This window comes from Cornus florida, unplaced genomic scaffold, assembly GCF_030987335.1.
Source record: "Cornus florida cultivar Cherokee Brave unplaced genomic scaffold, ASM3098733v1 CherokeeBrave_3.0.0_Hap2_Chr11, whole genome shotgun sequence".
NCBI lineage: Eukaryota > Viridiplantae > Streptophyta > Magnoliopsida > Cornales > Cornaceae > Cornus > Cornus florida.
Genome location: NW_026775581.1, coordinates 100,236,381 through 100,307,954, shown reverse-complemented (window position 1 = coordinate 100,307,954; position 71,574 = coordinate 100,236,381). Strand labels below are relative to the sequence as shown.

Genomic DNA, 71,574 nt, shown 5'->3' with positions numbered 1-71,574 from the left:
CATGGTCTTAAAACTTTCTTCAAACCACATGCTCACTCCTACTACCCACGCGTGGTCCGTCTTTTCTATGCCAACATGTTCTATTCATGTGCGGAACCGGACAAAATCAAAACCACCATTGATGATTATGAGTATAAGTTCACCATTGATAACCTTGGTATGGCTATGGATTGCCCATTGGACTCTCCCATGGATGGGGCGGGCTTGCTACTCTATGTTGCTGCTCCCGACGCCACTTTTTCCGACATTGTGGAGGAGATTTGCCACGGCCAATTCATCGGCAATCTAACCACAAGCACCAACAAGTCCTTTTTGCCATGCCGGTTGTAGTTTCTTGATTTGGTCCTTGCTAAGAATGTCCTTCCCGTGCCAGGCCATTTCGAACGTAAGGGGGATTTTCTGAAAACCCTCTACAATGCTGAAAAGGGTATTGGTTTTGCGTCCCACAGCTTGTCTGAGACCAAATGCTAAAAATTTACAATGAATTACTCTTGGTTAGGTCACGCACTACCACTACATGGGCATTCCCTTTTCCTTACCTTATCACAAGGATGCTTAAAGATGCCGGATTCAAAGCACCCCGGGGTGAAGCTAAAGAAAAGACGGTTCTTGATTTCTCTCTTGGGGTCTGGAAATCGAGCATGGCTCAGCTTCAGACGTCCCGTCAGGCCCGTATTGGGGGTGAGTTGGATTGGGGTGCTCCAACACCCCCTCTGGCTCCTACTTCGCCTGTTCATGATGCTTTTGTGCCTCTGCCATTTGATGTCATGACACGAGATGACTATCTCGCCCTGAATGCTCGTCTAGTTGCATTTAGCCTACGTTTTGACGCCATAGAGGGCGCCATCCAGAAGACTCAGGAGAATCAAGAAATTTTACAGGCTATGCTCCAGTCATTGCTTGATCGTGCGCCTGGTGCACCTGGTGCATCCTCCTCCACTTCGATAGTGGAGTGATTTTATGCTTTCAATTTTATTTCCCTTTTTCCCGCAGTACTCTTTTAGACTTCTTTTGGGCCGCATTTGGCATTTATTTTCCAGTTTTTTTCGAACTTATAACTGCATTCCATTTTGTTTCTTTGCATGGATTTTCACTTTGAAATAAATTGCAATTATCGTTAGTGATTTTTGGATTCATATGATTCTTGCTCTGTATAGATGCTTTTGACAGGTTTTTGAATTCAAGTTTGGGGTTATGCTCATGGAATTCACGACGTGGTCTATTTTTGCACCGCCACTCCATTCCTCCTCAACATGGTACTATTGTTCTTGGCACTCTCCATTTTTATTTTTATTTTTCTTATCCTTTGTCTTCTCACATTGAGGACAATGTGACATTCAAGTTTGGGGGTGCATGTGCTTGCATTCTTATGATTTTTGTTCATTTTTTATGCATGGTAATTAATAAAATCATGTTGTTGGGAGCAATGATAGTGTAATTTGAAACTTTTGGAATTGAAACACATGTTTAGTACTTTGAATATAGAAGCCAAGAAATTTTTGAAAATAAAGAAAAATTTTGACATAAACATGTTGATTCGTATCGGTCGGTATAAGTATTTCAATTAGATTTTCGCGGGACTTCATACTCTTTTACACTTTACATTGCACATATGCACACAGGAAACCTAATTGTGAGGTATGTAACCCAATTGACCTTGACCAGGACTTAGTTGATCTAAATTGATGACCCTAATAAATGGATACCCTTGGCACAGTTAAAAAAAAAATGATGACCAGTTTGAGTTCGTAGTCTTTCTAACTCGAGTTATTAAGCCCTAGGAGTGTCTCTACACTTAACACCCTAAAGCCATCTGGTTTGGGAGTTGTTGGCCTAACACTTGCTACATGGGTTGGTTAGAAAGCTTAAAAGACTTAGACATTGCACGATCATTCAAAAAAATAAATAAATATGGTTCGTCGAAGTTCGTAGCCTTTTCAATTCGAGTTATTAAGCCCTAGGAGTGTCTCTACACTTAACACCCTAAAGCCATCTGATTTGGGAGTTGTTGGCTTAACACTTGCTACATGGGTTGGTTAGAAAGCTTAAATGATTTTGACATTGCACGACCATAGTAAGTGATCTCTTGAGTTTATCAATAAAATCGTCATTAAGCAACAAAAGTTGTTTTGTGAATAAAGTTAAGCCTTGGGGACCTCATTTAGAAGGAGATTTAAGGATTTGAAAGCTTGTGTTTTTGGGATTGGAAAAAGAGGGTAAAAGCCGCATATTGAGAATCCGGTTCACTTTCAATGAAGTTAGAGTTAAGTTCCATTTTTGAAATGACAATTGAAGTGTTTATATAGGTCTTAATAAGCAATGCGTAAAAGTTGTAACTTATTTTGCCATTTTGAGTATCAAGGCTTTATATATGTAAGGTAGTTTGCTTAATGAGTCTATTTCCAAATTTTTGATTGTTCCAAGTTACAGTTGAGCTTCGTAGGTAATTTCTTGTTCCATGATTGATGCATGTTGACGACATTTCATATGTTGTCATTTTGGTTAGGTTCTATATTTTGTTTGCTATGGGACTAGCAAAATGTAAATTTGGGGGTGTGATAAGCGCCGAATATTGCATATTCAAGCGTCCTTATTTGCATTAGTTAAGTCCATTAGTTAATGATAATGTACAGTTTAGCTTTATTTGTTTATTTCCGTCTTCTTTCTGGTCGGTTTCCCTATTTATGGTTAAAGAATCGGTTTTGTCAATCTTTTGAAGAATCGAAGCGCGCCATTGCTAGGGACCGTCTTTTGGGCCAAGTTATTGTAGTCCTCATGCATGTGAGTCTTGCAGCATTATATTCAGAATGACGATTGTGTCGTCGGGATAATCCAAAGTGGCAAAAGAGAAGATTGCATGTTTTGAACACAGGCCTCTGCGAGCGCCCACCAAATCCCCCAGTAGCCAGCTTTCCTCCGCGGGGCCTCGCAAGCCTTCGCGGGCCCCCATCGAGCCTCTGCGGGCACCCGCTATTTTGTCTAGAGAGCTCCTCGCGGATGCCAAGCACCCACGGGCGCCCACCAATATGCAGACAGCAGGTCACCTGCTTTTGAATTTAAGCTGATTCTTGTCTCCTATGCATTTTTCGTGGTTTTAATGGCTCTAAGGTGGTTGGAGCTCGCGATAGAGGGGATGAAAAGTTAATTTTGGGTAGATAAAGGAGGGGAGGCTTATTTTGAAAGATATATCTCATTCTTGTGGAGTTCTAGAGAGAAAAAAAAGTGGGTTGAGAGGTTTTGGGTGTTCTTGGAGCTAAAAGGGCAACAATGGAGAGTTCTTCTTCTTTATCCTCTTCATTCCTTACAGTAATAGGTAACTAAACCTCCATCTAGGGAGGTGATGAAGCCTCCCCTTGTAATCATGTACTAGATTAGGCTCTATTTTGGGGATAATAATGTATAATTTTTGGTCTTTTCATAATCTAAAGCATATTACTTCTTGTAATGAATTCTAATGTTTATAAATGGTTGATGTAAGTTAATTATCTTGTCTTAGATGGTTCTTATATTAATCATAATGCTTGCATTTTCATGGTGACAATGGAAGTAAGATTATGAATGGTTTTCATGGCATGTTGATAGAGAAATTTGATAGTCCATTGCTTAGGTATTTCCTTTGATGGTTTATACTTGATTCATACTTTCATGTGCTTCATCATTTGATTGAAGGCTTGATGATCTTTCGCTTAAGAGAGTATGCTTGATGCTACACCCTAGTTTAGGTAGTTCAAATGTATAAACTTTTAATGGATCATTCTTGTTTTTGATTTAATAAACTTCTTGATGATTATACGGCAATCATGTGTTGCTATATAATTCTTGACCATCATATATTGTATATCCCCAATTTAGTCTTTGTCTAGCATGTGTACAGGGTTGAAGGTAGATTCACTTCCCTAGTCCTTTCTTATTTATCTCTACCTCTTTACTTTAGTGTTTTATACATTTTAATTCTTAATTTTAGTGACAAACCAATAAATCTCTATACCCCCCTTCATCATTCTAAAAATGATTCTAGACACCTAGATTGTCATAAACTAGTAGTCCCAGTGGTTCGACTTACCCGATCAATAGCCATATTTTACAATGATTTGTGCTATTACAAAAGGGTTGATTTATAATTGTAATCGATCCGTCGATCATGCACAGATCAAACTTGATAAATAAATGACTCTAGCACAAAACCAAAATAAGATTTATAATTATACAAATATTCCGTTAATTTGCTAAAACTAAATTGGCAATTAAACTCCTTCCATCCGTTAATCATCTGTACCGTTGTATACTTTCCTACGGTTAAATCCATGAGCCCAAAGCCATTAATTTATTTAATGTGGCTCTAATATAGCATAATATCATGTTTAGAGTCCATGCCACAATCCGTTATATTTTTAAAACAAGATTTAGCAATTTAGTCCTTCCTATCAGTTAGCAGCGTAGAATGTTTAATAATTCTATACTGTTTGTCCCATCTCCTTAGAAGTAAACTTTAATCAATTAAAGGTTTTATTAATACCCAAGATTAACCTTTTAATCATTCTATGAAGTCCCAGAATTTTTCAGAACAATTCAATTCCTTCCATCCGTTAACAGTATGTTAAATTGTATAGTTTTATACTGTTCCATCCTTTAGTGTAGAGACATAAACCATGCAATAAGAGGCTTTAACCACACTTGAAATTGGTATTAAGAACCTTAGTATACTCACCACACAGTCCAGACCAAAATTAGAATCATCCAAACGTCGCCTAAAAATTTCAGAAACAAATCCCTGTGAGAGAGCCTGCTTTAAAACTTGTAGAGCAGGCTCCAGAAAAATAAAAGAGCAGGCTTCAAGTTCTGGGAGCCTTCTCTAAGTGGGTAGAGCCTTCTCCAAGTGGATAGAGCCTTTTCCAAGTGGACAGAGCCTTCTCCAAGTGGATAGAGCCTTTTCCAAGTGGACAGAGCCTTCTCCAAGTGGATAGAGCCTTCTCTAAGTGGGTAATCAAGCTTCTGTAATGCACAAGACCACAGAACCTGCTCAAAAAAATTCTGGAGCAAGCTCTAACTAGCCTAGAGTCAGCTCTCCCACAAGGGAAGCTGGCTCTTCTTGCCTTAGAGCCGGCTCTCTCCTTGGGAGAGCCGGCTCTCCCCCCTTTAGAGAGCCTTTTGCAACCTACGACTTCCATAGCCTTCTGCTTCGTCTCCGGCTGATTCCACCTCTTCTGTTCCTTGATTATACTGACCCTAAGAGTCTAATATACATCCAGTGATACCCCAGTTATTCATTCCAACCAGTTTACATTACAAAGAAACACAAAAACCCTTGCCGATTCAATTACGTTTTAATAATAGGCTATAAACTTCAACTTGCAGAAACAATACTAATGAATCTAAAAACATACAGATAAGCAATATAGCACCTATTAAGCATGTATTATTTAGTTAATCTCTGATTAAGATCCTAGAGATCATCTAGGGATGCACAGAACACAGGACAAAGGGATAGAGATAGAATAGAACTTGCCTATGATTTCAGTTATGAAATCCCAGCGTCGTCTCTAATTTTTCGACAATTACTGAATACTGTCAAGCCTTCCACTACTCTGGCTCTTCCGTTCTCCTAGGTCCGACCTTCAATCCACAGCCGTAACCCTCACTGATATCTCTCAGTTGTCCTCACAAGCCTCTGCCATGCTCTGCCTTCACTGTATCGTGAATAGGGTTCTAAAACCCTAGGTAGACATATAACATATATATTTATAGGTAATATTGAAACTTAGGTTCAATTGAAACCCTAATCTATATACTAAATAAATTATGTCGGCTAGCCCATGAAAATATACAAAAACCCTAATTTTATTAATTAATGAAAACCGTTAATTAAACTTCCACTTAAGCACATATAAAGACAATAAAATTTAAACCACTTAATAATTAAAACAATAATACAATTTAAAATAAAACAAACAATACAATTAACTCAGATAAATAATAACAATTAACCAAACCACAATTCAATTAAAGAAAATAATTAACCAAATAAGGAAATTCAAATACACAAGTAACAATTTAAATCAAATAAAGAATAAATAATTTAACACATAAGCAAATAGTCTCATCAAAATGAAATAAAAATAATTTAAATTCTAATTTTATCCTTTTGAAATCTAGGGGTATTACATTCTTTCCCCCTAACAAAAGGAATTCTATCCTCGGAATTCACGAATTTCTGAATTATTTTCATTAAAATTCATTTCTGTTCTCGTGTAGACTCAGCTCTATCAGTACGAATAGATTGAGTCATAACTTGGCAACTAACCCATGCATTCCTAAGTATAGTTATTTATACTTTGGCAAATAAACCATGCCCCTTTATTTATTTATATATATATATATATATATATATATATATATATATATATATATATATTATGATAAACCTTTGCAAATCAACCATGCTGACAACAAACTCAACAAAGAATCGTAAGATTTGAATATCCTATCAGTTGTTGAGAACGTCCATTTCCCTATTCCCTTCCACTAGACAGAACTTATGGCAAAGTGTGAATCACGACTTTGATGCATCCAAGTCATCTCGTAATCCCCTCTACTCACATGAACTGCTATCCCAATAGCTTCCGTCTGCACCCATTATTCAAATTGGAGTATCTAAAAAAAAAACTAACCCTGCAATTATAGCCATGCATCACCAGTTAGTGCTAAACTTACCGATAATAAAAACAACCGGTAATTCCATTCATCAAAAGTCCACTTACCCCATACATCGCTTCCTTATATAGGTTGTCGGTCTTTCCTTCCTGTCCTTGACACACCCTACTTCTTTAATATAGGTAAATGTCAATTCGACTCCTTGTCTCGCTTCAAATGAATATGAAACTTTTCCATCCTCCATATAGTCATCAACGTCGGAGCAATAGCTAATTGTTGCGAAAGATAACCCTAAAAAAAAATTTACACATTTTATACAGTGTAGAAACTTTGGTTCCTCCTCCAAGTGCAACACCAGCAACTCCTCCAAATGACACCCCCGTAAAATAATGTCTAGATCACGAATAAACTGATAAAGCTTTCATCAGTCCACTATCCTCCCTCGGCGTCATTCTAATAAGTACCTACCAGAATGAAATCCTCCATCCGAACCATAATGGCATTGCAGTGATCTTTACCTACCACAACCTTACGAATCCCTAAAACATTAACAACCACCATTTTTTTATAGCGTTGTACTAACGAATCCCCACCTAGCATAGAGCTTATGAATCTAATCATTGTAGATTATTTGCCTCTTATTGATAGTTTAACTATCCCATCCCAAGTAGCATACCATATTGATGCATATCCAGGTCCAATAGATTGGCTAGGAGTTTGTATTTATACCCAATCATATGACCATATATTCCTAAATCCTAGCGTTCGCAGCGCTATTACCCATGTCAGCAAAATAATAGTTGGCTGATCACATACTTGTGTCCCCAACCAATCCATACTCCCAATCCGGACTAATTAACAAAAATGAAACATGTAATAACAAAATGAAACACATAAATACACACATTATAATTCAGAATATAATTCTACTTAAGATATCCTCCATTCCAGAGAAGAAAACCTCCTTTGAACTCAAGTTCACAAAAGTTCGTTCCATAGTTTTGTTGGTAGTCGTCCAACCTTGAAACCTATCCGCTAAACATAGCTTAACTACACAATCGTTTGCTTAAGCAAATATCCAAAGGCTTAACCCTCATCCTCCTTATACGCGGAATGCAAACTGTCTATCGTGGCTTTACAAAGCAACTTAGAACGTCACAACCTAATCCCCATATGCTCCAGAATGTGATATAAAATCACGTCTTCATTATGATAAGAACTCCATCAATTTCGACCCTCCAGAAGAGTACTTCTCAAATAACTCCCGGAGAGACGATACGAAACTTTAACTATATATAGATTGGTTCACCCCAACCCTATTAGTGTCATTCACTATACTACTGGTGAATGAGAACACACTCATGCGATCCTTCATCCTCAAACTTCAATATCCCTTTCTTGGATACGCTGAAATCTCCTCCTTTAGGATCCTCTTCAGACTCCTACTCTTCGCTTGTCTCCTTTTTTAGAACAACTGAAGTTGTGTTGGCCCGATATGCGGTGACCTAACACCTAGACCTTACTCCTTCCTTGGCGTATACTTTCTAAGTAATGCCAACCATGGAATTACTTTCGATCCCAAGTTCTGCTTCTGGCAACAAACTCGACAACATACACTATTACTCCTTTGGGTCTGTATCGCTTTCGCCGTGAAACCCATCCTCCTCCTAGTGTCAACCATTCCATAACTATGGAATATAATTGACATCAGCTCCCTCTAACGAACCGTAAAGAGAGTACAACGAATCCTAATATGGCTCTAAGTTTTTAAGAGACGCAACGCAGAAGTCTTATAACGAAAACACTACTAAGAACACTAGAACCTGGAGTGCTCTGATACCAACTGTGATACCCCCAGATTTCCGGATGCGGGTTGGCCAGGCCCATGCCTGATTACTCGAGGATATCAAACCAACTAGCAACAAACGAACACAGAATACAATTAAGATAAACAGGAATAAATAAAATTGCTGAAAAGAAACAAAGAAGATAATCCGAAACTGAAACCTCAGAATAAAATTTTATAAATAAGAAAATTATTCTGATACATCCAACTTCTCTATTTTTAATACAACTCAGGAATCCATCTGGTGGATCCCTAATAAACTCCAATACTGAAAAATAACAACTGAAGAACTCCAATGCTAAATCATGAAGAAACTCCTATATCACCGGAAGAATGAGTAGCCGTCATCGCTCAGCACGAACAAGCTCTAAGACCTGGAACCGTCCGTTACCTGAAAAATAATAGTGGGTCAGACCCACGAACAAGTTCTATCCTAACTACAATCCAAACAGAGACCCGATACGCAGATACATTCTAGATGTCTCATCCATATCTATATAGTCCGTAAATATATATATATATATATATATATATCCACACTACAAGACTCTCACTGAACTATTATGAGGGTCTCAACCTGAATAGAAGGCAACATACAAAACGCACCTGAGTGGGCATGACTACCTAAGCCTAACAGGGTATACCTCAACGACCATAGCCAGCTACGCATCCTACTGCATATATGCTCCCTAACCGACGATCTAGAGACTCAAGCTCATATCACAGTACCATACATATATATATAAAGTCCGATCCTATCCAACCATTAGAAAACCAGTTAGTTGTTCAGCTTGTTCAACCGCACTGGCTAACATAAATTATACGTATATAAATTCCATCCAAATACAATGTTAAGCCGGTCAACTATTCGTCACTAAAACACAACATATAATTAGGATTTAAATGCTTAAATTAAATCCATATCCTTCGTATTACAGAAATATCAACAACCATCCAATATGTCATTCAACTATTTTAGTTGACAGGACATGAAACCATGTAGGATTTAACTATTTTAGTTAATCCATTCCGTATGTATAAATGGGTAGGAGTTAGCGTTGTGACCTAATCCGTCCCTTCGTATGCCACCGTCCCATACCGGTGCATACCATGCAAATGATCCGTAAATGATGCAACATTTTAAGCAGTACGTCAAATTAAGTCCATATGATCCATATAGTAAATAAATACAGAATTGAAACAATTCATCAACTCACAGTCCATAATAAAATCCATGGAATTGACGAAACAATGCTTGATCGTTCGTCAATTTAAAATCTAGACCAACCTCCATGTAATTGACAGAAAATATATAATTAATTCTACAATTAAATCCAGGCCAACATCCATATGGTTGATAGAACCTAAATGTTAGTTCAACAATTTAAGTCCAAACCATAAATCAAATAATTGCAGAATAATGCTTAATATTACAGCAATTAAAATCCAAGCTTAAATCCATGTATTGCAGAAAAGAATTTTGTATTTCAACAATTAACATCCAAGGTATGCACAGATCAAACTTGATAAATAAATGACTCTAGCACACAACCAAAATAAGATTTATAATTATACAAATATTCCGTTAATTTGCTAAAACTAAATTGGCAATTAAACTTCTTCCATCCATTAACCGCCTGCACCGTTGTATACTTTCCTACGGCTAAATCCATGAGCCTAAAGACATTAATTTATTTAATGTGGCTCTAATATAGCATAATATCATGTTTAGAGTCTATGCCACAATCCGTTATATTTTTAAAACAAGATTTAGCAATTTAGTCCTTCCTATCCGTTAGCAGCGTAGAATGTTTAATAATTCTATACTGTTTGTCCCGTTTACTTAGAAGTAAACTTTAATCAATTAAAGGTCTTATTAATACCCAAGATTAACCTTTTAATCATTCTATGAAGTCCCAGAAATTTTCAGAATAATTCAATTCCTTCCATCCGTTAACAGTATGTTAAATTATATAGTTTTATACTGTTCCATCCTTTAGTATAGAGACATAAACCATGCAATAAGATGCTTTAACCACACTTGAAATTGGTATTAAGAACCCCAGTATACTCAACACACAGTCCAGACCAAAATTAGAATCATCCAAACGTCGCCTAAAAATTTCAGAAACAAATCCCCGTGAGAGAGCCTGCTCTAAAACTTGTAGAGCAGGCTCCAGAAAAATAAAAGAGCAGGCTCCAAGTTTTGGGAGCCTTCTCTAAGTTGGTAGAGCCTTCTCTAAGTGGATAGAGCCTTCTCCAAGTGGATAGAGCCTTCTCCAAGTGGACAAAGCCTTCTCCAAGTGGATAGAGCCTTCTCTAAGTGGGTAATCAAGTTTCTGTAATGCACAAGACCACAGAACCTGCTCAAAAAAATTCTGGAGCAGGCTTTAACTAGCCTAGAGTTAGTTCTCCCATAAGGGAAGCCGGCTCTCTCCTTGGGAGAACCGGCTCTCCCTCCTTTTGAGAGCCTTCTGCAACCTACGACTTCCACAGCCTTCTGCTTAGTCTCCAGCTGCTTCCACCTCCTCTGTTCCTTGATTATACTGACCCTAAGAGTCTAATATACATTCAGTGATACCCCAGTTATTCATTCAAACCAGTTTTCATTACAAAGAAACACAAAAACCCTTGCCGATTCAATTACATTTTAATAATAAGCTATAAACTTCAACTTGCAGAAACAATACTGATGAATCTAAAAACATACAGACAAGCAATATAACACCTATGAAGCATGTATTATTCAGTTAATCTCTGATTAAGATCCTAAAGATCATCTAAGGATGCACAGAACACTGGACAAAGGGATAGGGATAGAATAGAACTTGCCTGTGATTTCAGTTATGAAATCCTGGCGTCGTCTCTAATTTTCCGGCAATTACTGAATATTGTCAAGCCTTCCACTACTCTAGCTCTTCCCTTCTCCTAGGTCCAACCTTCAATCCATAGCCGTAACCCTCACTGATATCTCTTTGTTGTCCTCACAAGCCTCTGCCATGCTCTGCCTTCACTTTATCGTGAATAGGGTTCTAAAACCCTAGGCAAACATATAACATATATATTTATAGGTAATATTGAAACTTAGGTCCAATTGAAACCCTAATCTATATACTAAATAAATTATGTCGGCTAGCCCAAGAAATTATACAAAAACCCTAATTTTATTAATTAATAAAAACCGTTAATTAAACTTCCACTTAAGCACATATAAAAGACAATTAAATTTAAACCACTTAATAATTAAAACAATAATACAATTTAAAATAAAACAAACAATACAATTAACTCAGATAAATAATAACAATTAACCAAACCACAATTCAATTAAAGAAAATAATTAACCAAATAAGGAAATTCAAATACACAAGTAGCAATTTAAATCAAATAAAGAATAAACAATTTAACACATAAGCAAATAGTCTCATCAAAATGAAATAAAAATAATTTAAATTTCAATTTTATCCTTTTGAAAACTATGGGTATTACAATCAAAGTCCATTTAAGATACAGAAGAAGTCAATCGATCAGTCTATCTTTTTCCCTATGGAGTCTGGCAATGGATTTCCGAAGCTCCTCGATCAGATCTCCCAACGAAAAGTAAAAAGTTAAAGTTCAATCCTTTTAAGTCAGCTACAGTCAACGAATACGAAAATGACAAAATGAGACGACTCTTTCCAACCAATGAACTTTTCCCACTCTCAAAAGAAAAGAAAAGAAAAAGAGTAAAGCGACAAAACTAACAAATTTGAATAATGGTATTTGAGTTTAAACCAAAATTATTTATTGAAGTTAAATTTCAAAACCCAAAGGAAATTATTTATTGAAGTTAAACTTAAATGATTCACACTACATCTGTAATGTTTTCGATTTTCGTAATTTTCTATTTACTAGAATTTTTTAATTTTTTTAGAGTACTTTCGTCTTTTCTCATTTTGCGTGCCAAACACCGCAAGGTGTGCCAAGTGTGTCTGAGAGTTGGTTGAGGCTTTTCCTTGAGTTCAGAACTCTTGAAAATGCATCGATTGCCATTTCGGCATTTTTTCGTTTTTCGAGCAGCGAAGTCTCAGGTGGGACACATTATTGGAGTCATTGAGCATGGGGATTTTTATTTGGGGTTCATTGCATATCATGCATAATTATTTTGTGCACAATTACATGAGTATATAATTTAATGTGTGGTGGTTTATATATATATATATATATATATATATATATATATATATATATATATATATATATAATGTTAATGCTACGTTATTAAGCTGTGGGATCCGCCATCATGTATAAGCCATTATAATGGCTTTAAGGCCATTTCAAGCATCAGTTTCTTTTTCTCTCTCCCACGCAGACTCTCTGTTTCTCTCACAAATTTTTTTTTTTTCTTTTCTTTTTCAACATTATCAAGCTTAGATCAAAGCTACACTTGTGAGAATTAGACTTTACCATAAAAATCAAAGTTAATGAGTGCATCGAGATCTACGTTTTGATAGGGGTAAAGTCCAATTTGGCCACCATTTGGGATTTCAAAATTGGGGTTGTTTAAGGGCTTCTTTAGATTTTACTTTCCATTTGAGGTAGGGGTGCTCTAATACACAATTTCTTGGATTTCTTGTGAAGTTTTCTTTTAATTAGACTCTAAGCATGCTTAAATTTAATTTTTCTTGATTATGTTTGTTGTGATTGTTGGTATTTAAGTGATAAAGGCATGTTAGGTGTTAAGTGAGCTTAGAAACAAGATTAAACCTTTTATGGTAAATAAGCATGCTTAGTGTTGATCTATTATATGCCTATGTTTTCATATTGCCATGAAAAGTGATGTAGTAATTATGAAAATGAATAATTATATTTTATGTTTTATCTATTTAAGTTGTTGAATTTGCTAATTGAAAGTATGTAAATTGTCATGATTTAGAAAGTATGAGAATGTAATATTATGTGAGAATTCATATTTTAAGCATGCTTGAATGATGTGAATGAAATGTAGGAAATATCTATATTGTAATGGCATTGAAGGATTTGCATAGTTCATACTTTATCATTGGGAAAGTAAAAAGGGAAAAGTTTGTTTTAAAAACAAATGAAATAATTTTTGGAAAAAGTTTTTGAAAAGTGTTGTGAAAACCCAGACGCCTAAGAGGTGCCTAATGGTCCGTGGTGTTAGTGTGATCTAGAGGGGGGGCTAGAGACAGACTCTAGTGTGGTTGAGTTACCTAGGCCCAGACGACGCCATGAAAGTGCCATGTGGTCGGGGAAAGCTAGCTAACCCCTCCCTCGTGACGCCTTGGAGGTGCTTTGGGTCGGATTGCACTAACGGTTTGGAGGATTGAAACGGTATCGTTTTGGAAATGTGAAGCGACATTACATGGCATGGCATTGCATTGGCATACATTGTACATTTGGTGGTTAGACGACTTAAGTATGCATTATTGGTATTATCGTTATTTTGCTTGTTTTCCCCGAGGCATGACCCCTACTTACTTATACTCTATTCCTTATGTGGATTCACTGTGACGAGCCTGGATTTTTCAACCCAGTGTGTTCTGTGATGACCCGAACCGGATCTAAGATGCGGAAGCAAAACAAAGACAAGTCCTTAGAGATGTACATCATCCCTAGGGCACAAGAATAGACTTTTAAAGTGTTTCGAGACTCAACGGAAACAAAATGAAGAGAAGGGCATCAAAACCCTACAAGAGAAGAGCCAGGGGTAAAATGGTCATTTTACCCTAAGAGGAAGGAATTTAACTTTTAACAAGTCAAATTTGATTTAAAACATCCCTTGGTAACTTCACATGAAGTCCCAAGGCTAAAGGAAGAGAAATCCCAGATGAACCCTATCCCGGTTCAAAACAAATCCGACATCCTCTCACTCAAACAAGGATATCTTGAGGTAGGAGAAAAATATGATACTGAAACTAATACCATTGGAAAGAAAACAAAAAATTAATGAAGTTAGACTCAAGAATCACCTGATTCGGAGTCCGGACGGAAAAGATATCAAGTCCTGAAGTCGAAGGAAGGGAAACCCTATCCCGGTTCGAACCAAATCCTGACACTACTTCACTAAAACATGAATAAAATAAGCTAAAAATGGAATCTGAAGCTCTAATTGATACCATTGGAAAGCTTATTTCGACGCGGTCAGTGTAGACTCAAGAACGGACCAATTCGGAGTTAAAACGAGTGAGATATAGCCCATTGAAAAAAAGTGTCTTGAGCAGGAACAGTACTCACGGGCGCCAACCCAAAACCTGCGGGGGCCAGCCAATTGCGGTAGAAACCTATGGGCACCCACCCAAAAGCTGCGAGGGCCCGCCAAATGCGGCAGTGGCTTGGGCTGGAACCTCCAAAAATGCAAAAACAGTGTTTTTAGCAGCAAATGGAACTTGGAGTGCGGTTTATGAGGTCAAGGTAACATTTTTCGAAAAAACACAAAGAAGAAACTCCCCTTAAAATCACATTTTCTATGTGATGGAGTCAATAATGGAATTTATTTCCCAAAGAAAATCCCCAAAATGCCCTTAAGGTTAGATTTTTCAACAAAAGGGTGAAATGAGTCCATAGGAGGCTCAAAACACAAATGAAAGGATTTTTCATGAAAACGATCATTCACACAAACGTAAATAGTGATTTTGAGAGCGCGGGAATAGTCCGCGGCTCCTGAGGATGGTCGAGTCAAAATCCGACCCCCCAACGGCCAAAAAGGCGAAAATGAACTTGAAATGGAAATTTTGGAAACCAAAATTATAAAATGGTTTCAAATGACCATTTGGCCCTTGGCCACACTTCATACATGACTAATAAGATCCTACGGCAGAATCAAAATAGGATTCCCACACCCGATACAAACATAGGGAGACAATAACTTAACATTTTCAATAATTTCATAATATTTCATGAAGTCATAAATTACATAGGATGCAAAATACATGTCATTGGCCTCCGGCCTCATCTCATACATGTAAAATACATTGTAAAAAGAGTACTCATGTACACACTACATAAATGGAATCAAATATACACATTTTGACAACTGAGGCTACAAGTGGCATTTTAAGCCAACCTTTACAAAAATTAAAGCGTTCAAGTCAACTATCATCCAAGCAATGATGAACATTATGCACCAAGTCTTCATACCTGAAACAGCCCCCAAGTAACTTCGGAGAGAGTAAACAAGTTTACTCGTAGAGAATGAGCATGTATCGACTCGATTTCTTTCAGATTTTTAGACTAACATGATACAGTTCAAAAGGGTCATGCCACCTAACGTCTATATCAAGGTGAGACTCAGGGAGCATCCAAAGCTACTCATGCAATTGAAATAAGCTACGGCACATAAGTATACATGCTCAAGTATACTAAGCAATGTTAAAACATGTTATACAACGTACAAGCATACATTTCCAAGTACACTAAACTATATTAAGACAAGTCATGCAATGTCTAGGCATATTTACACAAGTATGCATTTTATATGAAAATCTCGTAAATCAAGTATACTGACACAAGTATACTAAGCTAATAGGATTGCACATATGACAAGTATACATAGCACAAGTATACTAAATGCAATTTGAACTCGTGGAGCAAGTATACAAGTTCAGGTATACTGAATAGGATTCAAATATCCAAGTAAGCATTAATTCTCAAGCTACAAGTAATCCATGATTAATAACTTGAAATTAAATGCGAAATCAAATAGTGGAAAGACTAGGACATGTGGTTGCTAGACCAAACAAGTATTTTCGGGTAATTACGACCCACAAGGTACTACCTAGTGCGCACTTATGACTTAGAAGACTCTTGTCTCCGTACTAGAGCCAAACCCTAGCCATCACATAATTTATGTCCTCACAAGCTTTTCAAAATCAATAAGTTCAAAACTTATACAAAATCAAATGCAAGTTACCACATTCCATGCACAAGTAAGGTTGAATCCACACAATTCATGTCCTAGAATTCAAGTCTAAGTAGCATATGACAAGTCATGTCCTCAATATGCAATTTATACACTAAGTAAGAATATTTTTACAACAATTGAGTCACATTACCATCCTAAGTCACAAGTACTAAATAAGCTTCAATTTAGTAACTAGCTTCCAAGGTAAACAATTGTAATATTCTAACAAGTTATATACCTACACAAGATATATGCAAACAAGCCATTCAAGTCAATGATATTCCATACCATGCTAAGTCCAATTACCATGTTAAGGAGCCATAAGTACTAATTCTACATCAAGTTAGTAGCATGCTTACAAGGTAATTAAAATACCACATTTTAAGAGATTTTCAACCTAATCATGGAAAGCCTCTAGATTTCAAATCTATTCCAAATAATCTCAAATTAATATATGTTAAAGAACATAATATGCTTATTGTATATATCAAATCAAAAGAGCAAAATGAACAAGACATCATCATGTTCATTTTAATTAATTTTAATTAATTAAATCTCTAATTTTTCAAAAATTGTTCAAATGATCCCAATTAAATATATAATAAGGACTAAGTCATGGCCATTCTATATATCAAGTCAAAAATGGAAAACAAGCAAGGTACAATTCAATAGAATTTAAATCAAATTAAATTCATTTAAATCTCTAGATTTGAAAACTCATTCAAATGGCTCCAATTAATTATATAACAAGGATCAAGTGAAGGCTATGCCATATGCCAAGTCAAAAATGAGTTATATGTAAGTTACAACAATCATTAATTTCTCAAATTAACATTTAAACATGCATACAACTTGTATTTCGCACAAAAGCAAGTAAGATCACTTGGAAAAATAAATTATAACACCCCCTACCTCACTAGAGAAGAGTCTCTCTAGAATCCAAGGCAAATCAACACAAAATGGCAAACCCTTCAAGGGTTATGTAGAGGAGGATGAGGGGAACAAAAAGTGTTCCAAGCTTCATGGTCTAAGGTGAGTGGAAGGCTATCAAAAATCAAGGTCAAGGCCAAAGGTTCAAGCTCCATCCATGGAGGCTAGGGTTTTTTTTACAAGAGAGGGAAGAGATAGAAATTAAGTGTGAAAGAATGTGAGTGGAGGAAATGGAAATCCTCCACTCACTATGTGGTCTTACACCAAGGTCAACACACACAAGTCTTGGTCAATTGCACAAAAACCCTCCTTAACAACATAATTCCAAAGTGACCCAAAAAATAATTGCAAGACTAAATTGTGAGCCTACACTTATCAAAAATCAATGGCTCCTTCCTAGGCTTAATCTTAAGCCTACACTTGTCAACCATCCAAGCCAACAAGTGCACCAATCCTTAGCCAACAAGTGGGTGAATCTCTACCCTCCACATGTCACCATCCAAGGCATCAAAGTGTCTCCACACAAATGTCAACAAGTGGACCAATGAGAGTGTGACACTTGTCACACTTTTCGAAAATTGCAAAAAGGTCCTTTTTGAAAATATCTTCCAAATTAAATTGCAAAATGGTCCCTAAGACGAAAAATAATTACTTTACAGTAATTACACATATACCCCAAAAGTTTAGAATATTACAAAAAGGTTAAGCATCTATACCCTTTACAAGAAAAGTAAACACTTAGCATGCTTTTCTACAAAAGTGAAAATACACATAGCATGAAATTTAAATATCATGGATGCATGCAAAACCGGAATCAAATCCGAACACGAAAAGTGAGGTTATGCCAACAAAGTGACAACCAAGAAAAAGACGAGAAGTGAAAAGTGTCACAAAAGTGAAAATGACTCGGTCCTCAAAGGAAGTTATCAATCCATGAAAAAGAGTCTCGGAAACTATCCCTGAGCACTTAAGATGACACTAAGTGACGAGAAACCAAACTCAAAAAGAAAAAGATCAAAGGAAAAAAAAAAATTCCGTGAAAATCTGAGAGAAGGAAAGGAAAGAAAATGATCGGCATTACATTCACGGGGTCATAAGAAGTGTGTCTTAAACACTTCCTACTAAGCTTATGCTCACCCCTTTATTATTAACATTTTTCAAGATACGGAAGGGAAGTGGTGGATGACGCTCCTCCACAGGGTTCAATAGGTTAGTGGACTGTTTTAACATATTTTGTAACTATGATCTCTTTTTATTATTATTGCTATTAATATTTTTTTATTTAGTTTTAAACACTAGGATGACACGTATATTATGTATTGACATAGGAAAGGACGGTAACGTTTTTAGTTGACCTCAGGTTTGGGTAAGGACCCGGTTAGCAATTCGGACCCTCGGGTTCAGGTCATTACAAAGTTGGTATCAAAGTAATGGTTCGAAAACCATTAGGACGACGGGTAGAGGCCTACCTAGGGTTGCGTGGGAAGTCATTTGTATTATTTATGTGATTAAAGTGTTTTGTTGTTTGAAAAGCATACTTAACTGTCTACTTGTTTACATGTTTATGTGCTTACAGTTTTGAAAGACATGCTTCATTTCTATGTATTTTCACGTTTATATGTTTATATGCTAAAGTTTATGTTACATGGTCATGTACGAAGAATAGTTAGATGATCTAACCATGTAAATGAAATGTGAAAAAAAAAAAAAAAAAATATGTTGATTATATATGATGATTATGGTGACGAAAGTGGTAGGCATGGTGTGTGCAGTTCTTATTTAAATACTAATGTGACAAGTAATGAGCATGGTATATGCAAATATGTTTCGTGTAGTGTTGTGGGTTTCATTTATTTTGTATACATAATGTCTATATTCTTATGTGGTTATATGGTTAAGCATTGGGACGGTTGCTAGTACGGTAGGGTACTTGTCACGGCATAGATGGTTGTGTAAGTACCTGAGGAGGCGAGGAGCTCGGTTACTCCAAGGTTGCTTGGGTGCCAGTTCTTATTGAACTAATGGCATGGGCTTCTAGCTTGTGGATTGAGCTATTTGGTGTGTAGTCATCCTGATCCTATCAGATGCATTTTGTGCGATGCTTAGAGTACGACTTTAGAGTGGGTTTATATCTCATGGCATAATGTCTATGTTGTGTGTGAGTTCATGCATCGGTGGATGGGTTCCTGTGACTGTGGAAGTCAGATGTGCGAGTGAGGGTTTTGAAAGAGAAATGTATGACTTTAGGAAGTTAGTGTTTGTGACTTGGGTTACGGTTTGGTGCGAAGGTTCTTTTCGAACCGGTCGTAGTAGGTGTGATAGAGATTGTTTGAGTCATGAGTATGGTCTATCAGTTGTAGATGTGTGTTGCGGGTAATTGACTCTCGATAAGTTGATTGCGTGGCACAGCTAGCGAACAAGATTGAGTTGGCACGATTATTGAGAGAGTCTTGAGATGAGGTATATTGGTTAGTTTTAGTTGTGTAGTGGAGGATTGTACAATAAGGCAGGTAGTATGGGGTCATTGGAGTGCTTGGTTGTTTACGGATGAAATAATAGCTGGTGAGTATTGTGTTATCAAATGAATTGTGTTTTAGAATTTGAAAGTTATGGATTAGAGTTGTATTTCAGATTTGCGTCTAGAGTATCAGAAGATAGTGCTTGTTGTTTGAGGATTCGAAAAGATAGACTAATGATTGGAGTGATTGGAACGAGGTTGATCCTGTATGTTAGTTGGTAGCCCCATTTGATTTTTTTTTTTATTAGGGCCAATGATGTTTTAAGGAACGAGAATGAGGAAAAGTAACGATGTTGAACTTAGGGTATGAAGTTTTCCTGTTTAGATGTGTAGATTGCTTAGAAAAAGTGGTTTGATGTTAACAGCTAAACGTTAATGATTAATGGCATCATTGATGGTATTGGGTGACAATTGGGTGTTGAACATTTTGATATTTGCGCTCATTTTGTTTTGAGGGTTTGTCGATATAGAATTCTCGTATAGAGGTTCTTTTCTGGTGGAAAATAGTGGTCGTTGTGGAAAGTAACGAGAGTAATGCTTATTTTTCTTGTTATGATGGTGTTGTCTTGAGGATGTTTAAGGAAGAATCGCTTGGTGGTAACTTGATGGTCCAGAGGGATGATAGGTTTGAACTGTTGTTGGAATGAGTGGCAGTGGAGGTGTTATGGTGTAATGTTTTGTACTGATGAACATAACAGTTTTAAGATATTATCCGAGGGTGGATTAGAGATTTCAAGTTGTTTGTTGTGTGTTGTCAGATAGGTGATAGGATTGTGTACTGGTCGAGGCGATTGTGAATGGTTTAGCCTTTAGAGCCAGTGAGAGCGGTGTTGCCCTATAGGTATCTTTTTCTTTTGAAGAGTCAATGGGTTGTTGTGACTTAGGTTACGGGTCTTGTGTGCACAGTGATCGAGGGAGTGTCGCCTTGAAGGGTAGAAGTGGAATGGGTAATCTCGTTTAGCATTGAGGTTGTCATTTGGGAGTGACGAGTTCCAGATAGAACATGAAGCAGTGTCTGGTAGGTAATGATGGTTTTTAGTGTTAGTATGTTGAGGGCATTGGTACTCTTATCTGATTAGTTTGGTTAGCTTGGGTATCGCAGTGTAACGTATGCGAGGTTTCGGTGTTGATAGTGTATGGCAATCCGTTGGTGGCGAGATAACCTAGAGTTGAGTTCGTAGTTCCATATGTGTTTCCAATTGGTTTTTCTCCTTGTGTGTAAGGAGTTCATTTCATCTCAGGTGGGATTGGGTGTCCATGGTCGGACGATTGGTGTGTAGTGTGTGACAAGGTGTCGGGTTCATTCAGGTGCGAGTTGTCAGTCTCTTGTGAGGGCTGGGTTCGTTACCCTTTCTGTTTGTTCTAGTCCTGGCAAGGACGTCGTTTGTCGTAAGTCTTGTTCTCCATTTAAGAGTTGTGCGAGTTCATGGGTGGATGGACTTGTATGTAGTTTGTCATATTGTTAGAGTTTATCGGTAAAGATTTGGTTAATTTGGTGGACTCACTCTCGCGGAGGGAGATGAAGTCATTGGTTTTTAGTAGTGCTTGTTTGATTAGTGGTTTTGACCAGTGGAATGTGAGGCACGGGTTGCCGAATAAGGATTGTATGTTTCCGATGTTTAGTACTAGCAGTGATGGCTTGGGAATGTGTCGTGAACGGCAGTTTGAAGATGATTAGGTAATGGGATGTGTGTCATATACTCGGATGTTTTTATAGACGTTTGATTCGAGCAGTGTCTTGAGGATAAGTATTGATGTTGCCTTGGAATTTTGTGAGTAAAGAAAGTGTATGTGTGATTCTATTGAGGAATAATAGGAATGATTGACTTTGGTTTTGAAGTTCCAGGTATGAGACAGTCGTATAATGTGTTTTGAAGAAGTAAGAATTGAACCGAATGATGACATGGAGTTGTTTACTTGGTATGGTTGTTATGAGGAGATTAGAGATCTTTTCGCTGGGTGATGATTGTGACGTTTGGTACCGTGTTGTTTCCAGCTTGTTAGGGGTGGTATGATTAAGGTATGATTGGAATTTTTAGAATAGGTATGTGACTATATAACCGTTGTGGTTGCGGAGAGCGATGAATTGATAGTAAGTGAATCTCAAGGTTATTTTGTGGACTGTGTGAGACTGTATTTGAGGTTTGGACCTAAGGACAAGAACGACATTTGTGCTGAGATCAGATCGAGGATGAGAATGGCCTGGCCAACCATTTCTCCTGAATCAATCCCTTTTTAGTACGATGTCGGGTCAAAGGTCGTTGATTGTTCGATTTATTAGGAACAGTGAGAGTACAGTATTGCGAGTTGTGTTGGTGTGACAGTGTGGACTCAGATGATTTGTCTCGGGTGACGAGGTGTGTTAGGTAGGATCAAGTGTCCGATAAAAGGTTGTGGTACCACCATTGATTATTGAAGATCTTCTTTTGAGGATTTGTGACCTGGATACAGGATAGTACGTTTTATTGTTCTGGTGACTCATGATTATGTAGTCGTTGGGAAATCTGTTGTTTTGTCTTCTTGAAGTTGTCTAGTGTAATGATTGCCGAATGGTGCGGTTGGTGGTTGCTTGTACTGATATGTAGTGGTGTAGCTGTGTGTTAAGTAACAAGTGTTGGTCTGATAGAGATGTGTAGATCTGAGTTGAGCTTGATTGTGAGATAGACGGGGTTCCTCGTTTAGGGTCTTGTGTGTTCATTAAAGGATGAGTTGAGATAGGACATTGTCATATTCAAGGGTCCTGTGACCATTCTTCTTTTGGGCTCTGAAGTCTTGTGTAGCGATGTAGAGACGACCAGTGTTGGTTTTAAGTCGAGTGTAAAATCCAGCGAATTTTGTGTAGGATGTTGTGAGTGACGAGTACCCTTATAAGGTAGTGAGTATTGGATTTTTCTGGCAATAATATGTGATTGCCTATTGACATCTGGTGTCAAAGGCAATAAGGTTGTTGAGTTCTTAGTCTTGCGGTTTTGTGAGGTGCTTGTGCGTGTGGGCCTCCTTCCTTAAGGAGGGTAGATTTCGAGGACGAAATCTTTTAAGGAGGGTAGAATGTAATGTTTCCGATTTTCGTAATTTTCTATTTACAAGAATTTTCAGATTTTTCGAGAGTACTTTCGTCTTTTCTCGTTTTACGTGTCGGACACAATAGGGTGTGCCGGGTGTGTCTGAGAGTTTGTTGGGGGGTTTTCCTTGAGTTCAGGACTCTTGAAAATGCATCAGTTGCCATTTCAGTATTTTTTTGTTTTTCGAGCCGCGAAGTCCTATGTGGGACCCATTATCGAAGTCGTTGAACACGGGGATTTTTATTTTGGGTTCATTGCATATCATGCATAATTATTTTGTGCACAATTACATGAGTATATAATTTAATATGTGGTGGTTAATATATATATATATATATATATATATATATATATATATAATGTTAATGTTATGTTATTAAGCTGTGGGACCCGCTATAATGTATAAGCCATTATAATGGTTTTAAGGCCATTTCAAGCATTAGTTTCTTTTTCTCTCTCCCATGCAGACTTTCTGTTTCTCTCACAGTTTTTTCTTTTCTTTTCTTTTTCAACATTATCAAGCTTAGATCAAAGCCACACTTGTGAGAATTAGACTTTGTCGTAAAAAGCAAAGTTGATGAGCGCGTTGAGATCTACGTTTTGATCAGAACAAAGTCCAATTTGGCCACCATTTGGGATTTCAAAATTGGGGTTGTTTTGGGGTTTCTTTGGATTTTACTCTCCATTTGTGGTAGGGGTGCTCTAATACACAATTTCTTGGATTTCTTGTGAAGTTTTCTTTTAATTAGACTCTAAGCATGTTTAAATTTAATTTTTCTTGATTATGTTTATTGTGGTTGTTGGTATTTAAGTGATAAAAGCATGCTAGGTGTTAAGTGAACTTAGAAATATGATGAAACCTTTTGTGGTGAATAAGCATGCTTAGTATTGATGTATTATATGTCTATGTTTTCATATTGCCATGAAAAGTGATGTAGTAATTATGAAAATAAATAATTATATTTTATGTTTTATCTATTTAAGTTGTTGGATTTGCTAATTGAAAGTATGTAAAATGTCATGATTTAGAAAGTATGAGAATGTGATATTGTGTGGGAATTCATATTTTAAGCATGCTTGAATGATGTGAATGAAATGTAGGAAATATCTATATTGTCATGGCATTGAAGGATTTGCATAGTTCATGCTTTATCATTGGGAAAGTAAAAGGGGAAAAGTTTGTTTTAAAAACAAATAAAATTATTTTTGGAAAAAGTTTTTGAAAAATGTTGTGAAAACCCGGACTCTTAGGAGGCGCCTAGTGGTTCGTGGTGTTAGTGTGATCTAGAGGGGAGCTAGAGAGAGACTCTAGTGTGGTTGAGTTACCTAGGCCCATACGACGCCATGAAAGTGCCATGTGGTCAAGGAAAGCTAGCCAACCCTCCCTCGTGACGCCTTGGAGGTGCTTTGGGTCGGATTGCACTAACGGTTTGGAGGATTAAAACGGTATCGTTTTGGAAATGTGGAGCAACATTACATGGCATAGCATTGCATTGGCATACATTGTACATTTGGTGGTTAGACGAATTCAGTATGCATTTGTGGTATTATTGTTATTTTGCTTGTTTTCCCTGAGGCATAACCCCACTTACTTATACCCTATTCCTTATGTGGATTCACAGGGTCATAAGAAATGTGTCTTAAACACTTCCTACTGAGCTTATGATCACCCCTTTATTATTAACATTTTCCAAGATACGGAAGGGAAGTGGCGAATAACGCTCCTCCACAGGGTTCGATGGGTTTGTGGACTGTTTTAATGTATTTTGTAACTATGATCTCTTTTTATTATTATTGCTATTACTTCTTTTTTTTTTTTTTTTTTTTTTAAACACTAAAATGATACGTATATTATGTATTGACATAGAAAAGGACGGTAATGTCTTTAGTTAACCTTGAGTTTGGGTAAAGACCCGGGTAACGATTCTGACCCTCGAATTCGTGTCGTTACAACATCTATTGATCAATTTCTTTCGAAGATGAAGAACAATGACTACTTGCAAAAATGTGTCAAACTGTATTTGAACATTGATCAACAGTGGGAAGATGAAAAACAAAGACAACTATAGTGCAGGAGGAATTTCATGTTAAAAATTATAAATAAAAAAATTATTTTTTATTATTTTATATGTTATATTTTAAAATTTGAATTGCAATGTCATTTTCAATATTTGATGGGTTAGAGTTGTATTTGTCAATTTGTAATCTAATTAGCAATATAATTTTATACAGTTCGTGTTTTCCAACTTACCTGGATGAATTTCGGAAAGTTAAAACCATGTAAATTATAAAAATAATGGGTTACTAGAATTTGATGGAAAAAAAAAAAAAAAAAAATTGAACATGGTTGAATGATCAAACATGGCAGTTCAACGCCATCCTACTGCATTATATATGACTGGAAAAAAAAAAAAAAAAAAAATCAAATGTGATCTCAAGTGCTATTAGTAGGTTACGGAACAAAGAAAAAAAAATATCCTGTAATTCTCTTCCAAATAAAATAAGCAAGCGACTTACTAGTGAGATAAACGAAAAACACAAAAATTCCTTATTTTCCAAAAACCAAAAAAAAAAAAACAAAAACAAACTCAGAAACGAAAAAGAAGAGTGAATGGGCACGATTACTTGATATATTAAGAAACATTTCGAAAAATCCTCCGTTCTCAAGAAACAAGCTCATTTAGTTAGTTTCAAGGTATTGGTAATTAATTTTGGTGAAATTATAGACCCCAATTGGATAACAAGTAATTGAATAACCTATTAGACTTGTGACAACGATGCAACAGCTTTAAGGTTTACCAACATGACTAAGCCAGAGAAGCAAATTTGCTCCAATTTTGAAGTGTTTTAAAAGAGGGAGTAAACATCTAGCAAAAATATTACTCTCTGTAAAATTTGAATCAATGAATACATGATACACCAAACCCCACTCTCTCCCCATCTTCAATTCAAATTGCAGCTTGTACAGAATTTATTTTGAATTTCAGGAATTACTCTAGATGCAAAAATAAATAAAAAATAAAAAAGAAGAAAAAGAAAAAGAAAGAAACATCTCTTATGCACCATATAAGCTACCGGAACATTGTTTATCGTGCAGCTTCATTTCTATATCCAGTTCTTAACACCGGTTGCTGCATGTAGTTCAATTTTTTCAATCTCAACTCTGTCCAATACCTATAAAAAATAAAGCCAAAATGTAAATAAATAGGCTGCATATCGCACCTCAAACTCAATTACTTTAATTAAACCAAAAAAGGAAAGAAAATAATAATAACTCATTGTCAAACGTAACCAACCTTTAACCTTTGAACAGTCTTAATTTCATAGGTCTCACATAAACATCATTTTAGGTTTCAAACAATCTAAATTACATAGTTTCTGATAAAGCAGCCTTCTAGGCAACAAGAGAACTAACATGTTGCTACGACTCATGCTCATTTGAGAGATCATAATATGACTTGCTCTTGAGTACTGATTATAATTGACCACCTTCAACATTTCATGAAAGGTATGTAGCAAGAATATTATTAGCAAGCAAGAAAAATACCTTTGGCAATAATCAAACTCAACAAAAGAGAGGATCCCCACCCCATCCAAGGCAATATTAGAAATTAATCCATACCTTTGCACTGAATCAGCAGCATTCATCTCATCTGCAATATTTTGTCGTACACGTGTGTATGGCATTTCCGGTATTGTCATTTCTGATGCGCACCTTAACACGTCCAATACTTCCAAATATTTCAAAGACTCAAGGCCCTCAATCTTATGCAAGTTCTCGCAATCACGCAAATCCAAATATTTCAGCGATTCCAATCTGTCAAACCCTTGGATCTTATCAAGTTCTGAACAATTACAAATAGATAATGTTTCCAACTTCTTTAGGTTTGACAAATTCGGCATGTTTTCAGAGGTAGCTAGCATGTTGCATGCATATATGTACAAACTTGTCAATGATTCTAATTTTCCAATCCCTTGAACCCTTGCTAGCTCATCGCAATTCATAAGCAACACACTTGACAAATTTATCAAATTTGATAGATCTGGCAATCTTTCCAATGAATCACAACTTGCAATATATAACTCAACTAGACTTGAGGGTAACCCCAATATACATTGGAGATTGTCACAGAATCGTAAATCAAGCACCTTCAGCTGAGAAAGGACACCCACATCTTCGGGTAGGGACCTTATGTTGGTATGATCCAAGGTCAGTTTCTCCAATTTGGATAATCTCCCAATATCTCTGGGCATATCCACAACACTATCGCACTCAAAGAATTGCACTTCCTGTAAATTAACCACACTTGTAAGGTTAGGGATATAACCGACATTCAGAATACTTAAACTTGAGGGAAGCTCTGGCTGCAATTGAAGCTCTGTGCAGCCTCCAATGTTAAGGGTTTGGAGGTGAGTAAGCCCCGAAATGCTTGCTGGAAGGCTTCGAATTTTGGAACCATAAAAGCTCAAGAATCTCAAAGATGATAGTCCGTTGATATTACTAGGAATGTCCACGTCCAACTTACTACACTCTGTGAAGTCCATCACTTCCAAATTCTTCAACTCCCAAATTTCATCAGGTAACTCCCTTATATCAGCATATGAAATGTCTAGTACTTTCAAATTCTTTAGATTGCCAATGGACGGGTCAATATTTTCTAAACTTGTACAGCGTGCAAGAATCAATATCTCCAAAGCTGCATCTGATGAAAAGTTGGGAGTTCTTGTTAAAGCACAATCAGCCATTCCTAGAACTTTTAACTTTTTTGCCGTCTGTTAAAAAAAAAAAAAAAACAGTTAATTAATTTCAAACTAGTATGTGATGGACACCAGAAACAAAAGTTACAAGAGGTATTATACAAGACCTGGATTTGATTCCAAACTCCCAATTTTTCTGTGATGCCACTATCTGATAGATCAAGAATGACTAGATTCCTCATATGAAATTTCAATTCTTTTAAATCCCGAGGGCAACCACGCCAACTAAGCCATCTTAAGGACAACAATACACGACTAAAATTCCCTCTAAGGTCTGCCCCATCCACTCGCAGATACCTTAGATTTTTCAGTTTAGTGAATTTGTCACTTTTAAAGCAATGCTTCTTTTCAGAATCCAATGCAAAGCGAAGACTTAGGGCCTCAACCTTTGCTGTTCCCTGCCAATGAAAAGAATTAAGTTTAAATTTTTTGCAGATTTAACAAACAATTATACTTTAATCAAATGAGAGAAATAAAGTTCAGTGCACTCAGATTTTACCTTCCCATCCTCTAATAATTCAAAGGCTTCCACGTGATTCCACAATCTACTACGGTTTTCAGGAAAAATGACTTCATTGACGATTTTCTTCCCAAGAGCTCTAAGCTGATTGTGCATCCACAACTCATTAGCATTTCTCACTTTCACAAGGGACATGTCATGAAGATCATCAAATTCTGTCTTCGGAAAATAGCCACCATTATTCCACATGTAAAATACAGTTGTTTTATCCATCCCAGCGAAAAGACATGCAATATCGAGAAAGATTTGTTGTTGCCTCTTATTTAATGCTTTATAATCTACTCTCAACTTTTTCCAGACATCATCATTCAGTGTTTCTGCCAACTTCTTTGGTGCATCTTCCCATATCTCTGAAACGTTTGTCTTGCGTAGAGACAAACCAGCATACTCGAGAGTTAGAGGAAGGCCTCCAGCAACGGATGCAATCTCTCTAGAGATACTAACATAATTTTTTGGAGGGAACTCCGTGCCGAAGGCATGCTTACTAAAAAGTCGAAGAGATTGCACAGCATTCATAGTTGGGATTTCATAAGTCCAGTTAACATCAAGATCATCTAAAATGCTTTTGTTTTTGGTTGTAACTATGATCTTACTTCCCTTACGGAAGCAATCACGCCAATCACACCCTCCCACAAGACAATGAAATTGTGAAATGGAATTCACATCATCAAGAACAAGGAGAACTTTCTTGTTACAAAACTTCTTTTTAATAATGGCTATTCCTCTGTCAACATTAGCAATGTCACGCCTCCAATTTAGTGTGTCAGCGAGAAGCTGTTTTTGCAAACTAACAAGACCCTGGATTTCTTGTGCCATTTTTTGAACGTCAAGAAGGAAACTACAACATTCAAAATTTTCCAGTACTTTGTTGTAGATGAATTTGGCAACAGTTGTTTTGCCAATACCAGTCATGCCATGGATACCAACAATTCGTACATCATCAAAGGCAATATCTAATAGCCTCATCATTTCTTTTTCGTGATGATCAATTCCAATCAAGTTTTTAGTTACAACCATGACTTTCGTACACAACACAGACAACACTTCTGGAATAATTTTATCTCTTATTAGTTTTCCTTGATACCTGATTAATGCCAAGGGGGCCGAATGAGACAAAATAATTAGCAAATAGAACGAAATTGAAGAGAAAAATAAGAGAAAAAAAAATGATGATTTATTTTATTTTGTTTTTTCTGTGTAGGTTATTCATAAGCTCAACTCTAACAAAGACCCACTAGTTACAAATGCCTCTAAGTTGGACTTGAATCCTCAACCTTCCATTTGGAAGGAGGAGGAGATAGCAAATGAGTTGAAGAGTTGTGTTAAAAAGGACAATGCTTGCATCCTGCGGGCGGAGGATGGACTTCATCCTCCGCGCTGACGTGGCCTCTTATCTTGTTGACACTTGTCTAAAATAAAATAAAAAAAATAATAAAATAGGCAATGCCCATTTATCCGGGTTAAACCCGTTCCTCTAAATCAGTATCTTCTCCCTCAATAACTCATCTCTCTCAACCACCACCGTCAAATCCTCCTCCCTAGCCCCCGCCGCCCTCAAAATCAAATGGGCTCAAATGGACACCACCAACGACGACTCCAGTACCACCACCAATATTGGTGGCTGTGCTCCAGTACCATCATCCGAAGGCAAGCTCACCACTGCCAGCACGCCGCAAACCACCCCATTGCGGCTGAGTCCTCTCCACAGCCCGTCACCCACCGCTGCGAAAGCTCGCCATCGCCGTCTCGCTCCTATCTAAGCACTGCCGAAGTTCATCTACAACCCATCTTGCCCGTTGTTCTGTCAATCGCCCGCGTGCATAAGCTGCCGTCACCAACGCCGGATCCGTCGCCGCGAACCACCCCATCGCCGCTGAGTCCTCTCCACAGCCCGTCACCCACCGCTGCGAAAGCTCGCCGTCGCCGTCTCCGTCTCGCCCCCATCCGAGCACTGCCGAAGGTCGTTGTCATACTGGGTTCAGCAAATCACGGCTGTCCATCGACCTCGCCACCCGATTCTTCCCCTCCGAGGTCATCAACTCTGATAAAATCCAAGTCTACATTGGACTCGACATCACCACAAACAAGATCCCAATGCGCCAACGACTCAGAGTCCCACACCACCTGCTCGACGAGTTCGACCCAGATGAACCCGAGTTGACCCCCTCCGAGTTCCACTCACTCGCCGCCTCCACCACCTTTGACATAGCCTCGCGCCGAAACCTACCCCTCATCATAGGTGGGTCCAATTTCTTCATCTACGCACTCATCTCGAACCGATGCAACCCTGATTCGGACGTTTTCGACGATTCATGAAGAACAGATTCAATCTGTACGGACCTCCGTTACGGTTGTTGCTTTCTATAGGTGGATGTCTCTTTGTCAGTGTTGAATTTGGATGGGTATGTTTTAAAACATACCATCTCCGTTGCGATTGTTGCTTTCTATGGGTGGATGTCTCAAAACTTTCGTGATTTTGAGGGCGGCGGGGGAGGAGGATTTGACGGTGGTGGTGTGGTGGTTGAGAGAGATGAGTTATTGAGAGAGAGAGAAGATACTGATTTAAAGGAACAAGTTTAACCCGGATAAATGGGCATTGCCCATATTTTATTATTTTTTATTTTAGACAGGTGTCAACAAGATAGGAGGCCACGACAGCGCGGAGGATGAAGTTCATCCTCCGCCTGCAGGATGCAAGCATTGTCCTTTTAAAAATGATGCGACCTTCCTTCTGGAGGAGGTCTTGTACCAGCCGGGCTATTGCCCATTTAGTAGGTTATGAAATCGTAGTGTTATAAAATAAGGGATTTTTGTTTTAGCAAAGAGTGAATTACCCATTAGCAGCTTTTTCCAGTTCCCAACCCTTGAGTTGTCCAACGTCCTTCAATGCCTTCTTCCATTGCTCAATAGTCTCGTCACTGAAATTCCCAGATTCCTTGTGCTTCTTGATGGCCTGCTCGTAAGTACTCCCAGCTGGTTGATGCTTCACTTCCTCGGGTGTGACATCGTAGAAGACCGGTAAAATCTTTTGTCGCATACTTCTCTTGCACTCCACCATCTGGGTGAGCTCCATAAGGCACCATTTACTGCAAGCATACTTTTTGGAGAATATTGGGATGGAAATACTGGACTCCGTGATTGCTTTGAGGAGATCAGGGCCGATCTTTTCTCCTTGACGAAGCTCGTCAACATCTCTAAAGGTACGAACTCCTTTGTCAATGAGAGAAGTGTATAAGAAATCAGCAAAGCTGTAGCGAGTGTCTGAGCCACTGAAACTCAAGAAGACTTGGTATTCGCCTCCTGGAAGTGACGTGGATGAAGAGTCCAAAGCAGTATCTGCATCTGCTTCGCCTCCTGGAAGTGATGTGGATGAAGAGTGTGTGGCAGTATCTGCATCTGCCCCTCTGTTTTTTACAGGTACAGTTCTCCTCTTTCTTGTACCTGACTCGGACTCCATTTGAGATTCAATCGGCCTCTTTCTTTTCTGCTCCATTGATGTGCAACAATGCGGAGAAGCTAAATGTTCTATGAGTATTGTATTACCAATCCCCAATCAAATACTAGAAGAAACTCAATAGATCTCCCCATTTCTCATTAGTGTTTGAGCAGTGGATCTGCAAATTAAGGCATCCAAACAGAACAATTATCTACCTGAGCTATATCCCACATAAACAGAACAATTAGTAATGCTAATTTTTATATTTAATCACTGAACCACATAAACAGAGCAATTAGTAATGCTAATTTTTATATTTAATCAATGAACCACATAAACAGAACAATTAGTAATGCTAATTTTTATATTTAATCACTGAATTGAAAGGTATATTAAATAATTCATTTGAGTTTTCACAAATTTCAAAAATTTGTATCCAATACCGTAGAAGGCTAGAAGCGCTATGAATCTTGTACTGTTATCTAAAAGGGAAAAATAAAAATAAAAAATCTTAACTTTCAGCTACCTGTACAATGCTGTGACTCTTGCGCTACTTCAGCAACAATATGATCAAAGCTAAATCAATGAAGGTGCAGCAACTAGCGAGTGTCTGGCCTCTGAAACTCACAACAAAAAATCGCATTTGCGCCTGAATCCATTGTGTGCGAGGAGAGTACTTCAACGTCTAACCATCTAAATTATCTTGGCTAGTCAACGGCAACAAGTCAACTTCTTTGGCCAAAGTGGGTGCTGTCTAGGAACTCATCCACAAAGTTATGCCAGAAAGTCATCACCAATTCGGGTTTAACCAAAAAAAAAAAAAAAAAAAATTCAATTAGTAGCAGATCGTGTAAAAATAAATCGACTGGCTTAACCATGTGCAATGAGTCCCACCAGGAGTCAATATTTGTCACACCCCACCGCCAAGGTTCCTGTTATTATGCCTCTAAGCAACACCACCAGCGAGCAGTTCAATTATTGACATACAAAGAGCGTCTAAAAAAAAATTTCTTCCTTTCGGGTAAGTGCCAAATAATTTTAAAATAGAAACGTAAATTAGAGTTTTTAAACCAATAAATTTATTGAATTAGCACGCAACATCTCAGGGTCGCCTAAGGGAAAAATTTGATAACACTTGCATGTATGAACATCCCCCAATTGTGTGTGTGTGAAAATTGTGTATGTCTGAAAATGTAGACGTATTTTAACGTCCCCCAACCATATGCTCATGCTAATTTAGGAGACCCCTCCAGAGGGCTTACAGTTTGGGTGTTTACTCGTGTGAATGACCGTTTCACCGTTCTTTTTAAGGTTTCTTTTAAAAGAGTAATAATTTTGATACTGCTTCCTTTAGACTCGTGGTAACTGATGTTTTTTCCTTTTGTAGATAGGGGAACTCTTCCAACCATAACCTGAATGCAGACATATAAAGAAGTGAATATATATATTTTCCGAAGTCAAATATTATTAAGCCAACAAGCCAAAACAGCAAACAAGAGTACAAGACCTGAAACAACTATACAGTGAATGAATCACTATAATGCAAATACAGGTTGAAAAATAACCAATTCCAAAGACCATATACAAGGAATAACAGAAAAAGAACTGGACACCCCATCAGCTCTGCAGAAAGGATGTAGGGGTTCTTGGAAACAAAGCTGATCTTTTTCTTTGGATCCTACCAATTGAAACCACAATCAATCCAGCAACTGAACTCTGATATCTTGAAATTCAAAAGCAACTGAACCCTTAAAAAAACAAAGGAATTCCATGAATCATCAACCAGAAAGGCATGCACAATAATAATATCAAATATACAGCCCCTTCAGATTATTACTCCACACGAGCAAGCAAACAATTAATAAAGAAGTGAATATTAACAAGCAATCAAGAACAATCCCTCTTGCCCAAAAAAAACAAAAAAAGGAAGAGTAAATATTTAAAATAAATCAATACTTGTGTATACATTGAAGATCGTGAGAGAATCATGCAGCAATCACCTTAACTTGAGAAAGGACATGAATGTCTTCTGATAGACTCCTTCATGTTGGTAGAATCCAATGCCAAATTCTCCTTAAGCTTGGCCGACACTCTGGCTGCGATTTAAGCTCCATGCAGCCTCCCAATTTAAGAGTGTGGAGGTAAGAAAACTCCCAAATGCTACATTAGTAGGATTTAAATTTGGTTATCATAAAAGCTCATAGATTATAGCCTCCCCATATTACTAGAAATGTCCCTGAAATAACTACAATATTTTCAATCGCTTTCAACTTCTCTAACAATGTTTCCAATTACTTTCAGATTCTCTAACATCAAAATTTCATCAGGTAACTTCCTTATATCAGTATATGAAATGTCCAGCACTTTTAATTTCTTCAGATTACTAATGGATTCAATTTCAACCAAACTTCTACAGCGTCGAAGAATCAATATCTCTAGAGTTGTGTATGATGAAAAGTCTGGAGTTCTCTTTAAAGCACAATTAGCCAGTCGTAGAACTTTCAACTTATATGCCATCTGTTAGATAATAAATAACAAAAAAAGATTAATTTTATACCAGTATATGAGTAGATAGAAGAAACAAAAGTAGAGATATTATACAAGACCTTGATTTGATTCCAACCCCCCCAGTTCTCTGTAATGCTGCTATCAGATAGATCAAGAATGACAAGATTCTTCAAATGAAAATTGGTTGGTTTAAAATGCGGAGGGCAACCACGCCAACGAAGCCATCTTAAACAGGGAAACAGATCCTCAAAATCCCCAACAAGCTCTATGCCATCAGCTCGGAGATACCTTAGAGATGCTAGTTTTGCAAATTCCTTACTTGTAAAGCGTGGCTTCATTCCAGACCCCAATTCAAAGCAAAGACTTAGGGCTTCAACCTTTTCCGTTCCCTGCCAATGGAAAAAAGAAGCTTACAACATATTAGGACCAGATTTCACAGCCTACTACATTTAACTAAAGAACGGGTATAAAATTCAGTACACTCAAATCTTACCCTCCGTCCCACCAATACGTCCAAGGCATCCGCATGGTTCCACAACCTACTACGCTTTCCCAAAATCTTTTCTTCATAAATGATTTTCCTACCAAGAGTTCTGAACTGATCATGCATCCTCAGCTCATTAGTATCTTTTTCCACTTTTACAAGAGACGTGAGACAAAGGACATTAAATTCCTTTCCTGGATGATAGCCACAATCATCCCACATATAAAATACAGTTGCTTTATCCATCCCAGTAAAAAGACATGCAATATCAAGAAATATCTGTCGTTGCGGATAACTTAATGCTTCATAACTTACCCTCAACTTTTGTTTTCCCTGAATGCTTACCCTCAACTTTCTCTCAACTTCATCATGAGATGTTTTTTTCAGCTTCCACGATGTATATTCCCATACCACTTTCTCTTTGTTAGAAAGAAACGAACCGATGACCTCAAGAGCTAGAGGAAGCCCTGCAGCATTAGATGCAATCTCTCTAGAGAAACTAACATAGCCTTCTGGAGGAAACTTCCTTCTAAACGCATGAATACTGAAAAGTTGAAGAGATTGCATATAATTCATAAATGGAGGTTCATAAATTGCATCCACTTTAATATCATCTAAAACATTCCTGTCTTTACTTGTAACTATGATCCTACTTCCTGAACCAAACCAGTCATGCTTTCCCACAAGCCAGGAAAATTGAGATCTTTCAATCACATCATCAAGAACAACAAGAACTTTCTTTGTGCGAAATATGTTTTTAATCACATCCATTCCACCTTCAACATGAGAAATGTCGGGACACCATTTTAGGGTGTCAGTGAGAAGCTTTTTCTGCAACTCAACAAGACCATAAAATTGCTGCGCTGTTTCTTGAATATCTGCAAGGAAGCTATGACTTTCAAAGCTCCCTTTGAGAGCATCATAGATGAACTTGGCAATAGTTGTCTTGCCAATACCTCCCATGCCATGGATACCAACAATCCTTACATCATTGGAGCCAATATCTAGCAATCTCATCATTTCATTTTCGTGATGATTGATTCCCACCAAAATGTCAGTCTTTTTTAACTCTAACAACACTGCTGGAATGATCTTCTCTTTTCTTAGTCTTCCTTGATACCTGATTGACGTGAACCAGAAAAAAAAAAAAAAAAATGTATAGCAGGAAATAAAATTTAAAATGAGGGAAAAGGACGATGACTTTTTTCATTTTTGTTTGGACAATACTTGTCTTAGGCCACATAAGAAGGAACTTCCTTCTTATGGGTGATGCGGCCAATAAAAGACTGCCATGTGTCCCAAAATTATATAATATTTAAAAAACAAAAATGAATAAAATCCATTTTCGATGGGTTAACCAACTCATATATATAAGATATATATATATATATATATATATATATATATATATATATAGAAAGAAAGAGGGATTACAGATTGAGGAATGTTTCATTCCAAAGCTCTAATCACCGCCACTCCCCACCCACTGCCGCTGCCGCCGCCTCTCCCCACCTGCCGCCAGCAGCCACTCTCTCTCTCTCTCCACACTGCTCCCTCTCTTCTTCTTACTATACTTGGATTGAATTAGGGTACACCCATCATGGAAAAGGGAATAAGAATTATAGATCTTCTCTTATTTTTCACCGCCACTCCCCTAGAATTATAGGGTTGTGGTTGAAGGGTATAAAATCTTTATTGGAGCCAAATATGGTACCATAGAGAGAGAGAGGACTGCTTTGATGAGGAAGAAAGGGGGCAGATGGATGATAAGATTGTGAATATTAGGTTTTTGATGTTCTGTAATGTGAATGAGTAATTTTGTATATGCAATATGAATTCTACCCAAGTTAACCCATAAAAAATGGGTCTGATCCTTTTTTAATTTAGGACAAATGTCAGTCTTTTATTGGTCCACATCGCCATAAGAAGGAAGTTCCTTTTTATATGGCCTAAGGCAAGCATTGTCCTTTTTGTTTTAAGTTATTATTATTCCTTTTTATATGGCCTAAGGAAAGTACAGGTACACTAGGGTTTTTGGTACAAAGCTTTGTGAAGGAAGGCAAGTCTTCATCATGGAGGAGGTCAGCCCTCGTTCAATATGCTGCCAGGAATGAATACCCGTCAACATCCTAACCCACGTCCAACATGGAGTTCTTTGGTTTCCGTGAGGATCGCAGAAGTTGGTTACGAATCCAAGTTACTAATGTGAATGCAAGGAAATGGAGAAGGTTCTTGTTCGAGCACGATTGAAATCGATGTACAAGGTGAGTTTCCAGATCATATTACCACTGTTATTCATGATCAATAATGTGTAGTAAATATAGAATATGAATGGAGGCCACAGTTTTGTAATAAGTGCAAACGTGTGGATCATTTGGAATCCAATTGTCCTGATAAGGTTAAGAAGCCAGAGATGAAATCGGAGATTACTGAACAATGGGTTGTTAAAAAGCGTGGTAAATTAGTTCCTGTGGATACTAGTGTAGAAGCTACTGTTGAAGGCTTGGTTGATGAGACCAACCCTTTAAATGAATGGGGTACTTCTGATGTTCCAATGGAGACTATTCCAAACTATTCGATGAATTAACAAGGAAGGTAAAGGGGATGAGGAGGTGGATAATTCTCTGTTGCTTCCAGTTACATTCAGTGCAGAGGTTGCTGGAGTGAGGTCTCACAATTCTTTTGCAGCCTTAGAAGTTATTGCAGATGAAGAACAAGGAGGAGGAAAAGTGGATGTTCAGTTCTCCATGGATGTTTCAAGTACTGCTGAAGTGGATAAGGATGGTTTCATAATGTCCATTTCTGGGAAAAAGAAGGCAAAACAGAAGAAGCAGCAGCAATTGGTTCAATCAGATAGAATTGCAAGGACAAAGGCTGAAGGTGATCTTGGATTAGAGCTTTTAATCTCTCTTGTATCAGTTTAGTGGAAACTAGAGGTAGAGGTCAAATTTTTGAAGTTATTAGGCCTCATTGGTGCTGGATTGGAAATTATTCATCTGATGTTCATGGTAGAGTTTGGATTGGTTGGAATTCTAACGTTTTTAAGGCGGATTGGGTGGAGGAGGACTTTCAGTTTATTCATCTTAGATTGACTGTTTTAGCTACTCAGCAATTTTTCTTTCTTTCTACCATTGCAGAGAGAAGAAGATTATGGCAAGGTATCGTATGTCAGTACCAGTTGGTTAATGGGCCTTGGTTGGCCATTGGAGATTGGAATGCTGTGAGAGCTCATGGGGAGAAGCTGGGTGGTTTAAGGGTCCCTCAAGCCATTCTTAATGAGTTTAATGAAGTGCTGCATAGTTGTGGTTAGTGGATCTAGATATCCCTAATGGTGGGTGGACTTGGACTAATAATCAATCGCAACTGTGCAAAATTGCATAGGGTACTTGTTAACTCTCAATGGCATGCTTCATTTTCCGAACTCTAAATTGTTTCTTACAGCAGCTTCTATTTCTGGCCATTATGGTATGATGGTGTATTCTTCTGTTCATTGCTCAAATGGGCCTCAACCTTTCAGGTTCCTCAAATTTTGGTGTTTGATGGATGAGGTGGAAGGTATTGTGGCTAGATTTTGGAATTCTTCAGTTCAAGGCAACCCTGTTCATCAAGTCATGAAGAAGTTGAGATTATTAAAAGAAGAATTGAAAATACGGAACAAGACCAAAGGTAATGTTACTGATAAGGTGGAGAAGTGCAGAAAAATTTATTTGAAATTCAACAAAAGCTGCAGCTGGACCCATTAAGTGATGAACTTATTATGTAGGAACGCAAAGCTAGGAAAGAATTAGAAGTACCTTTGAGGTATGAAGAGGTGCTTTGGGGTCAGATATCCAGAATTCAGTGGTTCCAAGAGAACAACAGATGCACAAGGTATTTCCACCAGAAAGTGAAACAGAGAAGAGCTCATAATTTTTTTTTTTTTTTTTTTTTTGATAAGTAAGATTTTATTGAAAACGCTCAAAAGGGGAGCGGAACCCAAAGAAACACAATGGCCAAAAGGCGCCTCAAACCTTCAAAGAGGCCAAAAAAACAATAATCTCCTCAATAGATCTATAATCTCTCCCTGAGACCCAACAAAAAAAATTGGAAATAATAGAGAAGAGCTCATAATTCAATTTCTATGTTACAGAATGAAGCTGGGGACTGTACTATGGATCAAGACACTGAGAGACAGTGAGTGGTGGACTTCTATATAGATTTATATTCTGTTAACGCAACTACTGCCCTCTTATGGATGGTTCTAGGAGTAAGGTTAGTGAGGCGGAAAGAGGTTTTCTGGAAGCTCCCATGACTGAAGATGAAGTCAAGCAAGTGGTTATGAACTTTAAGCCAGACAAGTCTCAGGGACCTGATGGTTTTCCTTATAGATTTTTTCAATCCTACTGGCATATCCTCAAGGTAGATGTTGTGGAGGCAGTTAAGTCCTTCATTATCTCTTTCTTCCTTTTTTTTTTTTATAAGTAGTCCTTCTTTATCTCTTATTTTATGCCTCAAGGTTTGAATAGTACTTTCATAATTTCATTACATTGATCCAAAAAAAGAATGATAGTCTTAAGGTTACAGACTTCAGGGCTGTCTCCTTATGCAACTACACATACAAGAACACTGCAAAAATCATTGCTCACAGATTGAGCAAGTTATTGTCTGAGCTTGTTGGTTGGGACTTCGGAGCAGGCTGCTTTTATCAAGGGTAGGAAGGTTCAAGGTAACATTATTTTAGCTAGTGATATTCATAAAGGTTTTTCTAGTAAAGCTTTTTGTGATGCTGTTTCCTGAATTTGGTTATGTCGCAACGACCCGACAACCCGTTGATTGAACTTTGTGTGGGCCCAAGCCCACTAAAGCTCTGGGGTTCGGGGGCAGCGCCCTGAGAACATATTTTGACCCAGTTTTATGCTTGCAGGTCGTGGACCCTATTTAGTACTTTCTTGTAGCCCGGTATATAAGGCCGCTTAGGGTTTGGAGTGGAATGATTGAGACACTGAAAATCGTAGAGAGTGAGAGTGAGAGTGAGAGCTAGGGTTTGGGTGCTGAAACTTGTAATCTCCTATTTTTCGCATAGTGAAAACTTTTGCCACACCTCCACCGTGGACGTAGGCTTTGCCGAACCACGCTAAATCTATGTGTTCTTTGTGTGTGCAATGGTATGGCTTTGGGGAGAAATGGGCTAAATGGGTAATGCAACGTGTCTCTTCAGTAAAGTTCTCTGTCCTTGTAAATGGAGTGCCTTCAGGGTAGTTTTCTTCTGGTAGAAGGTTGAGGCAGGGTTGCCCTTTCTCTCCCCTTCTTTTCTCCTTGTTACTGACTTGTTTTCACGGTTGATGAATAAAAGAGTAGCCGAAGGAAGGCTGGAATTATATTCTTCCAAGTTCTGTCACTAAAGTGAGCAAAAATTTCTCATTTTTTCTTTGCAGATGAATCACTGTCTTTCTGAAAGCTAGTATTTCAAATGCTAGAGCTCTGCATGATCTTCTTTCTAAGTTTGGGGATATGTCTGATCTCAGGGTTAAGCAATCTAACAGCATTTTATTTTTCTCCTAGTCTATGAAGAGGAAGAAAGGCATCCAAAGGATTTTGAATTCAAAGTGGGTGTCCCCGCCGCTCCATTCCTATTCCCTTGGTTGGGGAAGTTCTGTTAAAACTTCCCGTGTTTAATGAAGATTAGAATTAGACCGCTCATCCATATTGATCAGTTCGGATGCTTTACATTCCTTAGTTTGCTGCATAAGAGGTCTCAACCTGCCGTTTGGAAATCTTCCTTCTCTGGGCATGGCTAAGCGTTAAGAAATGGACGCTGAGATTCTTTTTTAGGAAGATAGAAGCTGTGTTTGAGCTTTGGGGTTTTTGGCTGCAGGAGCAAGAACAGACAAAATATTTCATATATTCCATGAACGGAACAGGGGAGGAGTCGGTCGTTGTGGTCGACTCACTTGGTGCTTGGCTACAGAAACGACTTCACTTTTTATTCACGACATATAAATCTGGTCTGCTATTCCCACTGCTCTTCAAGGGCATCTAGACAGGAAGATTAGAAACATTATTTGGGGTTATTTGGTGTTTTGGGGGGGGGGGGGGGGGGGGGGGGGGTGGGGGGGTGGGGTGAGAGATTCTATTAGTAAAGTTATTCATCCTCTTAAATGGAGTTCAGTTGTTTTGCCTAAATCAGAGGGTGGTTTGGGGTGAGATCCGTAGCTAGTATTGATATTGCTACTAAAGTTTGCCTTGCTTGGGATTTCACTCAGTCTAAGGAAACCTTGTGGATTGCGGATTGCCTGGTTTAGAGATGAGTACACAAAAAAGTTAAACTTTTGGAACTGTATTCCAAAGTCAGGTGATTCGACAATATGGAGAAGTATTCAGTCTGTTAGAGAGAAACTGCAGGATAATATAACCTTTCAGATTCAGAATGACAGAAGCTTCAGTGTATTTTTCGATCTATGGTTTACTGGGGTGTGTATAGCTAGAGCTTTTGGCCTCAGAAGGTTGAGAGGATCAAATTTTCAGTTAAATGTTGTGCTTGCAGATTTGTTGATTACAGGGCAGTGGAATATTCCAAGCTTTTGGCCTGCAAAAGTCACTGATTATCTTCAAAGATTTCAGAATCATATGAAGGAAGATAAGATCACTTGGAAGCATGGCAGGTTTTGTTTCAAATCTATCTGGAATCAATGCATATGTAGACATGAGAGTGTTTTTTGGTATCCTTCGGTTTGGAATAAATGCAAGCCAAGTGTATCTTGCACTGTAACACTTATTCTGCAGAATGCAATTTTGTCTCTTTCAAGCTCAAGGTTGAAAGTATTGTCACAAATAGCAATTTCTCATCATTGCTGGAGAGTTGAAGACTCATTGGATCACCTTTTTTGTGCTTGTTCTTTAGCTAGGGAGGAGTGGTCATGGTTCAGTTTCTTCTGTAATTGAAATATTCTGCAGATGCAGAGTTTAAAATAGGTGATGAACTGGTTTATCATTCAAACATCTTTAGATACTACAAAATCAAAGCTTTTCAAGTGTTTCTTCACTTTGATTCTTTGAAACCGTTGGGGTGAAAAGAATAGTAGGTTGCATGATGGTCACATTAGAGATGGAAATCAAATTGCCAGACAAGCTTTCTTGGAGGGAATTCAAACTTCGGGACTGACTTTACCGGATAGTTCATATATTTTCTGATTCTCGATCTTGGTTTTTGTCTTTCTAAAAAGTGTTGGCCTGTGTATTCCCTTCCAACTCCTTTAATTTAATATTTAGATTTTCTCAGTTTCTTTCGGATATGGTATGCCCTTCCATTTTTGTACTTGCTGTTTGTTTGTCATTTTTATTTTATTTTTTATTTTTATTTTATTTTTTATTTTTTATTTTTGCTTTTGGCTAGCTTTCCAATGTACTATTTTGCTCTATGTGTATAATGAAATAAACCACATTAGAAGGGGAAAAAAAATGAATTATATAGTATTTCTAAAATTATTTTAGGCACTAGCTCACTCACAAAACCAATAGTCTTATAAATCTTCTAATATTTTGCATCTGTATGTAATTTGATCTTTAATTTATCCCTCCCATTACCTAAACCTTCTTGCATATTCCTTGTGATTACTTAAATTGCAAGACTGAAGATTCTATACTTCAAATAATGCGATTATTAGCACGTATCAAAAATAAATAAATAATGGGATTATGAGCACGAAGGAATTAACATACCCGTAAGTTTTTTTCTTCACTTGCCAACCCTCGAGAGCTCCAACCTCTCTCAATGCCGCCTTCCATTGCTTAACAGTCCTTTCGTCAAAACAGCTCTGGTGCTCGCGTAAGGCCTCCTCGTAACTCCCAGTTTGATGCTTCACATCAGAGGGTTTCACGTCGTAGAAAATGGGCAAAATCAATTGTCCCGTAGCTCTCCTGCACTCCACCATCTGTGCGAGCTCGCGGAGGCACCATTTACTGGAAGCATAGTTCTTTGATAAGATTGGAATTGAAATCTTCGATTTCACGATTGCGTTGAGTAGTTCGGGGCGAATCTCATCTCCTTCGCACAGCTCATTTTCGAATCCGAAGGTGCGAACTCCTGCACATTCGAGATCGTCGTACAGGTAATCAGCGAAAGTGTCGCGAGTGTCTGGAGTTCTGAAACTCAAGAAGACTTCGTATTCTCCTGCCGGAAGTGACGTGAAGCGAGAAGCACTAATTGAGGAGAGCAAAACAGTAGTTGCAGAGCCTAGGGTTTCTGAGTTCTCTTTCTTCCCGCCTTGTAGAATTTTTTTAAATATCATCATCGTTTTAATCTTACCCCTATTCCGGTGACTCCATCGATCAACAACATTTATCAATCTGGCTAAACATACCTAACTAACCCAATCAAAATAGATGCAACAAGCTAGGTCATATCCCCTTTTATCTCTGTCTTCGGTGTTTCGGGCATTGGGACTTCAAATTTGTGATTTTCTTTCACCATCTCTCTCTATGGAGTTTGCGTAATAGATCTGCGAGCCTTCTCTCTGTAATTGGATAAGCTGAAGTCAACAAGAACTCGACAATTCTTCTTTCGCAAAGAGGTGTGGAGTAGATTTTTTATTTTGCCAAGAAATCACAAGATAAGGAATTTTCAACTTCCAAGGAATTTAGGCACTTCAAGACAAAACTTGTTAATACAAGAATACCTTAAACAATTAAATTTAGAAAATTTTTCTAGCTAGTCCTACTTTAAATTTTAAAGATAAATAAGTCTTAATTTTTTATTTTTTATTTTTTATTTATAGAGTCCATAAAATCTTACTTTTAATAAATATTTTCAACTAAGTTGTGAATTAAATAGACCATGCTTCTTTTTTACCATTATTGTCTTCAAATGTGGACGTATCGGCTACTATGCAAACAAGTGCAGAACTAAGAAGAAACTCAGTAGTCTTCACATCAAAGATGAACTAAGACTTCAATTAAGTAAATTATTACTTAATACCAGTTCTTCTGAATCTGAATCATCAGATGATTATGGGGATGTTGTTATGGAATTACATTCTTCTTCTTCCTCTGAAGCAGAAATTGGAAATCCTAGATGTTCTTGTAATCCCTCTCATGATGATTATTATAAGGCCATTGTTGAGATGAATGGGTTAAGCTTAAATGTTTTAACTTCGACTCAACAATTCTTATTGGATCTTATAGATTATATCCAGGATCCTCAAATCAAGATGAAAGTCTTTGAAATAGGTTCTGTTCTGGCACGATCTAATGAGGATTCGGATAATCCAGATTTTCTGAGAGCAGAAAATCATTACAGCATGAAAGAAGTTCTAAGCAGATTAGAACACCAAGGACAAAGTTCACGTCCTGCTAATCTCCCTGATCTCAGAATGGAGATTAATCTTTTAAAAGAAGAAATTCGTCAATTAAAGTCTCGTCAGACTAAGATGGATTTGGAAATTACTCTTTTAAAAGCAAAATCTGCAATTACACCTTCATCATCCCAGGATGAAGTCCCTCAATCAGAAGGTACTAATTATCTTCAACTCTTGAATCAAGTTACTTACCAAAAATGGTATATATCTATCAATTTGGTAATTAATCAGGGGTACACAATCACTAATAATGAAAAAGTACATAGGTTTAATTGCCACCAAAATTTAACAAGTTATTCAAATTAAACTATTGTAATAAAAATAAATATTAAAACAAGTCACAAAAAGTCTACAATTTTATATATATATATATATATGATGTCTATTTATGTACAATCAATTGAATTATGAAAATTTTCACTTTTTTTCTATTTTTTATTGTTCAGAACATAAGCGATTTTAATAATTATAGCTAAATTTATATAGCTTTAGGTCTATGATAATATATATACACACGCGCACTTCAATTTTGGTGTCCCTATCTTCTTTTACATTTTGAACAAATATATGCATCTATAGGTCGTCTTTATATATGCCCATTTATTAAAATTTATTCTCTCATTTTATTATTAATATGTGTCACTGGACTCACTCTTAGTCATCCTCACCATTCATCTTGACGTCTCATTTTATCATGTTGATACATATTGTATAATTTTTATACACATATATTGTAACTTGCGTGAAAAATTAGATTGAGAATGAATTTTGCACCACGGAAGTTTCATCCTATTATTGGAGGCCTTGTCTCAGCTAGGAGCAAAGGATGAAAAAGTGAATACACAAGTTGAAGCGAAAGAAAATATATTTTAGTTTATATTTTTATTTTTCTAGAAAAGAAGGATTGTAATAATTTTTAATTCAATTCTCCAGTGTTCTTAACCTACATTCAGTCCGCTGGATGAAAGAAGAAGGTACGGAATTATCTCCAAATCGTGGAACAAAAGAACTGAAAAGAGATGACGTTGAGCCCACTAAAAAGGCCGAGGCCCAATTCACTTGTAACACTATTAGGGAAAAATCAAACCATATATTCGGAGACTGATGATGCGTGTTATATTCGTGTCCCTTCATATAACCATGTATTAGTTCAAAATGATTAAATAAATGCTTCGGGCTTTTGTTACACCAATTTACTTGTAACACTAATCAAACCATATATTCGGAGACTGATGTTTTTTTTTTTTTTTTTTGGGTTAGTGTGTGTTCAATAACCTTATTTGGTAACCTAAATTTGTTCCAAGAATTTTAGAAGTAAAAACATAAAAGTATGTTTGGTAAAAAATGTTACAAATTTGAAATATTGAATAGCTAGATAAAAATGTCATTTTAAAAAATAAATATACATATATATTTTTTTTGAACAGTACTTTGCTACAATGAGGAAGTAAACAAAAACAGTTGAGCACTATTCAAATGACAGTAAATATTACAAAAACATGTTTCGTACTTTTACTTTGAAAAAAAAAAAAGAAAAAAAAAAAAAAAAGCATATATTTGCCCAACAAGCCCCAAATAATTGTATCTTAGAATCAGTTAAAAAACTAGATCTTAAATTACTGTCAATCTCATCCATTTTCTGAAACATGATTTCTCAATGTGATAGGCATCATGAAATTTTCATTTTTTGAAATACACACACAATTATGTTGACCATTATATACCAAATAAATCTGATATCTTTATTGTGATCCATCATATAAAAAATAAATTTTGTGGATATGGAAGAATATCTCTCCCCCTTGATTTCATAAAATGGTGTCCCTCCCTCTGTTCGTCAATGTACTTGTATTAGTGTTTTAATGTTATAATTGAAATTGTAGTGCATAAATTAAGTAATCAAACACTTTAAAGTAATAAAAAACATTATAGTCTAATGGGTAGTCTTTCAAAATTATCAGAAAATTTAAATACCAAATGTATAAAGTGGATGTATGGGTGTGTTTCTTGTAAAAAAAAAAGATAAAAAATAAAAAGAAAGGGGGGTGGGATGTATCTTGAAGGATGAAATTACTACGAAAATATTTTTATGATGTATATTTATCATGAAAATATTTCCATAATGAGTATCATTTTTTGTTTTATTTTTATTTTTTAAATCCCGTTTATTATCCTTATTTTCTCCTTATTAACCTAAAAGGCACTTCCAGTATTCTCTCCCAGTCCCAAGAAGAGAAAACTTAATTGCTTCACTAAATCCTCCTTCCACACTCTGATGCCCTCATCAAATCTGGATTGAAGGACTTTGTGAAGCCCTTGTTCTCACTTGGAAACCTGTCTTGTTTAATATCCAATTGTCTAACCAACAATTAATCCTCCTCTCATTATTGCCAATTCTCCACCCAAGGCCCTTCTTTAACCTCTCCCTAACAGGTAACAAATTTTCCATGCCTAGACTAGTCATTTCATAATTACATTGCAAATTTGCTATCACCTTAGAATCAAATTTGTGTAGATGGCTGGCAGAGAAATAAAAATATATATATTTCCAATCCAATTACAAATTTGCGAAGTACAACCCATCCGTCAAACTTTAATAATTACATTGCAATTTAATTTTAGGAAATGTAGTGCGAAGGACCACAAAATATATTTCACATTAAAATTTCCAACACAAAGGTACTTGAATATCATAATTTTGAAAACTTCACACACCAAAAATACCCAGCATAGTGCTCATTACCATTACCACGGCTTTGTAGATTCATAAGGTCTTCAATGGCTCGACCAGCTCGATTAGTTCACCAGGACCTGTTGCACCACCATTATCTCTGACAAAATGTCAGCCTACAAATATAGGGAAAACTCTTATGATTCCGAATTTCCCTAACCAAATGTGGGTTAGGAGGGTGAGTTTAGGATTTATTTTGATTCCTTCGAAGTATATATTATTATGCCAAAAACTGATTGGTATAAAGTTGCTGCTTTCAAATAAGCTTTATGTTGATTGATACTTCACAGTACCGGATGTCCAGCAGGGAGAGCCTTTTTATGCATACCACGACATTCCAATGCCTTCAAGATTGCAACTTGTGCGTTCCTTGTCAATCTTTGGAGCACCCACTTGCATTTCCAGTATGAGACCAATATTCTTTAACCAGCTGCCCAAAGAGAGAACCCTCCTTGTTCATGTGTTTCATTTGCTCATCATACTCCACTAGCTTTCCTGTAAACGTTAAACCGAGTTTATTGTCCTGCAATCTTTGGACAAATAAAATAAGACTTTTTTATATTATTTATTGTACATGACATCAGGATCTAAAACTCACCATCACTAATAGAAAGCACCATTGTGCAGTCCATAACGGTTGGTATTCTGTGGGCCACTGTTATCACAATGCATGCAGTCTGTAAATTCTGTACGTCTAGTTTTCAGGATAATAGAGGGACTTAGAGTCTGTTGCATTTTCGATAGATGCAGTGGCTTCATCAAGCACTAATATTTTCCTTCTTTTCAATAATGCCCTTCCCAAACAAATTAACTACAGTCGCATGCTCCAATTTGATCCGTCTTGCACAACTACAGTCCAGGTTGTCAATAACAGTTTTAGTTAAGAAATTCCTTTTTCTCTTGAACATCCTCTCGAAGCTAACACTTTTCAAGTACCTTCAACACATTGTTAGAAATTTTATTAGGAGCAACAAGAAGTTGGTTGATATGATGGCATTCGCCATTTTGTTATTGATGTGATGACACCTAGTTTTCTTTATAACTACTCGATGTTCCTTCTTTCTTTGTCAATTTACTTGAGGCTTTTTTTTGGTTAGAATGAAAAATGTATTGAAAAGTGAAAGTAACAGAAAGTGAAGTGGACGAAAATAAATTAAGTTTTCCAATATGTATTCTTTTAAGATGGAAATTGAGTAGGAAAGTTGAAGACGATTTCCATTTCATACTTCGGATAATGAGAGTTACAAGAAAGTATTATTGTTTACCTAAATTGTCGATTGTTTTATGTCTATATCAAATGAAATAACTAGTCTACTGTATATTTCAGAACCCCATATTATAGAGCTTGCATAAGTAACTGAAAGTAACATGAATATACATGATTTATAATTGTAAATTCTGCATAAAACCATTGGTACAATCAATATAATTGCAAATTAGGACTGGCCTACAATTAGAAATATACTAGATTTATGACGGTTCTTCTTTTATTAAATAATAAGAAATAAATTAGGTCCCTTGGCTATTTGTAAGTCCCTCAAATCCACATACTTTTACGGCTTTCTATTTTATATGCAATTTTGCATTGACATCTGACCTCAAATTGAAAAAGAGGAAATAAGCGGCAATTTGTTTGGTTTATCATTTAAATGTCCTAAATATTCGGATTATGGAAGACATTGACTTCCAATTCTTCCAAATGAGGTAATTTTTTATAATTTTAACTGTAAAATTGGGAAATCGAGGAAATGAAAATAACAATCTGGCTGCATCATATATATTAAATTTCCAGAAGTTAGACATTTAAATAAAGATTGGGAAATGGATGAAATTTAAGAAAACTAGAACAAACTTTTAATATATTAAAACATTCTCCTACCAGAATTTGGAAAATTTGCAATTTAGATGAGTGATCAAACATAGCAATTTAAGACGATACTACCAAATTTATATGCGAGGAAAATTCACGAATATCAGCTTTCAAGTGTTATAAGTGGTTTACAAATCCAAAGGAAAAATCACAACTTATCTTCAAAATGAATAAAAAAACAAAGTTGCCGCTTAGATCAACGAAAAACGAAAAATTCCTCATTTTCAGAAAGAAATAAAAAAATAATATTTAAAATATATTTTGTGAATCCTTTGGACTTGAAATATGGATATTCCATGGCACAACTTGTTTTAAACTTAATTAAGATTTGAAATGATAAAAAGTTATTATTAATATATGAAAATTTTAAATGAAACTTTTAGCAGATATAATAATAAATAATGAAAAATAACAAATATTATAAGCAAAAATAATTAGATAACAACAATGTGATATGTGTAGTGTAGCAAGCCATGCTACAATTTGCATTTATAAAATGAATTAAAGGCCACTATCAATTGTTGATCCTGGTTAAACAATGTCCCGAGATCGACCTCATTGCTATGTATATAGTGCCTTATATTCTCTCTCTTTCTAATCAATATGATATTATAATCCCCTTTCAAACATTGATAAAAGAGATATGTATGTTACCAGGAGAGCAAAAATGTAGTGAATCACCAAATTCTATGGGTGTGGGAAAGTACAAAACAGAGTTTCAAGAGAATTACCATCCTCCTTATGACGACCCATGCCCATTTTGGAGATCCTTGAGTGCGCTTATATTGTAAATGTTGATAAAAACGGCATCTTGATAAGTAACGTTTGAATATTTTATTTAGTTTCAGACAATGACCTGTAGGCTGTATTGATAAATAGATAGAACATATCAGGAAGCGAGTAATATATTTTTATACAAAGTTACAAACAGCTTGCTAGAAAGAAATCCATGCCTGATCTTCGAATATATGTGTTTGGCAGATGCGGTACTTGTTCCAGTGATTTGCACTCTATGATGTTCAGTTCCTCCAAGCTGGCTTCCGAAACATCAAGGCCCTCAATCTCACGTAACCTGGTGCGTCCACGAAGGTGTAAGCGTCTCAATGTTGTCAAGTTTGACAGATTGGGCAATCTTACTATGGATTGGCAACCCCCCAAATTCAAATATTCCAATGATACCAATCTATCTAGTCCTTGGATCTTATTGAGACTCTTGCAAGCACAAACTCGAGGTGTGTTAACTGGTTTAAGTTGAACCGTTCAGGTTTAATTTCAAGGTGTATGTACTCACTCATCTCCAAGGACTAGGAATGTAGAGACATTGAACGTTCAAGCAGATCAAGTTCAGCTATTTCATTGCACAGCTCTATACACAAAGTTGTCAGCAAGTCCAGATTTCCTAGCCCTTCAACCTCTTTTAGCGTATAGCACCCGCGTATGTACAAAGTTTTTAGTTTCCCAAGCACTTGAACCTCTTTCAGATTATGTAACCCAACTATTTCCAATGATTTTAGTTTCCCAAGCTCTTGAATTTCCGTCAGCTTACTGCAACTCTCGAGTCTCAATTTCAACAAAATTTTCAAATTTGAATTCCTTACTTGTAACAGGCTTTTCTTCATCCAAGTCAAGACTTCATACCTCAACCTTTTCTGTTCCCTGTCAATAGCGAACCATTCAGCAAGTAAATATTGAAGAACAAATTTCTGACAAACTAAAAAAAAGAATTACCAATATTAAAAATTAAATGAACTTTTTAGTTAAAAAGAGTAGAACAACTTCTAAAAAATATAATTCATACTTTAGATATTATTTCAACTTTATCGAAACAAAATTTTAAATTAATAATAAAATAACTAAAATTTATTTTTTGAGCTCAACTTAACTGGAGGTAGGATTTAGTTGGCCTTGGATGGGCTAAAAGCCAAATCCTAAGCGTGTCAAAGATTATGTAGGACTGAACTTCGTTGCGGTATTAGTAGCAAGTAACAACAATATTGACATGATTAAAGGTAAGGACAAAATAAATTGAGGTAGCTAAAATTTCAATTTAAACCCAAACAATTTGTGTAACCCCGTCAAATATCATATTGGTCAACCAAGTAGCTCCCTTTTTGGCACCCATGTGGATGCTACCACTAAAAATCACTTGTGTGTCTATATGTGTATTGTAAGATGACATGAGGTCAAGAAAACATTAATTAATCAAATAAGGGGCATAAAAATTACCCTACATTCCTTCAGGACATCCAGTGCTTTCTTTTGATTCCACAATATGCTACGTGCTTTTGGATTTCTAAGATCGAACGATTTTTCTACCGAAATCTCTAAGTTAATCATGCATTCTCAACACATTATTATCTCTGAGTTTTACTAGAGCCATGAGACAAAGGACATTAAGTTCCTTCTCTGGATAATAGCCACAATTATCCCACATGTAAAACACATAAACTTTATCGATCATTTTCTAAAAAGACATGCAATATCGAGAAAAATTTGTTGTTGCTCATAGTTTAATTCATCATAACTTATTCACACACTTTTTCTGGACTTGATCATCAGGTATTTTCTCCCACTTCTTCAATGTATCTTCCCATGCCTCTTTTGTCTTGTCGGATAGAAATGAACCTATAACCTCAAGAGCCAAAGGAAGCCCAGCAGCAGTACATGCAACCATTCTAGAGATATCGTAATAGTCCTTCCAAGGAAACTTGCTTCTAAAGGCATGCATACTGAAAAATTGAAGAGACTGCTTAGAATTCATAAATGGTGGTTCATATGGAGCATCCGCTTGAAGAACATTTAAAACATGTTTATCTCTGGTTGTAACGATGATCCTAGCTACTTCCTCGACCAAAAAAATCACGATTTCCCACAAGCCAATCAAATTGAGACTTTTCTTTCAAATCGTCGAGAACAATGAGAACTTTCTTTTCAAGGAATCGTTGTTTAATAATGTTGATTCCACTATTGATATCAACAATGTCAGGGCATGGTTTAAGAGTACAATCAGCGACAAGCTGTTTTTGCAAACTAACAAGACCATTGTGTTGTTGCTCCGTTTCTCAAATATCTACAAGGAAGCTACGACATTCAAAGCACCGGACGAGCTCGTTGTACATGCACTTGGCAATAGTTGTCTTACCAATACCAAGTGCATGTACAACGAGCCAATGTACATGCACTTGTTTTCTTTGTATATTGCGTTGTACATATACTTGTTTTCTTTGTCTTCAATGTGTTTATTCATTTTCTTCATCCTTAGCTCAAAGATAGGTGGAAATGGAAAAGAGAGAAACTACTAGACTATATAGTTAAAAAAAAATAAAAATTAAAAAAAAATAAAAAATAATAATAATAATAATAATTAGGCTATTCAAAACTTCTAGGTCAACATTCTAAATCAGCATCCAATTGTTTTTGCCCTTCTTTTTGGTCATCTTTCAATATCAAAGTCTAATAATAAAGTTTTAAAAGGCAAGTTGGCCTTGATTGTCAACTCTTTTGCAGGTTATGTTTCTTGTCTTCTCAACTCTCTCATGTCACAACTAAAATATACATGCTCGGTGCTCCTAAATGTTAAAACACATATTCCCATTGAACTTTCAGAACTCGAGGACAAACTCAAACCACGTTATTGTCACCCAACTAACATATAATTTTTTAAAGGTATTGACTTCCATGAAAGATTAATAAACAAGTATTATTGGAGGCCTTGTCTCAGCCTTGAGCTAAGGATGAAGAAAATGAATAAACACATTGAAGACAAAGAAAACAAGTATATGTACAAGTGGTTGTTCTAAGACTTAAACTCGCCAAGGTTTCACCTATCCTTCCATTTTAGCTTTTATAGGAAAGTAGGTCGAATATCCAAACCATAAGCCACATTTTTCTTTCAGGGGTTAACCACACTGTTGAAGCTGATATTCTTAGCCTTGTTGGCTTTGAAAAAGGATCCTTACCCATGAGATATCTTGGTGTTCCCCTTGTGTCCACTATGCTGAGATGCACTGATTGCAGGCTGCTTATTTGGGCTCTTTGGGCTGGGGTTCTAATATGTGCTTTAAGCTTAACTTCTAGTTAGTCTTGGGCTGGATTTATTACTATTGGCCCATTGATATGGGATATATTTTGGCTGTAAATTTTGGTCGAATATGATGTTGGGCTAGTGGTGAAGAGCATATGACATATATATATGTACATATAGTCTTGGGCTGGATTTATTACTATTGGCCCATTGATATGGGATATATTTTGGCTGTAAATTTTGGTCGAATATGATGTTGGGCTAGTGGTGAAGAGCATATGACATATATATATATATATATGTTGTCATCATCATCATTATAAATGGTACTATCTCTTTTTTATTTTATAAAAGGATTTATAATAATTAGATCCCATGCATGTTACTTTTGATGTCTCTACCTGTCTCCTACATTGTATACAAATTAGTTTTCTTATGCATGTATCATATTTCTTTTATATGTCCACAAAATTAAAGTTTACTAATCTTATTTTATCGTGTCATTCTTAATTATTTCTTTCTCACTCTATCATGTTTATATGCGTGTGTGTGTGTGTGTGTGTGTAAAAAGTGAGAATGTTTATTAAGAAAAGAAGGAATATGATAATTTTTAACTCCATTCTCCTGTAATCTTGACCTACATTAGTCCGAGGGAAAAAAAAAACAAGGGATGGAGTTGTCTTCAAACTGCGGAACAAAAGAAGAACTGAAAGCAGTTTGCGTTGAGCCCACTAAAAAGGCCGAGGCCCAATGTGTTACACCAATATACTTGTAACAGTATTGGGGGATAATCAAACCATATAATCGGAGACTGATGTGTGTTATATTTGTGCCCCTTTGTATAATTTTGAAATAGTGAATGACTAGTTAAAAATGATATTTGCAAAAAGAAGAAAATATATATATATATATATATATATATATTTCGAACAGTAAATATGAGTAAATATATATGTTTCACGCTTTTTCTTCGCTACAATACACTAGCAAAATAAAAAATAAAAAAAAAGCTAAACAAAAGCATTACCCGAACATCCCCAAGTAATTGCATCTTAGATTCAGTAAAAACTAGTTCTTAAATTACTGTCTTTGCCCCTTTAATTCGATATTGAATATCAATCTCATCCATTTTCTGAAACATGATTTCTAAATGTGATAGGCATCATGAAATTTTCATTTTTTGAGATACACACAATTATGTGGACCATTATATACCAAATAAATCTGATATCTTTATTGTGATCCATCATATAAAAAATAAATTTTGTGGATATGGAAGAATATCTCTCCCCCTTGATTTCATAAAATGGTGTCCCTCCCTCTGTTCCTCAATGTACTTGTATTAGCCGTTTAATGTTATAATTGAAATTGTAGTACATAAATTAAGTAATCAAACACTTTAAAGTAATAAAAAATATTGTAGTCTAATTGGTAACCATTCAAAGTTGTAAGAAGATTTAAATTCCAAATGTATAAGTGAGTGTATGTAGGCGTGTTTCTTATCAATAAATATAAAAAATAAAAAAACTTTAAAGTAAAAATATGTGAGATGTATCCTTCAAACTATAAGAACAATCTCAAAAGATGAAATAACTAAGAAAATATTTTTGTGATGTATATTTGTCATGAAAATATTTCCATAATAAGTATCATTTTTCATTTTTTGTTTTATTTTTATTTTTATTTTTTAAATCCCACGTATTATCCTTTTTTACTCCTTATTTACCTAAAAGGCACTTCCAGTATTCTCTCCCAGTCCCAAGAAGAGAAAATTTGCTTCACTAAATCCTCCTTCCACACTCTGATGTCCTCATCATTAAGCTTGGCTAAAATCTGGATTGAAGGACTTTGTGAAGAAGCTCTTTGTCTTACTTGGAAACGTGTCTTGTTTAATAATCCAATTGTCTAACCAACAATTAATCCTTCTCTCATTATTGCCAATTCTCCACCTAAAGCCCTTCTTTAACCTCTCCCTAACAGGTAACAAATTTTCCATGCCTATGAAGCCTAAATCCTACCTATGCTTCCTTTCAATTGTTTCTATATTCTTTCATGTTCTGCTGCATCAAAATAAGAATGTGATTCTTTCCATCCTTTACGTCACATCTGTGCCGGAGTTTCCCCCTTAGAGTTCTGACTGTTTCCTCTGTTCCATTTTTGGAGTCCATTGATACACCTTTGTAGTCTTTCAGTTGATATACAAGTGAACATTGCAATGATTTGTACCTGCTGTCCCCAACTGGGTCTGTAATGATTTTAAAGACCAAACTGGCCTAGTTCTGCCTCCTAATTTCAAAGAAGCCTTGAATAAGTCATTGAAGTTTCGTTTCCTATAAGAAGGCATTTCTTGTCCCAGCAACAGATTTTGAATCTTGGGTAATCCCATTATTGATTCCTCTCAGCATCATTACAAAAAGTATAAATTCCGGCAAAAATCCAGCCGGTGTACTTTCACTCTCATTGAGTTTTACTGTAATCTGTCTTTCATTTCAAACAATTACATCAACATTTTGTTCCACAATCCGAAAAAGTTAATTCCTCGCATGTCATTATGCCCAACTGTTTTGCCTCCATATACCCGGGGAATATTCATTCAAATTTACTCCATTATTCTCTACCAAATCTTTGGATAACCCACACTGAGGAACTAAACATCTCCAACTAAGAATATTCACTGTAGCAAGTCTCCAACTAAGAATATTCACTGTAGCAAGTCTCCAACTAAGAATAAAGATGACCCTTGCCAAGTTACCATAACTAAGTTATTATGGTAATGGGCTCTTTTAATACATTTACTTCTCAGATGCTTATTGAAAGAAAATATACTGTTGCATTGGACTCGTTTAAGACGGTATGCAAACTCGTGATGGAAAATGACAGATTGACCCTTTTAGCATGAAGATTGAGAAAGTATTGGTAGAAAGAGTGAATAAGTGACTTGACAACCAATTGAAAGCAAGAATTAATCGGTTTGTGATGTTTAACAGTTACATTGGGGTCTTTACACAACATCACATTGCTAGACAATAAGATAAAGAACAAAGGAGTGAACATGATGCAAAAATAAGAACTTGTACTGTTTTAATTATTAGAAGGAAAAAAATTGATAAAACCTCTCTTTTCCCATTTACAATTCAAAGTTTTTTTTTGTACAATCTACTACAAAAACTATTCCCATAAAAATGCTTTTGACAAGTGATTCTTAACTCATGTTTCTTGTTTCCGTAATGACAAGCCAAAAGGAGGAAGAAACACAGGGAAAAAAAAAAAAAAAAAAAAACTTTTACGCACCCCTGCTTCCCTAATGCAAGCTACCATTGCTTCCATAGTACTCCTGGTGCATCTTCACACCAATATCCACTTGCCTTCTATAGCCTTCAGCTCATGTCTTGTGGTAACCCACAAGTTTCTATAAAACCTACAAAATAAAGATAGAAATAAAATTAAGCATGTTCGAATTTGTACAATTTTGAAATGAAAGAAGACTTGCAGAGACCTAACTTTTTATACTCACAAAGTGACTGTTCACCAATGGCACCTCACTGTTAATCATGGTAGTCATCATCCCTACACCCGAAAGCACTCAATTAAGCTAACAAGTAATCACATGACTTGTTGAATTGTGACAACAATGTAACAGCTACATTTAAGGTTTACCAAACTTTACCAAGCCAGAGGAGAAAATCGCTACCAGGAAAATACCCTCAACTTGCCTTTCTGCCTTAAAGGAGGGAGAGAACATCTTGCAAAAGTATTAACTTGTAAAATTTGAATTAATAAAAAGATGATACACGAGACAAAGGGAGTGAACATGTTGCAAAATTATTGAGTTGCAAAATTTGAATTAATAAAAAGATGAAACATGAGACTACGGGAGTGAACATCCCCCCTCCCTCCCTCCCTCCCTCCCTCCCTCCCTCCCTCTCTCTCTCTCCCCTATTTGGATTCAGAAAATTACTCATGCTAAAAGAAATACAATAAAAAGAAGAGAAGAAAGAAATAAAGAAAGATCTCTTGTGCACGGTAATGTAAGCTACCATTCCTTCAACAATGCGTCTTGTGTGTAGTTTCATTTCTATATCCACTTAACACAGGTAGCCGCAAGTCCAATTTTTTCAATCTCAACTCTGTCCAATACCTATAAAAATAAAGGCAAAAAGTAAATTAATAGGCTGCATATCACGCCTCAAGCTTAATTAATAATTACTTTAATTAAACCAAAAAAGAAAAGAAAAATAATATCTCATTGTCAAACATAACCAATCTTTAAACCTTTGAACAGTCTTAATTTCATAGGTGTCACATAAACATCATTTTAGGTTTCAAACAATCTAAATTTCCTAGTTTCTGATAAGCAGCCAAAGGCATAAAATAGTCCAAATTTTAGTTTGGAAAACTACTTAACTAACTTCAGATTTCGGATGGTAAGATTCAATTTAAGACAACCACTTAGATATGGATTAACATTTGGTTTTTGATTACCACCAAAATAGGCTTGGAATTGTCTCATTCTTGATTTGCGATTGAAACTCAGTTTTATCATTAATTGCTGACATTTCACTTCCGAAATGTAGGTTAAAGTAAAAAACCAGACACCACGAGACCAGATAGCACCAAGAGAATAACACTTGCAAATTGCTCTTGAGTACTGATTATAAGTAATGTTGTTGCACATTTCATGAAATCAAACCATAACCAAAATGAGGTGCATAGCAAGAATATTATTAGCACACTAACAATCAAGAAATAAATCCATACCTGTAGACTGAATCTGCAGCAAAAATCTCACCTTCGCACCGTCGTACATATGCAGATGGCAGAATCGGTATTGTTTCCAATGATGTGCACCTTGACACGTCCAAGACTTCCAAAGATTTCAAAGCCTTAAGGCCCTCAATTTTAAGCAAGTTCTCACAACCACGCAAATTCAAATATTTCAGTGATTCCAATTTGTCAAGCCCTTGGATATCATGAAGTTTTGAACAATTACTAATAGATAATATTTCCAACTTCTTTAAGTTTGACAAATTGGGCATCTTTTCAGTGGTAGCTAGCATCTCGCATGCAAATATGTACAAACTCGTCAACGATTCTAATTTTCCAAGACCATGAACCCATGCTAGCTTATTGCAATTCTTAAGTAACAAACTCGACAAATTTTTCATATTTGACAGATCTGGCAATGTTTCCAATGAATCACAAATTGCTAGAGATAACTCAACTAGACTTGAGGGTAAGCCCAATATACACTGGAGTTCATCACACGACCGTATGTCGAGCACCTTCAGCTGAGAAAGGAGATCGATATCTTTAGGTAAGGACTTTATTTCCGTACGATCAAATGTCAGTTTCTCCAATTTGAATAATTTCCCAATATTTGTGGGCATCACAAGATTATGGCACTCAAACAATTGCAATTCCTGTAAATTAACCAGATTTGTAAGGTTGGGAATATCACTGACATTCAGAATCCTTAAACTTGAGGGAAGCTCTGGCTGTGAATGAAGCTTTGTGCAGCCTCCTATGTTAAGGGTATGGAGTTGAGTGAGCCTCCAAATTTTCGGTGGTAGGCTTTGAATTTTGGAACCATAAAAGCTCAAGAATCTCAAAGAAGATAGTTTTTTTATATTACTAGGAATGTTCACGTCCAAGTAACTACACTCGGTGAAATCCATCACTTCCAAATTCTTCAACTTCCAAATTTCATCAGGTAACTCCCTTATATCAGAATATGAAATGTCGAGCACTTTCAAATTCTTTAGATTGACTATGGACGGGTCAATATATTTTAAACTTTTGCAGCGTCCAAGAATCAATCTCTCCAAAGGTGTATATGATGAAAAGTTAGGAGTTCTCCTTAAAGCACAATCAGCCACTTGTAGAACTTTCAACTTTTTTGCCATCTATTGAAATAAATAAATAAACAAACAACACAAAAAATATTAATTTCAAACGAGTAGGTGATGGGACACAAGAAACAAAAGTAGAGTTATTAAACAAGACCTTGATTTGATTCCAACCCCCCCATTCTTCTGTGATGCCACTCTTTGATAGATCCAGAATGACTAGATTCTTCATATGAAAATTGGTTGGTTTGAAAATTGGGGAACAACCACGCCAATTAAGCCATCTTAAGGACAATAGAACACGCTTAAAATCCCCACCAAGGTTTGCACCATCCACTTGGAGATACCTCAGATTTACTAGTTTAGTGAAATCCTCACTTGTAAAGCAAGGCTTCTCTTCAGACTTTAAGTTAAAGCCAAGACTTAAGGCCTCAACCTTTTCTGTTCCCTGCCAATGAAAAGAATAACTTGAGATTGTTTTCAGATTTAACAACCGATTATGCTTAATCAAATAGGAGAAATAAAATTTAGTGCACTCAGATTTTACCATCCGTCCCTCCAATATATCAAAGGCGTCCGTGTGATTCCACAACCTACTACGGTTTCCCAAAAAAAATCCTTCATTGACGATTTTCTTCCCAAGAGCTATAAGCTGATTGTGCATCCACAACTCATTAGCATCTCCCACTTTCACAAGAGACATTAGATAAAGGCCATTAAATTCTTTCTTTGGATAATAGCCACAATCATCCCACATGTAAAATACATCTGTTTTATCCATCCCAGAGAAAAGACATGCAACATCGAGAAATATTTGTCGTTGCTCCTTATTTAATGCTTCATAATCTACTCTCAACTTTTCCCCAACGTCGTCATTGGGTGTTTCTATGAACTTCTTCAATGCATCTTCCCATATTTCTGGATCCTTCTTAGATATAAACAAAGCTATAGACTCGAGAGCTAGAGGAAGTCCTCCAGCAGTGGATGCAATCTTTCTAGAGATACTAACACATTCTTCTGGAGGAAACTCCATGTTGAAGGCATGCTTGCTGAAAAGTTGAAGAGATTGCGCATCATTCATAATGGGGAGTTCATAAGTCCATTCAACGTTAAGATCATTTAAAACACCTTTGTTTTTGGTTGTAACTATGATCTTACTTCCTTTACCAAAGCAACCACGTTCTCCCACAAGACGATGAAATTGTGAAATGGAATTCACATCATCAAGAACAATGAGAACTTTCTTGTTACGAAAATTCTGTTTACTGCTGGCTATTCTGTCGTCAACATTAGCAATGTCAAGGCTCCAATTTAGTGTGTCAGTGAGAAGCTGTTTTTGCAAACTAACAAGAGTACCCTGGAGTTTTTGTGCCGTTTGAACATCTTCAAGGAAGCTACAACAGTCAAAGTACCCTAAGAGTTTGTTGTAGATGAATTTGGCAACAGTTGTCTTGCCAATACCACTCATGCCATGGATACCAACAATTTGAACATCGTCAGAGGCAATATTAAATAGCCTCGTCATTTCATTTTCATGATGATCCATTCCAACCAAGTTTCTAGTTACTTTCATGAATTTAATCTTCAACTCTGACAACACTGTTGGAACAATCTTCTCTAGTATTAGTTTTCCTTCATGCCTGATTGATGCCAAGGGGCCAAATAAGACCAAATAATTAGTACTAGAAGGAAAATAAAGTAAACAAAGAGAAAAAAAATAAAAAATAAAAAATATATATATGATTATTATTTTATTCTGCTTTTTCTGGGTAGGTTATTCATAAACTCAGGTTAATCACAAATGCCTCTAAGTTGAACTTGAATTCCCAACCTTCCATTTGGAAAGAAGAGGAGATACCACATGAGTTGAAAAGTCCAAGTAAAAATGATGATTTCTGATTTTTTTTACAATCTGTTTGATTTTAAGATAGGGTTATTATTTTAAACTTGTTGAAGAAATTAATACTGATTTGAAATAATTTTCTAGTGACTAGTTAGCTCCCAAAAGCAATCATCTTATATTGCGTTATTTGAGGAAATTTAGTTAAAAATTTTAACTAAATTTTTTGTAATACCAAATTCAAGCCACCAATTTGGTGCTCCCAAACATAGCATTAGAGATTTTGTTGGACCTATCTTTGTCCCACATAGATATTGAATTGCAATCCTAAACATTGCCTGAAGATTCTTGCAATGATATATGGAGTTGTGAATTTCAACAAGATTATTGGGTTATAAAATAGAATAAGGGTTTTTTTTAAGCAAAAGTGAATTACCCATGAGCATCGTTTTTCAATTCCCAACCAGTGAGATGTGCAGCCTCATTCAATGCCTTCTTCCATTGCTCAATAGCCTCGTCACTGAAACCAGATTCCTTGAGCTTCTTGAAGGCCTTCTCGTAAGTACTCCCAGCTGGTTGATGCTTCACTTCCTTGGGTGTGACATGGTAGAAGATGGGTAAAATCAATTGCCCCGAACTTCTATTGCACTCCAACATCAGCTCTAGTTCCCTAAGGCACCATTCACTTTCAGCATAGGTTGCGGAGAAGATTGGAATTGAGATCCTCGAGTCCCTGATTGCTCTGTTGAGTTCAGGGCCAATTTTTGTTCCTTTGCGGAGCTCTTCATCGTCTCGAAAGGCGCGAACTCCTGATTTAATGAGAGAAGTGTAGAGGAAATCCGTGAAACCGAGGCGTGTGTCTGGGCCTCTGAAACTCAAGAAGACTTCGTATGCGCCTCCTGGAAGTGATGCGGATGAAGAGTGCGATGCAGTATCTGCATCTGCCCCGGTGTATCTTACAGGTACAGTTCTCCGCCTACTTGGACCCGCCTCACACTCCATTTGAGATACAGTCGTCCTCTGTCTTTCCACCTCCATTGAGATATTGAGAAGCTAAATCTTCTCTGAGTGCTGAAAAAAAATTAAAAATAAATAAACCTTCTAGGTGTATTGTACTACCAATCCTATCAAATACAGGAAGCTCAAATAGATCTTTCCATCTCCCTTCAGTGTTTGGGCAATGGATCTGCAAATTAAGCCATCCAAACAGCCAACTCATCTATCCTGTCAACATGAACGAAACAATTATCAAAATACTAATAATAATAACAACATTTGCGCTAGTTAATTGGGTGTATTGGGAGTTTGGGCAATGCATCTGCCAAGATTCGTTGGGAGATGGAAAGAGAGAGTAACATGTCAATAAATCTAACCATCAGTTTGCCAAGACAAGTAATGGAGTCAACTGGAAGAACACCGTTTCCCTTCTGGCTAAAGCGGCAGGCTGGCAGCACTTTCCAAAAGCACGCGGTACACGGAATAAGGATAAATTACACTAACTGCCAAAAGTTTGCCCTAATTACACATGAGCTCTTGCATTTTGTTCCACTGACCTCTTCTATGATTTGGCCCGTTATCATAATAAATACTCCTCCCTCCATACAAAATTGTGTCAAAATAATGAATTAAAATGCCCATCAACTAAAAAAAATTATTACCTTTAATGTCTCATCAAATTACAAAGAATAAAATAAATATAATTTGTTTCAGAGGACGAAAATACCCCTCCCCCTCCACTGCCAGCACCACCAACTCCATTGCAAAGAACAAACAACCTAAAATCAAATTGGGATGTGAATCTCTGTAAACCAACAAATTTTTGGTCTGTGGAATGTTAGTAACATGTACATGAAACGCATTTGAAGAATTTTATGTCCATTTCCACAAAGCGACAATAACTCACAACTTTGAATTCAAGAAAGTGCAAAGTGCAAATTCTTTGTGAAGTATCATTTGTATAACAAGTTCTATAAAGATAAAACAAAATGCCATAAAATAATTTGGGATGTACTCCGACAAAATTGATACAACCATTTTAAATGAAAGAGAAAAGCTGTTAAAAAAACAAAAAAAACCGTTAACAGTCAATGCAAAACCCCAATTGTCTTTTAACCCCAGAGATAGAGGGAAAAAATCCAAGAAAATCTTCAAGAATTGGATAGAAGGAACTTGTTGATGATCTGAAAGCATCAAGAATATCACCTTTGTTTAGAAACGGTCGCGGGCATGTGTATAATCGCCGATGTCAGAGTATAAACCGAGAATCGTCGACCCTAGAAAAGCTTTTAAACGATCGAAAGTGGGTTTTCAGGTTCTGATGAAAACTGTTCTACAAGTGAACACAACGGGTTTTTATTACTTTTTAATATGTAATACAGTAGATTTTAAAAAGGGGGAAAATGGTGGTGATTGTGATTGTTGGAATTGGGGTTGGAATCAGGGGACGTGCAGGAGGCGATGGTACCGTGGCGGGCGTGGAGGGGAGAGGGGCAAAGGAAATCAAGAGGTGAGGGGGCAGAACAAAGGCTGGAAGAGTAATTTCAGTTGAATATTAACCTCAAAATGGCCCAAACTGCAAGAAAATACATATGTTTACAAATACATATTTTTGATGGCTAATGTAACTAGAAATTTTTTTAAGAGAGGCCAGTGTTATTTATAAATAATGGGTAAATTAGCCTGAGAGGAGGTTAAGGTTTGGCTAAATTATTTGCTGATCAAACCGTTCGAAAATTTTCAATCTCTCCCTTTCAATAAACAAAATTAGTTAGACCACGTAATCAATGAAAACAAAATTAATTTGAATAAATTACGCACCATCGTCGAAAATCACTTTAATTACACCATTGTCCTTTTAAATTTTTCACAATGAGAGTTCACTATGGCTAAAAATTAATAACAAACTTGAAAAATGTTTCAAAATATTTTTAATTATATATTTATATATAATTAAAGTCTAATTATTTTTATTCAATTTTGGGTAAGTGTAAAAAAATTATATATTGCAAAATAGTCCCTATGTCAACAATTTGCTTGTGGAAGAGAGGATCCAGTATTTTCTAACTCCTTAGGTAAGGAATTTAAAACCCCCCATATATTATTGTTGCGGTGCAAATAGTTCCTTTAAAATTTTGATAATACCCTGTGTTCAGCTCCTAAAAATCGGGGTCCTTTCCAATTAGGAAAGGAGGGTGAACGTCGGGCACCTTCAAGGGTTCTTTTTGCCTTGAAAAATGATTTTTGAACTGAACTATAACTAGTGGAAAGGAAAGCTATATTGAAAGTGCGGGACTTCAAAGTGAAGTGCTGGAAAGTAGGAATAATAAGTGCAAGACTTGAATTAAACATATTGAAATTGCATTACATGAATGTAAAGAAATTGAAGTGTTGTTGGTTCTATGTGTTGAACAGGATTTGCAAACTAGCTCTAAGTGCTCTATTTATAGAGCTTTCCATGCATGCAGCAGCTTGATGTGACAGCTTCAGCAGCTTTCACGTGGCCAAATCTCGGACTGTCATATGTCCCATGATTTTTTAACATTCTCTAAATGTTGCCAAGTGTAAAATCATGTTCTCCCATGACTTGTAATTGATAGATAGTGGACTTGGTGGTTGAATACATGCTTACAAGCCTTCTCCCACGTTCTGGAATTGTCCAGATGGAAAGTCAGCAGTTAGAGCAACAATTGAGAACTTCCACCTGGAAGGTCTGGATCTTGCCACATGTCTCATGTCTTCCTTAGTCATCTCATAGTGTTGACACATGTAAGAACATGTTCTCCCATGATTTATAACTGATAGATAGTGGACTTTGGCGGTTGAATGCATGTTTGTAGACATTATCCCACATTTTGTAACTACCCAGATGGAAAGGCAGTAGTTCCAGCAGTTGAGAAATTCTATCTGGAAGGTCCAAATCATGCCACGTGTCCCATATATATATATATATATATATATATATATATATATATATATTTATTTATCTTTCTTTAGTAAATGCATCATGTTTTTAGCCTACTTGTTGATTTTTAGCAACCTCTTCACCTAAATAAGGCAAGTGGTTGCCTTATTTTTGGGGTGACTCCTACAAACTAGGAGATATTATAGGAGTGGGGGAGTTATCATTCTTGATGACTAGGTCAAAGTTACACATGGCTTTCCAGATGTTTGCCACGTGTCCCCTTGAAAAGTTCACGTCTTTCCAACTACAAATCTTGTACCAAATAGCTTCATTTCCAACTACAAATCTTGTACCAAATGGCTTCATTTGATGAAGCTACATGTTGCTTCATGATTGCGCTTTTGCATATTACCTTTCCAATGGGATTTGCCACGACAAACCTTTTCAACGGAAAAATATTTATGGTGTCAACACCCTGATTACAGTAGAATAAATTAATAAATAAAAGTACAAGTCATATAAAATGATTATTTTGTTCAATTGGTATAGGAGTTTTTTTTGTTTGGGACAAGAATAAAATAAATCTCATTTTGTCTAAGAATGGAATAAGCTGAACCAAACAACCTCGAAACCAAATATAATAAAACCCAAGCCAAACACTCCCAAACTATACAGTACACCCTTAACTTGTGGTGGTAATTAGCCTTGTCTGAACTCTCTCTCTCAAAAAAAAATTGCGGAACGGGATTCATAATTTGGTGGTTTTTGGGTTTATATATATGCATATATAAATCACCCAAAATGTGTATATGTAATATTGAGTATATATGTAATATTAGGTTATGGAGTTGAAGATCAAAGAATCAGAAATTGGGTTTGGTTTTGTTTACAAATGTGAAAAACAAGACCTGGTTTTTCTCCTCTCTCTCTATATATAGACATGCAATATACACACACAAATTAAAAAGCTACAACCCATATCCAAAACAGACGCATTACTTCAATAGACCCATGTAGAATTCCATAAGTAGATGGAAGACTTTAGATCACTCATTGACTCCTCTAATCAATAAAACCCAACAGATCCATGTTTTATTTTTTATTTTTCTTGGCAAACGGTCCCATGTGGATACAAGAGAAATTCACCTACTTTGAATCCATAGGAGATTACAGACCTTAGTCATATGCTGATTGGGGGACGTAGATTATGAACTATAATGGGCACAGACCCACTTCAAAGCCTCATGATAATTGTTGGGATGATTAGAGATTGAGCTTGGCAAACAATTGGATGGTGCAAGAAGGAGAATCGGCCGGCAAATATCGAAGTGGCCGGAAAAAATGGTCCCCTGGAAGAGAGCAACATCTTGAAAAATAAAAACATGGACAGATACAGAGGAGAGAGAACATTTTGCTCATTCATTATTATTGTTTTTATTTTTTTTATTGAAGGTATTATAGACATTTTAATTGCTAAATTGACAAAATGTCCTTCTATTGAAAAATGTAAGGGGGTGGGGGGTGTTATGCACATTATGTGGTAGGGGCAAAATGGAAACAAAAAGAATAAAATGAGATCTTCTTATTTACTTTTTGTCAAAAAGTGGTTAGAGAGGCTTATTTGTACATTTTTTTATTTTTTATTTTTTTTTACATACTGAAATGCACATTTTAAAAAAGGAGGAACTATTAACCTATATTACTGAGAGTTTTCTACACTTAACCCTTAAGTTTTAATATATATATACAAACATGTATGTATGTGTGTATGTATTAACAAATGAGATATTTTTACAAGTATCATACTAAAACTTTTGATAATATTAATGAATTTATTTGATTCACATACTTTAAGGATGAATTTATTTAAGTTCAATGCATCAAAATTATTGAGATATATTTTGGTAAGTGTCAAGTACATTTTGATTAGTGTGACACATGAATAAATTTATCCCTCTTTTAATTCATGTACTTGAGTTTTGAACACATTTATGAAAATTCACTTGAGAGGTCTATATAACACCATATTTTCCTCATTCAAGTGTGGATCAAGTTCAATCCCAATTCATACTCAGATTTTGTTGACTCTAAGTTTAGAAGTTTTCCCTTCTAATTTTCGTACTTGGGTATTCTGAAAAGAGATTAAATGTTGTATCTAAAATCGTATCGTGCAAATACACAATGGTTGGATAGGGTTCATGCTTGGTTCAATCCCGTAAATGGAGCTGCCTTGATCCCTTGCACATTGTGGGAGGCTTCAACTATCCTTAAGAAGCGTTTACGAGCCTCCAAGGTATGATCCAAATTTTCTGAAAATTGTATTTCTGCCATTTAAATAAGTGCAAGTGATTTGTCATAATAATTTTTTCCAACAATTCGAAAATACGGTATTTCTATATGGTTGTGTGGGATTGCTTGGACTTGTCTTAACACAAAAAACTTGAGTTGATGGAGATGCTCTTAACGAAAGAAGATGTATGGTGCATTCCATCGACTCCATCTAAACAATTGATCGTAATGCTCAAACTAGTGGGGTTGAACATGGAAATGGAAACTTCTCTCATGTAAGGTTAATAAAAGACTCTTTGCAACTATATTCACTCACGGTGAACTTATTTTCTACAAAAATTCTATATTTTTCTAAAGAAGTGTCTATCACAAAATTTTCTCATCCTTGGAAATCTATCACCTCATGCTATGAATGAGAATTATTAAGATTGATTATCTAGAAAGAAGAGGCTATCTGGAAAGAAAGGCTAACGAGAATTGTTCATCCGTGTGCTTAGGATGTTGAGTACATCCTTACGACAATTTATCGAATTAAAAGCAGAAATATAGAATCTGCCTTACTCAAGCTCATTACTTTGAGAAGATTCTCAAAATTTAATCAGTTTGAGAAGAAATCAACACCCACTCCATATGATTCTAGCTTAAAGTTAATGCTGAATGATAGCAACAGTGGAGCTCAACTTGAGTATTCTCAAATAATTGACAATCTTATCAATTGTACTAGGCCGAACATAGGCTTTGCAGTTGGGGAGCTAATTGGGATGCTTTGAATTGAGTTTTGAGATATGGAAAGAATCCTTTTATGCTCATATCCAAATTTAACTTAGATTCAGATTAGTAAAAGTCAATTTCTGCTTGGAGTTTTTCTTATGAGGTAGTGTTGTCTCTTAGAAATCTAAGAAGGAGACATGTTTTTCTTCGTTAGAAATAAGAAACCGAATTGAACTCTGTATATATTGATGTAAATTATAAGAAATACAAGAGGGGTTTATATAGGGAGGATTATGAATGATGAACAAGTAATCCTATACAAGGTAACTATATATTATAATCCTATACAAGGTAGTAGAATTATATAATATAGTAAGAATATATTGTAATATATTCTAACAGCCTCCCTCAAACTCAAGGTGGATTGAATGAAACCATTTTAAGTTTGGAAATGAGATCTTGAAAGCGGCATGGTGGAAGTGATTTGGTAAAAACATCAGCGATCTGATCATGTGAAGTGATAGACCGCAATTGGAAGGTCTTCTAAAGAAGATGATAATGAATAAAATGACAGTCAATCTCAATATGTTTAGTGCGCTCATGAAAAACATCCTTATGTGCAATCTAGATAGCACTCCTATTATCACAATAAATAGGAATGGCAGTGGACGAAGAAACGCCCATGTCCTGAAGGAGCCAACGCAACCATAGAAGCTCAGAAGTAGTATCAGTAAGCGCCCTGTACTCAGCTTCTGTACTAGATCATGCAACCACAGCCTGTTTCTTGCTGTGCCAAGATATAAGTGAATCACCAAGAAAGAAACAATATCCAGTGGTAGAATGACGATCAGTAGGGTCTCCTGCCCAGTCTGCATCGGAATAGGCACGAAGAATAAATGATGACTGGAAAGAATAATGCAGTCCATGAAACATAGTGCCTTTAAGATAACGAAGGATGTGATGAACAGCAGCAAAATGAGTGGACCGAGGGGCAGTCTTGAACTAATTACCTATGTGAACGGCATGAGAGATGTCGGGACGAGTGATAGTGAGATAAACCAGACTACCTACCAATTGGCGATACAAAGTACAATCTCGAAGAGATTCTCCATTATATAGATTAAGTCTGGTTTTGCACTCAAGGGGGGTATCAACAATCTTGTTGTCAGTGAGACCGGATTTTGAGAGAAGATCTGATATGTATTTCGCTTGAGTAAGATAGTATCCATCTATAGAGGTACTTATCTCAAGACCAAGAAAATAACTGAGGGGTCCAAGATCCTTCATCTCGAACTGACGATTGAGACGAGCTCCTGAATTTCTATCAAATTATCTGCAGTAATGATTATATCATCAACATAAAGTAAAAGGAGAATGATACCTCGATTGGTGCGATGAACAAATAAAACAGAGTCATATGGACTAGCAGAGTAGCCAAGTCGAGAGATAGTCTGACTGAACTTGGCAAACCAAGCTCGCGGTGCCTGTTTGAGACTATACAAAGCACGTCTAAGGCGGCACACCTTTGTAGAAGGATGAGGATAACCTGGAGGAGGCTGCATGTATACTTCCTCGAGTAAATCACCATTGAGAAAAGCATTCTTAACATCCATTTGAAAAAGTCCCCAATGATGAGAAGCTACCACGGCAATAAGAGTTCGAATAGAGGAAAGACGTGCAACAAGAGTAAATGTGTAATACCCCTAATTTTAAAAGGATAGTCTCGGCATTTTTAATATTTATTGTATTGCATTTTTCTTTATTTTATTGTCTTAATCGCATTTTTATTTATTTTATTTCATTTGTTTAAATTGGTTGTATGTGCATTATTTGGTTTAATTAATTGCTTAATGGTTTATTTGTTTAATCAGTCATGTTACTTAATATGTTTTTGGTAACTGTTTATATAATTTTATTTATTTATTTAATTGTGTTTATTTAATTGTTTAATCAATTTTATTTAATGGAAATTTAAATTTAAGGGAATTTAGTTTTCTGGTTCTTTACGTGAATTTAGGGTTGCAATTTTACATAAGGTGGCCGACGTAGGTATTTATCTTAGGTCGGTTTATGGGCCGAGATGGGCTCTGGCTTTAAGGTTACATGGATTATGGTTTAATCACTAAGCCTATAAGTATGTGTGTCACGGTGGTTTAGGGTTTGAAAAGAATTAAACGTAATTTCTGTAAACACAACATAGTGGGATACAGAGGGAGAATAGAGAGAGATAGGAGAGGAGGGATAGGTGGAAGCAAGGTAGAAGGAATGTGGGTTTGTGGAACAGCAGTGGGGAAATTGAACGGGTAATACAGAACTGGGAATTTAGAGTTTCAAGTCTGAAACTCAAAGGCAAGTTCTTATCTTCCTCCTTCCCTTTGATTTGTGTTCTGTGCACCTGGACATCTCTAGGAGATTAATTGGCCTTAAACTGAACCATGCATGTTTTATATATGTTTTACTTGATCGTTTTATCTGTGAAATTTATTTACAAAACAATTATAGCACGTATGTTTTCTTGACTCTGTTTTGGCGTAACGTCTCACAGATTTAATTTTTATTTTGAATCTTACTGAAATCAACCGAGGTCTGATTGGATACTAGATGTAATTTAAGACTTCAAATTTAAAATTGGAGGAAGAACAGAGGGGTTGGGATAAAACTGATGTCGCAATTTAGTTTCAGTATTGTTTTTCAACTATGCTAGTTTAAATGGCTTGATTAAACTCTGTAATTGTTTGCAAAACTATTGTAAACAATCTTGGGGAATGCTTCTAGACTAAATTACGAGTCCTAAGATTAGTTTTAGAGACCAACAGAGTGGTTGGATTTGATCAGAGAAGGAGCGGACAGACTGAAACGAAGCAACGGGGACAAGGCTCTCAAAGGAGGTGAGAGCCGGCTCTATGGAAGTGGGAGCCGGCTCCCACAACAAAGTAGAGCCGGCTCTAAGAAGTCCTAGAGCCGGCTCTAGGCTGGAAAAGAGCCTGCTCCAAATTCTGGAGCAGGCTCCCTTGTTATTTTTGGTTTATTTTAATTTTTTTTAAATTTTTCTACGTACTATGTTCACTGTTTGGGCAATCTGGGTTATTAATCAGTTTTAAAATTTTAGTTGGGTGTTAAATAATAATTTTAACTTGTAACTAAGGTCTTGAATTGCATAAATTTACCCCTTAGTTTAAATGGAATTAACAGTACGCTATTTGACAACTTTGCGTACAGTTAACGGCTGGAGGGAGATTTGTTGATTAATTTTAATCTAATGGTTTAGGGTGCTATAAAATGATTTTAAATTTATTTTTGATGCACAATGAAGTCTTTTAAAGTAATATATTGGACTTGTGGCATAGTGGGGGCTCTGTGCTAAAGGTTACAACACAGTATAAGTATATGACTTAGTATTCTGTTACCGGATGGAGGGAACTAGATCGCTTAGTTTAATTTAGCGATTTATTAGACTATAATATTATTATAGAACTAATTTTAAATACATGATAGGGTCATTGTTTTTATTAAATTTGAACTATGCATGTGTTGGATGTTAATTGTTAGAATAGTTTAGTCTCCGATGCAATTACATGGATTATTACTGGATTTTATTTGCTAGATTGTTAAGATTCCTTCTGCAAGTATTGGATGGTGGTTTTTGGACTGTAAATTATTGAACTGTTATATATGTTGTAATTTACATGGATATGGAGGATTGTATGTACCGGTATGGGACGGTGACATACTAGGGACGGTTTAGCTCAAAACGCATAAACCTAACCTAATGGATTAATGGAATGGATTGAAAGATATCGAATCCTAATTGTGGCTAAGTCAGATCAGCTGTAACCAAGTTGGATGACTTCCTGGATTAACGGATGGTAGTTAAGTCATATCAACTGAATAAGTTGAGTGACTAACTAGTTGGTTTATTGTATGTCAGTTTAATAAATAGTTGAATTACATACCCTGGATTTGGACGGACTTTATATATATGTTTATGGTACCGCGAGTTGAGCTTGAGTCTCAGACTCGTTGGTTAGGGTGCATATATGCAGTGGATGCGTAGCTGGTTATAATAGGTTGAGGTGTACCCTGTTAGGTCTAGGTACTCATGCCCACCTTTGGGTGCGTATTCGCATATTGCCTTCTATTCAGGTTGAGACCCCTATTATAGACTAGTGAATGTCCCTTAGTGTGGATATATTTATACGTATGGACTAGATAGATATTGTGAGGTGTCTATGGTGTATCTGCGTATCAGGTCACTGTATGGATTACAGTTATATTAGAACTTGCTCGTGGGTCTGACCCACTCCTTCATTATTCTTTTCAGGTACAGGACGGTTCCAGCCTTAGAGCTTGATCGTGCTTGTCGAGGATAGTCTCACCTTCATCTGATTACGTAGGACTTCTCTCGATGTTTTAG

The 71,574-nt window shown here is 36.4% G+C and overlaps 5 protein-coding genes across 10 annotated transcripts; 1 reads left to right on the top strand and 4 right to left on the bottom strand.

Moving 5' to 3' along the window:
• Positions 1-25,778: 25,778 nt before the first annotated feature.
• On the bottom strand, positions 25,779-33,882 carry LOC132287029 (disease resistance protein L6-like). 4 transcript variants are annotated; one of them, XM_059789490.1, is made up of 7 exons: positions 33,625-33,882; positions 32,151-33,372; positions 31,023-31,802; positions 28,168-29,272; positions 27,776-28,066; positions 26,458-27,683; positions 25,779-26,084 (listed from the first exon to the last, which is right to left on the bottom strand). In XM_059789490.1, exons 3-7 carry the CDS (start codon positions 31,679-31,681, stop codon positions 25,997-25,999), a joined length of 3,369 nt encoding a protein of 1,122 aa, XP_059645473.1. In that variant the 5' UTR covers positions 31,682-31,802; positions 32,151-33,372; positions 33,625-33,882; the 3' UTR covers positions 25,779-25,996. The 4 variants fall into 4 exon arrangements, with proteins under 4 accessions (XP_059645473.1, XP_059645475.1, XP_059645474.1 ...); XM_059789492.1 differs by having other exon boundaries at positions 26,533-27,683; XM_059789491.1 differs by having other exon boundaries at positions 32,151-33,365.
• On the bottom strand, positions 33,881-35,633 carry LOC132281681 (disease resistance protein L6-like). Its single transcript, XM_059783359.1, has 3 exons — positions 34,626-35,633; positions 34,231-34,521; positions 33,881-34,141 (listed from the first exon to the last, which is right to left on the bottom strand). The coding sequence occupies exons 1-3, from the start codon at positions 35,631-35,633 to the stop codon at positions 33,881-33,883; spliced, it is 1,560 nt and encodes a 519-aa protein (XP_059639342.1).
• A 1,128-nt stretch (positions 35,634-36,761) lies between these two features.
• Positions 36,762-39,392, top strand: LOC132281678 (uncharacterized). Its single transcript, XM_059783355.1, has 8 exons — positions 36,762-36,795; positions 36,932-37,153; positions 37,254-37,496; positions 37,754-37,921; positions 38,058-38,299; positions 38,380-38,486; positions 38,861-39,014; positions 39,291-39,392. Exons 1-8 carry the CDS (start codon positions 36,762-36,764, stop codon positions 39,390-39,392), a joined length of 1,272 nt encoding a protein of 423 aa, XP_059639338.1.
• Positions 39,393-40,328: 936 nt separating this feature from the next.
• LOC132281677 (disease resistance protein L6-like) lies at positions 40,329-42,886 on the bottom strand. Its single transcript, XM_059783354.1, has 2 exons — positions 42,315-42,886; positions 40,329-40,464 (listed from the first exon to the last, which is right to left on the bottom strand). Exons 1-2 carry the CDS (start codon positions 42,884-42,886, stop codon positions 40,329-40,331), a joined length of 708 nt encoding a protein of 235 aa, XP_059639337.1.
• Positions 42,887-55,834: 12,948 nt separating this feature from the next.
• LOC132287031 (disease resistance protein L6-like) lies at positions 55,835-62,761 on the bottom strand. 3 transcript variants are annotated; one of them, XR_009472915.1, is made up of 8 exons: positions 61,633-62,761; positions 60,696-61,483; positions 58,967-60,059; positions 58,577-58,867; positions 57,332-58,476; positions 56,611-56,711; positions 56,075-56,140; positions 55,835-55,991 (listed from the first exon to the last, which is right to left on the bottom strand). XR_009472915.1 is itself a non-coding variant. In XM_059789495.1 (7 exons), the coding sequence occupies exons 2-6, from the start codon at positions 61,295-61,297 to the stop codon at positions 56,618-56,620; spliced, it is 3,225 nt and encodes a 1,074-aa protein (XP_059645478.1). In that variant the 5' UTR covers positions 61,298-61,483; positions 61,633-62,761; the 3' UTR covers positions 55,835-56,140; positions 56,611-56,617. The 3 variants fall into 3 exon arrangements, 1 of the variants encoding a protein (XP_059645478.1); XR_009472914.1 differs by having other exon boundaries at positions 56,088-56,140; XM_059789495.1 differs by having other exon boundaries at positions 55,835-56,140.
• Positions 62,762-71,574: the final 8,813 nt, after the last annotated feature.

What these genes read in the sequence shown, in the direction of transcription:
- LOC132287029 (XM_059789490.1), bottom strand. Translation starts at nt 31,681, where the DNA reads ATGGAGCAGAAAAGAAAGAGGCCGATTGAATCTCAAATGGAGTCCGAG. An exon ending in AATTATTAGAGGATGGGAAG is followed by an intron (nt 28,067 to 28,167) that starts GTAAAATCTGAG and finishes TTTCATTGGCAG; the next exon opens with GGAACAGCAAAGGTTGAGGC. An exon ending in GAGTTTGATTATTGCCAAAG is followed by an intron (nt 26,085 to 26,457) that starts GTATTTTTCTTG and finishes TATTTTTTATAG; the next exon opens with GTATTGGACAGAGTTGAGAT.
- LOC132281681 (XM_059783359.1), bottom strand. Translation starts at nt 35,633, where the DNA reads ATGAGATTGCTAGATATTGGCTCCAATGATGTAAGGATTGTTGGTATC. An exon ending in ACGTATTGGTGGGACGGAGG is followed by an intron (nt 34,522 to 34,625) that starts GTAAGATTTGAG and finishes TTCCATTGGCAG; the next exon opens with GGAACGGAAAAGGTTGAAGC. An exon ending in GGGGTTGGAATCAAATCAAG is followed by an intron (nt 34,142 to 34,230) that starts GTCTTGTATAAT and finishes ATTATCTAACAG; the next exon opens with ATGGCATATAAGTTGAAAGT.
- LOC132281678 (XM_059783355.1), top strand. Translation starts at nt 36,762, where the DNA reads ATGGAGTTCTTTGGTTTCCGTGAGGATCGCAGAA. An exon ending in TGCAAGGACAAAGGCTGAAG is followed by an intron (nt 37,497 to 37,753) that starts GTGATCTTGGAT and finishes CTACCATTGCAG; the next exon opens with AGAGAAGAAGATTATGGCAA. An exon ending in CCTACTGGCATATCCTCAAG is followed by an intron (nt 39,015 to 39,290) that starts GTAGATGTTGTG and finishes ACTTCGGAGCAG; the next exon opens with GCTGCTTTTATCAAGGGTAG.
- LOC132281677 (XM_059783354.1), bottom strand. Translation starts at nt 42,886, where the DNA reads ATGATGATATTTAAAAAAATTCTACAAGGCGGGAAGAAAGAGAACTCA. An exon ending in GTGAAGAAAAAAACTTACGG is followed by an intron (nt 40,465 to 42,314) that starts GTATGTTAATTC and finishes TTGCTCCTGCAG; the next exon opens with CCAAAAACCCCAAAGCTCAA.
- LOC132287031 (XM_059789495.1), bottom strand. Translation starts at nt 61,297, where the DNA reads ATGGAGGTGGAAAGACAGAGGACGACTGTATCTCAAATGGAGTGTGAG. An exon ending in TTGAAAAACGATGCTCATGG is followed by an intron (nt 60,060 to 60,695) that starts GTAATTCACTTT and finishes GGCATCAATCAG; the next exon opens with GCATGAAGGAAAACTAATAC. An exon ending in ATATATTGGAGGGACGGATG is followed by an intron (nt 58,868 to 58,966) that starts GTAAAATCTGAG and finishes TTTCATTGGCAG; the next exon opens with GGAACAGAAAAGGTTGAGGC.